The sequence below is a fragment of the Cygnus atratus genome, chromosome 2, assembly GCF_013377495.2.
Source record: "Cygnus atratus isolate AKBS03 ecotype Queensland, Australia chromosome 2, CAtr_DNAZoo_HiC_assembly, whole genome shotgun sequence".
NCBI classification, from domain to species: Eukaryota; Metazoa; Chordata; class Aves; order Anseriformes; family Anatidae; genus Cygnus; species Cygnus atratus.
In genome coordinates, this window is record NC_066363.1 from 73,686,223 (window position 1) to 73,758,311 (window position 72,089).

The window sequence follows — 72,089 nt, forward strand, 5'->3', positions numbered from 1 at the left end:
TCATTTCATTAAAAAAAAAAAAAAGATTTAACATCTCTTTGTTACCACCAACATTTACTGCTCTGCTTTGATACTTGGTAGGAGTTAGGGAGAGTATTTTACTCAACACTGTTTTTTTAAGCATTTTTACTTTTTGTGTGTACCGTAAGATTCCTGTGATTACCAGTAATTTTATCTAAGATAGGGACAAATTATGTTTGATCTCTGTTAGAGTACTAGAGCTGTCCTCCACAGTCTCTTTATTTTTATTATTACTTTGCTACATGGTGTTCAGAAGCATGGTCCATTCACTGGTCTTTTCTTAACCCTGCTAGGCTGAGCACCTACTGCATTACTTCTTGTGGTATCAGAGGACAGAGTAAGATGGCCAGGCCCACATGACAGCAAAGACAATGTGATCACAAACTCAAGAGGGCTATTTGATGTCAGCTGAAATACCCTATCTGAGGGTCTCCCATGCTTTGTTCTCTGCACCCTCTTTCTGTTAAGTATGACTAGCTCTAAATGATATAGTGGGTGAGAGATACTAAAATAGCATCTTGTAATTAATCACATTTCTACCATAGTTAAGACAGAAGTGTGATCAGGCAAGAAATTTCCACAGAACTTGTCAATCTAGAGTACTACTAACTTTAGACTCTCTAGTAATACTGCACTTGATTCACAACAGCCACTTTTTATCCTTCAGTCACTACCAAGAAGGTTCACCTTGCTCACTCTGTGAAACAGCACCCCACCATGTCAATATGGATTTTGCAGCAGAAGAATTAGTGTCAGCAAAATCACTAATAAAACACAAGCAGGTAATTTTACTCAATAGCAGGGAGACACATTTCTGATTTGCCTTCTGCTTCCCTTAAGATGCAAAGTAAGAGGAACTGACTACACAAGGTCTAAAAGTGAAAGCAGAAAAAGTAGGTTGCAAGACGCAGGTCTAAGCACTCTCCACACCTCCTCCCTTTCATTCTCATCTCCTGACCACACTATCCCTCTGACATCACAAGAGACATCTTTTCTACATGCACAAGAAGCATTTATCAAGCTCTTCCTAGACAAAAATATACAAAAAAATAAAAAATCTATCTTAAACAAGAAAGCCCAAGATTAAAAAAAAAAAAACAAAAAAAAAACAGAAAAAACTATAGGGGAAGAAAAGATGGAGGAGACAACTCTCTGCTACTCCTCTGCAGGAATAGCAATCTATTTTTTCTTCTCATATTTTCCAATTTCCCTTTGTCACCTGGGGCTACCTCCCTTCTAATAACTTTCTGTGTTTCCAAAATTTCAGTACGTCAAGACTTGTCCCTACAAAAAGCAAGCTGACGTGGGAGTATCTAACCCCAGACTTGTAAATCCTGGAATTGCTCTTGACATTGCAGATACTATTTGCTGTACAAAAGAAGTAAAACGTGTTTGAAATGTAAGAAAACAAAACTTGTGGAACGAGTCTAAGGATCCTAAAAGCAGAGACCGTTATACTTATCCACCCTTGCTGAGTCACTTTCATGAGTGCTGGCAATATATCAAAAAAGAAACCTTGCTCCTTGTAACAGTTGCTGTAGCATACTTGTTATATTCCTAAAATATGCAGATGCCCAGCTGGACAGTCACAACTTACTTTTAAGCTTGTGTTTCACTGTATGGCTCTTTAGCTTGTTCTTTATTACTCCTGATTGTGCAAGTGTCCACAGCAAAAGCTAAGCATGAAACACCAAAAGTCAAACTAACATGAACAAGCTGATGTTTCTGAATGCACCTCCAAAGTGCTCTTCCCACACGTTGTCTTGTACGGTAATACCTCTGCACCTGGAAGGGCCAAGTGCTTCAGGACTACACTGCAAACTCACTGAGCCCAGCCATCCCCAGAACACACCTGGCACACCGGTGTTTATCTCCCTTCATAATAAATGCCTTAATAAAAGGCATCACACCCTGTTCCTTCCACATAACTATAAAGACGTTTTCCTGCCTACCTCCCGATGACCACCTTTAAACCTACCACGAATTCCCGCTAGCATTCACATCCAGCCTAGCAATAGAATAAACATATTTTTCTTACTGAAATCTCATATAAACAGCTAGCACAATGATCCATGTGTTATGAACACAAAAATAATTTTACCAAGAATTCTTAGAAGTTCTTTAGATTTTAAGAACTTCAGATCTGAAAGAAATCAGGTCAAAATATATTTTTTTCCTGGCAAACACATGATGTCTGCTAATGCTAAACTGTACAGAAATAACTATAAAAATTATATTTTATACAAGAAGTCCCTCAACAGCCAAAAGACAATATTGCAGACCACACTAAATAATTATTATAAGACAGAGACAAGTAAAAGAGTATTTTTGGGGAGGTATATGTTAGCTTTGTATAGGTCTTTAATTGTAGTCTACCATCCTGAAAGATCATGGTATGAGATACTGTAAGTAAATTGGATTGCCTACCTTCTAAGAAAATATAACTCTCAGGCACCTGCCGAGTAACAATTGTGCTCCTCCTGCCTTACAAAGATGCGCATGTACATTCTAGATGTACATTCTAGAAAAGTGTTTTAGGGTTCCACTGAACTTGTTAGCTAGGGCACTGATCTTCGCCTCCTTTTCCCCCAAAATTTTGAATTGTTCAACATACAGTGTAGACACTTATGTTCTCCTCACTAGGAAAACAGACATGATAAAATAAAAAAAATAAAATAAAAAAATCAATGCTTAACAAATAGCCACAGCTACTTATCAATCTGGAATTTCCCACCCAAATATAAAAGAATCAGATCTACAAAGAAATTAACCTTTTCTTGAAAAATATGTTAGGTGAGAGGAAGACAGAGGAGATAATGATTATATGGACTGACGCTCTTCCATAGGAAGTCAGCGGACTTTATGCTGTTCCACATGAAAAATCGCAATATTAACTTAAACTGTACTATAACCCTTGAAAGATACTCAGTCTTTAAAATTGTCAAGTGATGAATAATCCATCACTTCCCTTAGGAAGTAGCTTAATTATAATTAATAGTAATTAATGTTATAGTTTCAGTATCAATCCATGTTTCCGTCTTTGTATACCATACGTAACTCAAACAAAATTTCTACCCAAGGAATAATGTGGCTACGTCACTAACACTGATACTACTGCCCCAACAGTTTGTGATTTCTCTTTCCTCCCTAAGAATCAATGTTAATTTGAAAAATTTACAACCCTCTCTGATATGTAAAGCGGCAAATGATAAAAGTTCACAGTAGCAATTTTAATTAAAATTGAGTGGATATTCAACTTCACCTAATCCAAATAGCATACTTCATGGATTATAGCATACTTTCATACAGATTAGATTAGAATTTAAATACATAGTCTGCACCAAGTTTAAGTTGACTATATCAGAGTAACTCTATTAGCTATAGGAAATTGTAGGCTGTTATCTAGTGGATGTGTAATAGAAGAGAATATTCTACAGACATAGAGCCAAAACACTTTATTTTGAGAGCACGTAAAAGCCAGAGAACTAGAAATGTTGAGAAAATTACTTATAAATAACCGTAAATGCACTGCTCTTTTTTATACCCATTCATCTTTCCTACTGATTTGCAAAGAAAGCCTTTGCTCATCTTCCCCACAGATTTTTCTATGAATACAATGCAGGATTCTCTCTTGTCAGTTGCAGATGTATTCCTGACAGGAGAGCAACAACTGGTATGCAATGTCACCAAAATATACCACAGCCGGAACAGAAAAAGCATTCTATCAGAAGTCAAAAATATGGCCAAGATGTTATTTATTATGGGTAGAAGAACATTAAAACACCAGGTAGCCTTATAAAATAAGTAATACGGTCCCATACTGACCATGTTTCACTGGTAATTTTAAAAGAACAGATGGCACAGAGCTCTGGGTATTTCATCAGCCTTTGGTAATAATTTGCAAGGTGATTTTGAAAATTATAATTTGAGTGCCTGGCTATTATATTAAAATTCAACAGGGAATGGAAATGCTCTTAAGAATAAGGTCCTTTATCATTTGCCTTCCAGAAACTTCCTAGGCTACGTACAATTTGGATTCAGTGAATGGATATATATAATAGCATCTGTTAGTGGAAAAATACCTGACCCATTTGGGTATTTCGAAAACCTGCAAAGAACACCACAATGCAGTAGAATCCCAACTCTCCCTTGTCAAATAACTACATAACAGTCACAATGTTTTTTTAATGTTATGGACCCTTTATAGGAGTTGAACTGAAGAAGAATCTTCAGATTGCAGACTTTTCATTTGACCCAGGGTAAGAGATGAAAAAAGATCTGAAAATTCAATAATTATTTTGACCTCAGAACAAAATAAGTAGTTTATCTTCTTTGTTTTCATCTAAATGATGCTTCCTTCCACTAATGATGCTTCCTTCCACTAATCTGCAGGAACAATCCCAAAAAGTTATACATCTTGAAGTGTAATTGAGAGAAACACTCACAAACTGTATTTGTCAACAGCAGCCTGTGTGAACAGATTGAGCTTTTTATTTTCACAAATGGCCCAAGAAATACAGTTTCTTTTTCATTTTCTAAACTGCAGAGCCATTTCAATATCCACCAAAAGACCTCCAGAGATCACCTGTCTCCTCTCTTACAGTCCCATCAAAAAAATCAAGATACACGTTTTTCACAGATCACCTTCTACAGACTTTCTGAAAACCATAGAGAGCGCCAGTGATACAGAAGAAATAGTTTGGAGGCTAATAGTGGTTAAGTCTTATATGCTTTTGTGGGTGACTCAGTAAAGAGGAGCAAGGAGAACAATAGTGCATTTTAATGTTTAAAGTGACTATCAAAAGTCTTCAAGCCTTCAAGAAAAGGTAAACTGCTTTTTTACAGAACATCAGGACTTTATTTTTCCTGCCAAAATATTCATCATAATCCCAGATTCCACTGAGAACCACCCCCAGCTAATCTTTTTTTCCAGTTTAACATTTGATAAGCTTTCACTCATAGCACCAAATTCTGTGCAATTCTTTATGTCTCATATAAGTTTTGTTTTTTCCACTTATCACACACATAAAAAAGCACTAGACCTAAGCTGATTTCCCTCAGTAAAACTAAGCAAACATATTTCAACAAACCCTTGAAGTTAACTCATGAACTAAGTTTGAGTTTTGGGCACTACACCTAGGGAGGGAGGATAGAAAGACGGTTGTTTTCACTCCCAGGATATGTTTTTGCAAACAATATTTTCACAACAGCAGTCCAAATGGAATCAGTTATGAGTCCATTATTTCAGAAGTATCTTTGCTGGTGAACTTGTGACTTGCAGAAAACACTTATTTTGAGATCAGCATGATGTATATTGCATTTGAGAGAGGGGCAAAATTAACCTCTGAAACGGAACCTACACCGTTGAGAGATTACTGTCATCACCTGCCTATCATTTTTCTACTTTTTTTGCAACAGATTGACAGCTTGAATAAAAAAACTATTTTGAAGAAAACAAAGATTTTTGCAACAAGGACATCACAGACAGGTAATGGAGTGCCATGGGACTTGTAACAGGTCTGGCAGCAATGAGTAACAACAGCTTGTTCAAGGGCTACTCTGGCCACTGTCATTGGGCTGGCAAGATTAAGGCAAACAGCCAGAGACTCCCTCCACCTGCCAGTTTGATTCCTAAACCACAGATGCATGTTAACTGAATGCAATGGCAAGAAAATGAGCCACATATCAAGGTGAAACAGCCCAAGTGTTATGTAAATCTTAAACCCTAGTGCCCGAATAAGCACAAAAAGAAAAGCACACATTTTACACAAACTGCCACTCCTGGAAAGTGATTAGGAAGATGCCAATGCTATCGGGTCTGGAACAGGCACCAATACGATGGCACTAGGGTGCTTAATCTGTCAGTCTCACACATGCCCCTGCTAGGCAAACAAAATGCACACAACACCATACCCATATTCAATTTTATACCAAAAATCCAGGTTTTATGCCTGTAGTATGGTCCTACTTTCTTTTGTCTCACTGAGGCTTTTCCTGTGCCCTGTCCAGTAGTTTCTCATGTTCTGTTCATTTTAACCTCGGGCCAAGGGGTACTCACCTGTTTAGTCATTTGCCTGCAGCTCTAACAACAAAGTATACGGATTTGCTATTTCTTCTGTATATTGCAATCTACATCTTTCCCCTATGGACCTCACCGTTTAGAGCAGACAGCTTACAAACCTCAAGGAGGATTACATATGCCATACCTCGAGCATGACCATGCCCCTGAGATACCACTTCAGAAAATGTCTCTATGCCTGTCTGGAAAGCCCTTCCTAAAACCTGGCAGCACAGTCCCTCACCATAGCTCTTTGCAGTCTTACAGAATTAATTCCCTCATACAAATCCCTGCATTGTCCATCACTTTCATGTCTCTCTTGATGTTGCTTCACTTGGATTTGTACACAGAACAGAGATAAAGCACCCAAAGTTTCAATCACCAGGCTCTGATTAGACCATATCAACAGCCATGTCAGGAAATAGTCATTCAGTAATTGTTGTGACATGACCACACGAATGCCACGGTTTCTTTTAGGATCAATAACTTTAACTACTCTCTTTATTGAGGACAGGCTCCCTTCTTATACCATCTTATACCAAGCGGTACTTTCCCACTAGCTATTAATTGGTTAACAACTTTGCCCAGCAACAGCAAACACCCAGCAACTTCCATGTTTTAAAGCTGGAGAACAAGCAGTTTGAGACAGCAAGAATCACCGTTCTTTGTTCCTTCTAACTTGTTTACATTCCTCATGGCTTCATCGTCACCAGTCCGATGTTATCACCAACCAACCACGGGGCTTGTTGACCCCCATGGCGATCCTCCCACAAGTAATACTTAGGATGAAGGTAAAAGGAGGAAAAGAAAACTAAATGCAATCCCAGTCAGAGACGAATACATCTTTTACTTCCTTATCTTCACTCAGAAACATCCACAATATAATGCAGCCCTAGAGCTGGGGGTCAGTAGCATTCCCCTATTTTACAAGTTGTATGGTTGATTACAGCTCTAAACACCACAGGACTTACCCTAGCTCCTTGCAGTGCAGGTCCCCAGTGCTTCTCCCGCGTCCCCGCTGAGCCCTGCAGCCTGCAGCCTGCAGACATGGCAGGTCCGGCCCTCCGGGGCTGTAACACCTGCCATTATGCTGCAGCCCCCCAGCAGGGCACAGGTACAGGCCCCTGCTCCCACTCCTGAAGGTTCCAGGAGGGCAGGAGGCCTCACCACCTTCCCCAAGCAGGTGCCTAGAAGGCAAAGATAAAGGGCAGCCACAACCAGTGGGGCTGCTCTGCAGCAGTGCGCTGCTTTGTCCCTGTGGGCCTGCTGCAGGTGTGACATGGCACCAGGCCTGATGTTGCATCACAGACGATTTTACTGCTTGTGTAATCATAATAACCAGTTTGCACATCAGGTTTTGCCACATCTAAGAGAAGTCATTTTCCCTGACTTGAAGTCACCCTAAAATCAACTCCTGTTGTCAATGTGTCACATATTGATGAATATACCTATCAGATTCACATAGATTAAAAATAAATACTCGTTGATGTTATGCTGGATTCAAGAGCAACATACAAGTTTTGGACACATCATCCAATTTCTCTGTTAAGTGTAAAAGTTTGTTATAGAGGCTAGTAAATTTTCTGTGCCTTTTTTTTTTTTTTTTTAGCAAATATTAGTCAAGAGGAGAACAGATTTTTCTCTACTAGAAGAAAACAGTAAAGACTGGTTCATGACACGGTCTGCCCAGAAGGTTGATCATTATAAATTACTTTATTGACCCATGGCTCTGCTCAGCATCCTGCGCTTCAGTGAACTGAGCAATCAACACATGATAAATGCAGGTAAGGGGGACATTCACAGCAAAATATTACTGCTGAACAAGCATGCTGTTTCTTCACTGTGCACAGTTTGTTTCCATTTCGATTTCTTTGGTGGATAAATTTTATTTTTGAAAGTCCTTGACCAAAGGGACTTTGCACTTTTTAAACAGAAGCGTCTCAATTGTGTTTATATGGACACTGGTCGTAGGTATCTGGATACATTTATTTGTATGTATTTACAGATAACCGAATTGTAGCTGTAATTTCCATGGAAGTTATATTCTGCTATGTCAAATGTGATTTTCAGTCTGGGTAATGCATAGGGAAATACGTTGCTCCCTTGTTCATGACTGGATATAAATCATGCAGTATAATTTATTATGGGTCACTGAGCCCACATCCAGTTTAATTTAAAAACAAAAAGAAAAACAAACAAAAAAAGAAACTATGAGAACAACTTTGTGCTCTAGCACTACAAATGTAGAGGCAAAAGTCGCCTTAAATATATTTGTGTCATCTTTGCAACTTCTACAGAGCAGAAATAGATTAGTTTTTGCTTCGGATTGATATTTTCAGTGTAGAGTTTAAATTCAAGAAGGCACACAACAAATTAGTTTGATTCTGTTAAGCATTTTTTGTCACGGCACTTGAAGGAGGATACTCTTAGATAACTCTAGTAATATCCTTGAATTGTTCATTCTATATTTACCAAAATCACCAATATTCAAATGAAATTCCAAGTAAGGAGAGGAATCTTTTGGTTTCATTGACAGTAATTTTTAATTTCAGTCACTAACTTAAGAATTAAGTATTGTATGGTGGAAGAGGAGTATATCCATCTCCACATGATTCCAGTGGATCAGGTTTAGATTTGGATATATTGTGGGCAATATTAGAAGGTTGCTTTAATCTGAACTTGTATGAAGTAAATCCAGCATCCTGGATGACATATGTACATTAAAAGCCGTTTTACATCATGAAAATTTTAAGCTACTGTAAAAAATGTTTTGAACTGTGATCCTCGACTTTCTGAGTTTTATGAATTATATCAACAAGAAAGATGTTTACAGTCATTCTCCAGAAGCATAATGCCCCTAGAACCATCCTCTTTGTAAGAACAGAAGGGGAGAAAGAGGAGATAGGTATGGTAGTTTGAAGTTAAACACTAGAAATCTGTAACCTCGTTTTGGAAATCTTGATGTATTTACTCCTGTTGAAGAAATAATGAATCGGATTGTGCTAGCAGTTTAGCTTTCCTGTGGAAAAAAAAAATGGTTTTAATGATTATGTATATTAAAGGCTAAAACTATTTTTAATTTGGATAGAAATATACTCAGATCAACATGTGATGTAAATAATGAGCAAATAAGAGCTAAATGCTAATGCATTTAGCATTTTTAAACCTCATATTTTTGTTTCTTTGTTTTAATTAGATCAATGCCTCTAAAATTGCATTTAATCATGAAGCTATCATCAGGCATGTCTGGATTTTAGAGCTTTCTCTTTCTTATTGCAATTTTTGCATGGTGGTGATTGTCAGTTCTTGCAGTATTGCCATAAATCTCTCAAATACTTGATATTTTACTTAATTCTGCAGTTTCTTATAAAAAGTCATTACGTGGAAGACAACCTGCACCACTCTCAATAAAATAGCTTGGAGCCATAATTCAAATGTACTCTAAAAACTTTATGAGAGGCTAAGCAAGATTCCTCATGACAGGGAACAGTGCGGGCTGCCTGTTCCCTGAAGGACAGGGAGCTGAGCATGGTGACTTTTTCAGGCAGGGCTGGAGCCGTCAGCAAGGGCCTAGACAAACAAAGCAAGATGGACCTCGAGTCTGTGGCCAGGTTCAGCCAAGAGTCCATATCATAGCTAAGCTTGAGATGATGAGGCAGGTTCAAAGTCAATCCACAGATCAAGATCAGGTCCTGTAATTGCTGGGCAAGCCCACAGTGACAAGGCAGGTGCAAGGTCAAGCTAAGAAGTCAACTTGCAGGTCTCAGACTAGGTCAGCAGGGTCTTTGAGCAGGCAGTACATGGCTGCATGTTGACTGGTGACAAGCACTCCTTTGACAGCTCAGGCCAGGGGCTCAAGGCTCAGGACTGACCTGAAACACAGCTCCTGAATATATGGGTAAAGGGTAAGAGAGAAGGTCCAAGGTGAGGTGATCAAGGCCATCAAGGGCTATTTAGTGCCTTCAGGGCCCTGACACATGAATTTAATAAATGCTCTTTTCTAAGGAAACACATGTGCTTTTGAGGTTCTTCTCAGTCTTTTGCCTATTTGGAGTTCATGGTACTAATATATGGATCTTATTTCGTGTTGCTTTGCGTGTACAGCCACGATACTCAAGTTGCCAGGAAAAAGAATGAATGCTTTGCCCTTTACAGAAAAATCTATTAATGTTTATTTTATATATTAACTTGGATAAAAATTAAAGTAAGCAAGGGTACTTATTTTTTTACACAGAAGAAAAGCAGTAACTTGCCTAAATTAGGCAGTAAAGCGGTGGTTAAGACATTTTTTTGTGTATGGGAAACCCAGCAATTTTAAATGCTTTGAGATAAAATACTTATGTCTGGACCTCCTATTATATACTCGAGTTACTGTATTACTTTGCTCATCCAGGGTGCTCTATTACTATGGAAAATGGTGGGGGGAAAAAAAAAAAGAAAAAGAAATAGAATGAAGGAAAATGGAAAAGAACCATTTAAATCTGTACTAGCCCATGAGAAATATTGGGACACTTTATAAACACACATTTGGAGGCAATGTGAAAATGCTTAAACTGTCTAGCTGGATACTGTTTGTTTACAGAGAATTTGCATCTCCCCCTGTGTCAATGACTAGAAGGCATACTAATACTTGCATATTGATCTCACTCTGGACTACATTCAAGAAATCTCTGAATCCTCACTTTTTTTTTCTTTTTTTTTTTTTTTGGTCCAAGTGGACAAATTTCTCTTAAAATTTATATGCTGCTTTATGCCTGAACAGTTTTTCTGGTTCAGAGGAAATGATCCTGGTTCTTACCAGAGTAAAATGATAATATTGGAGGTAAATGATGTTTAGGATCTGATTTCAAAAGAAGTAGGCTGTGGATTAGAATCAGTGACATAAGCTGTGTGAGTGTTCCTAATGGGGGGAGGGAGGAGGGTAATTTCCAGCACATATTGCGCTTTATCTCAAATAAAAGTAACAGTTATGGGTGTAACATTTTTTGGCTGATTAAGATCTCAAAAGAAAAGTCTACAGTAGATTTATTTGTGCATACACATGCAACTGTAGCAGAACAGAGATCGAAGAGAACGTCATACAGAACAACAACTGTGTAACATATTTATTATCGAGATAATATTACCAAAACAAGACCATTTGTTATGTATGTTCTTGTTTTGTACACTGCTGTTCTCTTAAACCTCCATAACATGGCATGACTACATGTCCATATTAAGACAGGATGACAAGCTAATATTTAAGATAGCTTAACAAAGTGATGGCAGGGATCTGTTCCACTGTCCCCAAGGTAAGAGCTGACTGGTAAGTCCTGCTAGACTCTTACATCTCTTTTACATTAGTACACTAACACACAAACGCACACACAGACACACACACACACACAAAAAAAAAAAAGTTATTTCCTGAAAGAAATACAAAAATAAGCTATTTTTTTTAAAGTAGAATATTTTAAACTCTTCTAGTTGAGCCATTAGTTGTAGTTTTGAACACTGTTTTGTTTTGTTTTGTTTTGTTTTGAAGTTTCTGCTTTAAAGTAAGATGTGTTGTATTTTCATATATATATTCTTACTGAGAGTAAGGCATCTTGTGTAAATTCCGAATTTTTCTAGATGATATATTTTTATATTGAGAAAGCACAGAACTGCCTCTAGATCCAAAAAGATGAAACCTTCATCTACAGTGAAAGCCTTCAGAAGAGTGACCATGTAGATATAATTTAATACCTAAATTCAGAATTTATGTAAGGATGCTGCAACTGAACAAATTTATACCTAAAAGTAAACTGTTTTTACAAAAGACACAAGAATCAGGAAGATAAACAGATCAGAGCATTTTCTGTCCACATGAAATATTTACCTAATCGATATATAGAGTATTTACCGCTGTAGTGTCTCATGACATCTTAAAAAATAAAAATTCAAAAGACAACTATATAAAAAACTCAAAACAATTCAACAATTTTTTTTTTAAAGGGAAAAAAAAGGAAAAATGAAGGAAGGATTCCATATTACTATATACAGGAGTGGCAGACCTTATCTTCTTATTTTCTTAATCAAACATTGTCTTTTCATACCATATGATGAAAACACACAAACTGACAGCAATTCTTGCAGCTGGGATTCTCCAACATTTGCCAGAAACACTTGCTTATGAAAATTGGTGAATGTTTCCTCGAAGATGTTTATCCATTTCATATATATTCATATTTTTATGAACAAAGTGAATTGGTAGAAATCTAAATACCTTGGAGAATTATATAACCATCAAACTAAGGACTTAAATGTTTTTCGTGTGTTATATGTTGATATGTAATATAGTTAGATAGGTTTTGCAGATGTTGTTTCCTCTCTGCCTAGTACCATTTGATCTAATTATTCAAGCTATTAGGAAGTTTGACATGTCCCAGGCATGTTGCATTTGCTGCACTTGGGCAGAACATTTGTGCAACAAAAGCCCAACAAAGTCAACACATGCACAGAGATCTTGTTAGAAGTTTCTGGAGGCCCCCAGCCTGTCCCAAACTTACACGCTTTTTGATATCCAGGATATTTTCTGGCAGGATAAGACTGCATACCTAAGTGTATCCAAACATACAATACTTTAAACCCTGCTAAGGCTAGGAAACATTATAAGCAGAAAAGAAGTGTGCATCCCTTCTCCTCTATTTGATTGTCAAAAGTAGAAGATACAGAAAAGAAAAGATGAGCTAGATTTCAGAAGAAGGTTGCACCTTATGTTGAAAAAAAAAAAAATAGGGTGGGGGAATAATTGTCCAGTTGCTCCCCAGAAAAGTGAAGATTTTTCACTTCGTCATCTTAGAATAAGATAGAACTTTGGTTTGGACAATTTCCCCAGTGGTATGTAAAATATCTCACAGTAAGCTACTAATTGTATCCTTCCACCACTTCATCTCTGATGCCATCTACCTGGTTCCATGGATGTGCAAGTTACTCTGGTTGGATTAACTACTAAGCAGTTGTCCAAGCTGTCTTAGGTATGTTGTGACAGTTGAAGAACATATGATGGAAAAGAAACCTGCCCATCCCCAGAGTATTCTCTCTGCCCCCCAAAGTGCTGTCTGCACAGCACATCCTGCCTGGAGAGGCTTCTGGCCGTGCGATGTACAAGAGTGGTTTTCCGTTTTTTAATGGGCACTGTAGAGCTTTCAGGCTTTGCTCCAGCTTTGCCAGTGATAAGCAGCATCATAACAACGACAACACTGGGCACTGATACTTGTTTTACTGGCATAAGGTAATAAAGAGTACACACTAATCTCATAGCAGCAATTTTACTAATTAAATTCTATACTTCCTTACAAGGTGTTTTTTGAAAATCTTCAAGGAAGTGCTTGATGTACAATGGTGCATAGTGATAATGGGCAAACGTCCAAGACTGGGTGCCTTAGAACATAGAAGCGTACCTGAAGCTGTTTCAAATTTGCTGTCTCAAAATAGCCCAAGGATCTTTAAAAGAGAAGGTTTCTCTGCAAAATGTTTACTTTTGATCTCAGTATTGAGAAAGTATTGTATGTTATAAGTGAAAAGACAAAATAAGATATGTTTATATTACTTAATTAAACTCAAGAAAATGCACCAGATACAGGAATTGTGCCTGATGCCAAAAAAAAAAAAAAAAAAAAAAAAGCCCATTCATTTTCACTTCAGTTACATGTATTCCTGTGCTTGTGTCCAAGCCAAAGAGTTTCTTCTTATTTTCTTATTTCCAGTTAAAAATTACAACACTGGTTTCAGAAATGTCCCTACATAACTATCAGTACTGCTGTGTTACTTAGAACTAACAACTACTGTTGGCTCCTAAGAAGTATGGAAGAACAAAGCACTGCAAAATATTTTCAAAAGATCTTGGAATTCAGAAAAGTCTATGTATCCCCATGAAAAACTGATTTATAAAACTACTAAATGCAAGATATTGGATGTCTTTTTTCCTTTCTGGCATAGACAATTTCCATGTACTGCATGGACCTGTGTTTCTCTTTCAGTGAAATATTTGCCCATGCTTTGTTTCAGAGACAAACATATTCAATGTTTTGCAAGACAGCAACACTTCTGCTTCAGTTCTAAATACTCTGAAATTCAAGTAAACCCCCAAATTTTAAGAGCTTGTCTCCAAACTGTACTGCATGCTTCAATGGTACTTTGTTCCATGATGCACAGCAAAGCCTTTCCACTATCTCACTAAAGCAGATGACATTATCCAAATACTTTATGTGTCAAGGGAAGATAACGCTTTGTTATAGAATCTTGGCATCTGATGATCTGCTGATATGCCTGTCTTGGTGGCAGCTTTCTCATAACTTTTACCCTCAAATGGCTTCAAATCATCCTTTTGACAGACATCAGGAAGAGGTTCTTCACTGAGAGGGTGGTCACACACTGGAACAAGCTCCCCAGGGAAGTATTCACTGAACCAAGCCTGTCTGAATTTAAGAAGCGGTTGGACTGTGCACTTAGTCACATGGTCTAAAATTTTTGGGTAGACCTGTGTGATGCCAGAAGTTGGACTCAGTGATCCTAATGGGTCCCTTCCAACTCAGAATATTTTATGATTCTATGATTTTCTTCTACATAACACAGAAAACACAGGTTCTATATGGCGATATTGTTAAAAATTTCAAATTCAATATAAAGGTTGTACAAGTATATGTATGTAGAATACAGACAATAACGGACATGTTTAAATGTAGGTAGGGATAGAGATATTATTTGTATATACACTCAGGAATTGTATGCAAATAGGAGGAAGCTGCAGCATGCCCTTTCAATGCAAGTTACATGGTTAGATAGGAGTTGGGAAAGACCCCCATTTTCTCTGTTATGTTATTTTTTCCCAGTAAAATGATTAAAAGCAAGAACTCTTGCTTTTTATGCCACAATTTATGTTTTAGCCTGTACAGTTGTTATTTGTCATTAGAATGTTTTGATAATACATACATTAATTGTTTTTATAAAATTCTTGCCTACTTCAAACATTGAGACATATGAATGATTCCCCACATATATTTTAAGAAAGCTTGAAGCAGGAAAAAAATCTTAAGTGTTTTTTATTTGAATAAATGACTGAAGAATAGGTTTTTTTATCAATCTTTAAACATTCATTAGAGAAAAATGATTTATTCATGCTTAATAGAGCATCCCAGACTGTTGCAGGTTTCATTAGATGAAATTTGAGTGATTTCTGTTTACAATCATAATACTTTACATGTATACAACAATTTTCATTCAAAGGTATTTCGAAGTGCTTTGCATTCTGTGTGTGCATATAAAGGATAAATTAACCAACCAGTAAATTAGAGTCACCTCTGGAGTGAAACTCCATGGAAGTTCTGTGGCAAGCATCCTGTATGAGTTTAATATTTTTTTTAATGAAATTTCATTGATTTCAAGGAAGCAGAGCACGCGATTAGATTAAACTTCATTTTATAGAGAAGACAATAGTCTTCTGGCTAGGGCACCCAGCTCCAACCAAGAAGCCATTCTCTGTTACTTGGTTCTGCCACAGACCTCTGTTCATCTTCAGCCAATTCATTTAATCTGATTTGGGCCTTAAATAAAGTGAGGGCAAATTGTACCAGTTCAGCTTTGCAGACTGATTGTGTACATACTGTTAATTACTTCAAATGCAAGCTAGTCACTGTTACACCTCTTTTAGCAGTGGAGAAACCCTTTTCCAGTGATGGTAAACTAACTTGTGTGGTACTATATTTGCCACGTGCTAGTATGGTAGTTACTGGAGATCATCTGCCATGAGTCTGAACTGTCAGTTATATTTCTCAGAATAATACTTAATGTATTCGAGTTATTGACAACTTTAATTATACCACATGAACTTTGAACTAGGAATGTTTCCCTGTCTATGCAGCAGTAAGCACTGTATCTTTAGATCCTGGTTGGAATTTCTAGGTGCTGTTTAACAGAATAAAGTTCTTCCCTTGCATATGAATAAAAAAAAAAAAAAAAAAAGTTGGTATACTTGTATGTATACACTGAGAGACTATTGAGACCTGTAGTAGATCCAAGAAATAACTTTTTTTGGTTTTGGTGTTCTGGTTTGTTGTGGGTGGTTTGGGTGTTTTTTTGGAGGCAGCAGATGGAGACAGTGTAACAAGCTGGTTGGGAAGGGGAGTCATTCAACAACATGAAATTTTCTCCTTCAGGGTTGGCAGGAATAAGAAAATTCTTCAAAACTACTAGAACAGGTGGTCAACTATTTCACATGTATTTTGACACCTATATGTCTTCTGTCCTCCCCTCATATTGTCATTTTATCATTCCTTGAACCTGCAATGTCATCTTAAGTCTCAATTTCAACAGAAGATAGATTAATACTGAGTTTGAAATGGATTTTATTGCAGCAGCTATAAAGTTTAGAAAATCATTTCTATGTATTTCTTACTATTTTTAAATGGAAATATGTTTTCTTGTGAGCCAAATACAAAGACTTTTTGGTAATCAGATTTATGAATATATTTTTTGAAATCCTTGGGATTATTCAGCTCTTAGAACTGTATCTCTGATACTGCACTGGGGCAAGTGTTTCAAAGGGTAAGGAAAATCACCTATGTGGGATGACAGAATTTAAAGTTCAATATTGTCAAATTGTTTGCAGCTGTCTGCAGGAGTTGAACTGACATCAGGCAGTATTTGCAGCCAACTTGTCGTTTTGTAACAGATCTACTAATTTTTATTTAATCTGCATTTGACCATTGATTAGTTATTTCTGTCTCCTACAACAAATAATACAAAGGGCTAATTTTGCAACTAATTCTGGGTACACTGCTTTACTCTCTTGAAATAGAACAGTGGTTCATGATATTAGAGAAACTACTAAAGAAATAATGGGCAGAAGAAGGGCTACTAGAATCTGGTCCACAGTAACTTCAGTGCTGCTATTCCCAGGTACGTATGTTTGCATAATCATTCTGTTGCACTTCGTGCAACTAACAGTCATCCAAAACTCCCAGTCATACATTCTGCTCTTCTGAAAGAAAGCTATATAAGTGACAAGTATGTCTGTTCTGCATACTTAAGGTTCCCGTCAGTACAATATATCAGTACTCAGCAGGGTAATATTTTTCAGTGGTAGCTGCACTGTTGTTTGCAGTTACTCAGATAAGTAAATGTAAGCCCTTTGGAGCTAGTGGTGCTTCATATTCAGTCTGATCGGACTGTTATCTTTACTTATTAACCCCAGAGATCCCTTCAAAGTACTGTATTCTTGCTGAATGTATTCCCTGCTTCCCCTATGCAGGAGACAAGGTAACTTCAAAACATAACCATCTAATTGGCGGTGGAAGAATTATCCTCTTTTAATTATCTGCATATAAAAAAAAAATCAATAAAGATTTCTAGTTGCTCTATAACATTAAAATTATCTACACCGAGAATAAATTCATTCGAGCAGGCTTTTTTGGTAATGAGACTAGTAACCAGCTGTATCTGTTTAAAGCTGCTTACTGTGTGATACCATAGGAGGAAAGAGCCCCCTAATGGCTTCAAGTTATCTAGGAAAATAAAAAGAAATTTCACTTTCTGTGAGTTCAAGCTGGAAAGCAAAGAAAAATGAGTTTCAGAAAGACCAAATTAGTTTTCTTGATACAAATTAATCAGTTTGAAGTGTTGCAAAAGATCTGGATTAACAAAATTCTAGACTCAAAAGAAAACGCACAATTAGTAGTATATAACCTCTTAATCTTTTTGATTTTAGATTTTTTCAGTTATTTTTACCTGAAACTGACAACTGACCAAAGAAGATGTTTACACAATAAATCTTTAATGTGGAAACCAAAAATATATTTCATGAGCTTAAGCTTAACTAGTTGTTTGGGCTTCTGATTTGCGTTTTCATTAAAAGAAAAGTTCAAATGGAATACTCTCTTTACAAAAATAAATACCTTTTAGTATGAATTTCATGTTAGGATGTACTGAATACAGACATACTAATCTGGAGAGAATTGTATCACCACCTTTGGAAATAAAATCATGCTAATTCTGTTATTTCAATCACAAAATTTTGTGAGTTCTTAAGGTATATTTAAAGAGAACAGGCACAGTAAATGGCTTTTTGGAGAGAAGAGTGATGAATAAGGGCTATAGGAAAGCTTTTGAATGTGTGTAAGGGATTATTTTTGCAAGTTAAACTGCATATTAAATATTTTGAGAAAGGCCTTAAATTTTGCAAGGTGGCAAGGTGAATTTGGCATTCAATTAGCTTAGTTCCTTACAAAATTCTGTCCATATTTGGTAGATCTAACTCTTTTGATATCAAAGTCTCTGTCTTCCTGTTAAAACTTTTGGTCAGTTAATTAAAACATAAAGGGAGATTCTCACCATTATTTATGGACAGATTATGACACTTCTATTCAACATATGCAGTCCTCACCTCTTGATAGTACTTTCACTAATTTTGAAAGCCCTGCTTATGGAGTAAAATACCAATGGATGAAAGCTAAGGAGGGAAAATTTACCTCCAAAAGACTTTCTTGCTACCTGGAAAGAATTTCAAAGGTTGCATCGTGTCTATAAAAAAAGACATAGACATTATTCACAGAGAAAATATAAAGAAATAATACAGTACAGATTCTTTATTTTAAGTAAGCCTTTGGTTTGGGTTAATCAGTTTACTTTTTGCTTTTGCTAATATTTATTCATCACAGATACTGAAGCTGGCTCTTAAGCCTTGTATACTTTGTTCATGAGGTCACTTAGGCACCCCTTTCCTTCAAATTATTGTTCGCCCCAAAAATTCTACATATGCCTATAGTTCCCAGCATTTTTCATGCCTTTCGCAAATTACAAATAATTATTTTGGTAACTGTAGGAATTTCACTTCACATCTGGGATTTTGTGATATCTTTAAGTATTTGAGTGTGGTGCTCTATAGAAATTTATAGAAAAGTATCTGGGTAGAGGAAGAAAAGAAAGTGATTTTCCTGTGTTTGTGATATGTTTGCCATCAGATAAAATTGATTACAGTTAGGTGTTTAGTCTAGCAGCAATAACCTGCTATAGACAGTTTCTTATTTGGACAACCCATTGGAAAGTTGTACTTGGCTGTGTGACAATCTGTTTAAATGCTTGGGTTAATAGACTGATGACTCTACTTCACTCAGATGGAGTAATCACAGTAGATGCTATACCAAAAATTCCTTGCTGTTTGGATCAAGGAGCAGAGGTTGCAAACTGATGGGGAAGGTGGTACCGATTATCACCAGTTGGAAGGAATATGTTATTAATGAAGTCATGGTGCTGGCTTCTTAGCTTTATGCTCCCATAGCCTGTCAACCCCAAGTCAATCAACTTCCTGGCTTGCTGTGTAACCAAAAGCTGGATTATTTTTGTTTTAACCTATCAGCTTCCACAGAGGCAGCAAAAACATTTCTGTCACAGACAGAGGAAAAGATGTGTAGAAAGTTTATGTAGAGCATTGGCTGTTAGCAGACAGTGGTGTCAATGTCACATGAAAACAAGCACTGTGCCCATGTGATGTCTACTTTGAACATGCAGTACAGCATAACTGAACATCCTAGGATACATATTTCAGGTCATAAGCCTTGATCTTTGCTTTGCAGGCAGAATGTTAGCAATAACTACAGTATCTATAAAAAGATGGCAGTCTAATGCCGTATTATTTAAGGCAGGTCATGTTTGTGCAGCAGAGGTAAGCTTGCAGTCAAAAAACATTCTGTTTCAAACTACTGACAAGCACTGAGAAATCCTCTAGTTAAATGTTCTCCCTGCCTGGTTTGACAACAGGAAAAATAAGGAATTAATAATATGAGGGAGCTTGTGTGCTATTACAGCTCCAGACTGCTTAGCATGTGTGGGACAGGTTAGATTAAAACATCACACAAGTAGTTAGAAATCGTCTTTGCTGGCTGCTTCACTCCCATTTGCTCAAACGGTTAAGTACAAGAAATTCAATGCATAAATGATGTCTTGCTCTTAATTCTCTTTGAGTATACATAGTATTTGATATATTCCATCTGTGAATTAAAGAAATCTAAGTGCATTCTATACACAAATGCTAAAGCCTGTATTTAACATGCAAAATACAAAAAGAATAATTCCTTCTTTTTGCTGCTCAGAAAAGCAAAGGATAATTTCCTTACCTGGAAGATCAAACTCTGTATATCGTCAGTACTACGTGAGCTAAGGGGACAGGATGAATTTTTGTCTTCTGTAATAAGCCTCTTCTTCAGACATGCAGAGCATTAAGAGATGCAATTATAAATAAAATGAACTATTCCAAGGTCCAGTCTGTTATCAGTTGTACCGGCTTAGAGCTGGCATCCTCTTGCAAATGCAAAAAGGTAGCTCAGCGAGTTGTCCACTGAAGGAGCTAGGTATCACTGTTATCAGGCACCAGCAGTCACATACTGATGCTATAGTACATACAGTCTCCCTCTCTTATGCGCGCTCTCTCTTCTCTCTCTCTCTCACCCTGACATTCACTCAGCTCTGAATCTGAGCTCCTTCTGCTGCTGTATAATCAATCCAGCCTGTCTGAATCTAATAGGCCTCTATTTAACCAGCCAATCAATAGCACAGATTCCACTGCTGCTCCCCAGGGTCTTTTCCAGGAGTGGTACAGACAATAGGAGTTTGGCCAGCAGTTTAACCAAGTATTTTTCATTATTTCATCTCCCTGAAAGAAAAATTGTTTAGGAGGGCTCAGGTTCAAAGCTCTTTCTCTCTTTTTTTTACAAATGATAGTTATATAAACATGCACATCATGCTGCAGTAGCATTCTGAACATTTTAAAATTTTTATGCAATTTAGAAGAAAGGAAGAAGGAAGGAAAGGAAGGAAGGAAGGAAGGAAGGAAGGAAGGAAGGAAGGAAGGAAGGAAGGAAGGAAGGAAAGAAGGAAGGAAGGAAGGAAGGAAGGAAGGAAGGAAGGAAGGAAGGAAGAAAAAGAAAGAAAGAAAGAAAGAGAAGCTGTGTCCCCCCCAAACTAGAAATGAACTTGCACAGCAAGCAAGCCTCAGACTTCAGGTTCTGAAAAATCAAGAGGCAAGTTTTGCAACTTAGACCTGTTTATAGCAAGTGTGTAAACTGAGTATAAACCAAGAAGCAGAAGAAATGTGCTTCACAGACTGCTTATACCCCCTGTCTCTTGAACTGCCTTCTTTCCTATATTATGTTTCATCTCATATGATTTTTTTAAACTTGTCTGTATTGAAACAATTTAGATTAAAATATTCAAGGAATCAGAGGCACAATATTTACTCAGAATCAGATTTACATGGGAGAGCATTTTTTCCTAAAACAGTGGTCAGAACTAACTCAAACATGGAGTTAGCAGCAAATAACTATTGTAATTTAACAGCATGCCATATCTTGTACTGCACTGTGTTCCCCATGTATGCAAGTGATAAAGACTATCCTAGAGCAGCTAAAAACAAAACTTCACAATGGACATTGTGCAAGGAGAGTATTATTATTGAGGCAGCCTGGCTTTTGCTGGTGGTGGTGATGGTTGTTTGGTTTGGATTGGTTTGGTTTTTGGTATAGGGGGAGTAAATTGTAAGAACGTATTTGCAGCCTGATTATCCTTGTCATTCTCACTACAGTTCAAAATTATGAACTAACTTCCATGCCGAAGCAAATTGTGAACAGTACCTACCATACTCCTGACTCCAGTGGGCATGTTTCCTCAATCTTGGGTACTTCCACATCACAGCATATCAATTGTAGTGAATTGCTACTCCATCACTTGAAAAAATTACAGTTTCCAGTGACTGTAACTGAAGAATGCTGTGAGTACAGTGGTATTCACTGGCCCTCTAGAGAATGTAGTGTCCCATTCTTGGTGGTGCCCTCATGTATGATTCTTGCGGAAATTCATTAAATTGCTGCCAAAGAATCCAGAAACAAAAAGAAAGCATCAGTTTTCTGTTTCTTCAGTGCCTGGACTCTCCATCAGTCTGAGGATGTCTCAGCATGCTCATTGCATTAAGACCTTGTGCCTGGGATCCTGTCCTGAGAACTGGAACTTGCAGTCGAACTGCTTACTCCATGGCTAATATTGCTTCCTTAGTGTGTTAGCATAGCTGAAACCTCTTACTGAAGTGTAATCACTCTAATCTAATGTCCAAATATGACATAAGTACATAAGCAAGTAGATTTATTGATAATGAAACTAAATTATTATTATTATTATTTATGACAACCTAGCTAGTAGGGACTTCTGGTTGGCTCGGAGGATTTCCTGTGTAACTCTGGGGAGTGGACAAAAAAGGTTGTTCCTTTCCAGGCCTTTTATCTTTAAATCCCTCATTAAATAGATTTACAGAGCCCTATCATATGGTTTATAGTCTATGTAACCTATGTGGCAACATGGTCTTCGTGGACAAACACAATCTAACTACTATAGCTAGTGCTATGAAGTCATCGATTTCATGTTATTAGTCTCTTGAAAATTCTAGTCCAAGACTGAAGGAGAAAGACAACAGGAAGAAAAAAAAAGAACCATTATTAAACTGGAGTTTGCAACATGGGAAAGAAATATATGGTGTTCGTAAACAATATGGGATACCTCTAAGCCTAGTCAGAAGTAGAGCTATCAGGAAAACATTTCTGTTTAGTCTCAGTGTTTACACAACAGTATGCATAAGGTCATACAAAAGCAGAAAATAGCAGGACATTTAGGCCCTTGCCCTTTCTTCAAAGTGCATAAAAATACAATTGCGAAACAACTGTTGAAGTCACAGTATCCACAGCAAGTTCACCTCATCCATTCGTAATGTGAAATATCACAGTATCAGCTAACAACCTTTGATTCCTCAGTTGCAGGTGGAATACCTCTTTAATTGCAGGCTACAAAGTGTGCATAACAGACATCATGAGTGCTTTGAGTGGTCTGCATCAGCTAAGTGAAAATAAATGACTTCTGTTCATGGATACAGAAGATTAAAATGCATAAATAAAAATGAACATGTCTAGAATTACAGTTGCACAATTGTATGAGTGAAGATCTATCAGTATACAAGTATAAGGCCTATATAATCCTATATATTAGAAAAAGGGCACTTAAAATGGATTGTGTTCTGCATTGGGCCAGGGTAGTGAAGTGTAAAGTCGTAACTTTGTTCTGCATCCTATATAATCTAGCTCATTTGAGGGAGCAAACCAAATAGTATATACATGTGAAATACTGTTACAAAATCAGATGTTGTGCATTTTTATATTTTAGATTTTGATTTCTGCTTTCTGGCTTTTTAGCAAAACTGTCAGGGTCACATTTTTAAAAAGTCAGTATGAGTGTGTAAATCTCAAGAACTGACCTTTTATGCACACACTGTTCTTCAGATAATACTTTCTGAAATTTTAGATTTGCTTTGGAAATACAGATGGTGACATGCATGAACACATTCATATTGAATATACGGTGAAAATACCTCCATGTTCAATATCACAGAATCACAGAATCACAGAATCGTCTAGATTGGAAGAGACCTCCAAGATCATCTAGTCCAACCTCTGACCTAACACTAACAAGACCTCCACTAAACCATGTCACTAAGGACTACATCTAAACGTCTTTTAAAGACCTCCAGGGATGGTGACTCAACCACCTCCCTGGGCAGCCCATTCCAATGCCTAACAACCCTCTCAGTAAAGAAGTTCTTCCTAATATCCAACCTAAACCTCCCCTGGCGCAACTTTAGCCCATTCCCCCTCGTCCTGTCACCAGGCAAGTGGGAGAATAGACCAACCCCCACCTCTCTACAGCCTCCTTTAAGGTACCTGTAGAGAGCGATGAGGTCTCCCCTGAGCCTCCTCTTCTCCAGGCTAAACAACCCCAGCTCCCTCAGCCGCTCCTCGTAAGACTTGTTCTCCAGACCCCACACCAGCCTCGTCGCCCTTCTCTGGACTCTCTCGAGCACCTCCATGTCCTTCTTGTAGCGAGGGGCCCAAAACTGAACACAGTACTCGAGGTGCGGCCTCACCAGAGCCGAGTACAGGGGGACAATCACCTCCCTAGACCTGCTGGCCACACTGCTTCTTATACAAGCCAGGATGCTGTTGGCCTTCTTGGCCACCAGAGCACACTGCTGGCTCATAGTCAGTCGACTATCAACCAGTATTCCCAGGTCCTTCTCTGCCAGGCAGCTTTCCAACCACTCATCTCCCAGCCTGTAGCTCTGCTTGGGGTTGTTGCGCCCCAGGTGCAGGACCCGGCACTTGGTCTTGTTGAACTTCATACAGTTGACCTCAGCCCATCGCTCCAGCCTATCCAGATCCTCCTGCAGAGCCTTCCTTCCCTCGGGCAGATTGACACACGCACCTAACTTGGTGTCATCTGCAAACTTACTGAGGGTGCACTCGATCCCCTCATCCAGGTCATCGATAAAGATATTAAAGAGGACCGGCCCCAGCACTGAGCCCTGGGGGACTCCACTAGTAACCAGCCTCCAACTGGATTTGACTCCATTCACCACAACTCTTTGGGCCCGGCCATCCAGCCAGTTTATAACCCAACGAAGCGTACGCCAGTCCAAGCCGCGAGCAGCCAGTTTTTTGAGGAGAATGTTGTGGGAAACGGTGTCAAAAGCCTTACTGAAGTCAAGGTAGATCACATCCACAGCCTTCCCCTCATCCAGCAAGTGCGTCACTTGGTCACAGAAGGAGATCAGGTTCATCAAGCAGGACCTGCCTTTCATAAACCCATGCTGACTGGGCCTGATCGTCTGGTTGCCCTTCAAGTGCCGCGTGACGACATTCAAGATAATCTGCTCCATGAGCTTCCCTGGCACTGAGGTCAAACTAACAGGCCTATAGTTCCCCGGGTCTACCCTCTGGCCCTTCTTGTAGATGGGCGTCACGTTTGCTAGCCACCGGTCGACTGGGACCTCTCCTGATAGCCAGGACTGCCAATAAATGATGGAAAGTGGCTTGGCCAGCTCCTCCGCCAGTTCTGTCAGTACCCTCGGGTGGATCCCATCCGGCCCCATCGACTTGCGTGCACCCAAGTGCTGTAGCAGGTCGCCAACCATTTCCTCGTGGATAGTGAGGGCCACATCCTGCTCCCCATCCCCTTCCACCAGCTCAGGGTACTGGGTATCTAGAGAACAACTGGTCTTGCCGCTAAAGACTGAGGCAAAGAAGGCATTGAGTACCTCAGCCTTTTCCTCATCTTTTGTAACTAAGTTTCCCCCTGCATCCAGTAAAGGATGGAGATTCTCCTTAGTCCTCCTTTTTGTGTTGAAGTATTTGTAGAAACTTTTTTTGTTATCTTTAACGGCAGTAGCCAGATTGAGCTCCAGATGAGCTTTGGCCTTTCTAATTTTATCCCTGCACAGCCTCGCAACATCCTTATAGTCCTCTTGAGTAGCCCGCCCTCTTTTCCAAAGATTATAATATGTCTGCAGTGAAATACAATATTATTTTAAGAATAAATAGATGCAATGTATCGCAGCAAGATGCTTTGGGACTGCACATATCTACTTAGTGGATAATATAAACAGTTACTATCAAGATAAATAGATGTTTAATATTGAAATATTAAATACTGAGATGGGTATTCAAACTTGAAACATTGACCTAAGCAATGTCAAAGTGGTTTAGAATATAGAGCATAGTGTACATATTCCAGTAAGAAAGCTTGGCCAACCACCTGTTCTGTTCCAGGATGGAACCAAGCATCTACTTGCATATACTGTATGTGTGCTTGTGGCTGTGAATTAGAATCTCAATCAACCATTTAAACCATTGTATCCACTGTATACAGAAGAGCCATCTTCCTTTCTTATCATTCTGTCTGTAGTTTTCATTAGAAAACTGCTAATCTACAACTTGGTCTTTCCTGTCCAAAAGCTTGGACCGTGAACAATAGAAAGGTAAGGTTTTCTTGTATTTCACATGCTTACAATATGAGAAAAGTTTTTTAATGAACACCTTTTTCCTGATTTTTTTAGCTGTTGCAGAGAAAAAAGAACCCTAAGGATACACAAATGCTGCATATACTCAGTACATACAAGTATATAATATATAGGATTATTTTAATATTTAAAGTCCAATCAGACTCTTAACAGCTGAAAAGGAAGATATAACAGAATCTTCTAGGTAAAAATAAAAAAAAAAAGTGTATTTTTAAGGGAAGAGTTATTTCTCTCAAATGTAAAGACTCAGTACTTTAACAACTTGTTTGAAAAAAAAAAAGAACATTTCAAATTTAAAGAACAGTTTTAGATTCTGCTTATGAAATGTTAGAATAGCCTTTTTTAGTTTTATTTTGGTCATTTTGGGGAAAAACAAGGTGTAGTGATGTCACAGAACACTTCTGCTTGTGAGTGCTGTGTTTAGAATGTATTAAGAGTGCTTCTCCATAAGAAAATCTTTTTCAGTGTTTCAGATTGGATTAAGAAGGTGAATATACATTTGCTTCCTTCCTCATGATTCTAGCAATAATCTAGTTATAGTTCTTCTGTAAGTGAGCAATCAAAGGAAAGCAGCTCTCTAAGATTAAATCTTGTGAGCATCTAATGATGGAAATAGCAGATGTTGCCTATTCATAGAAGTGCCTTTGATGGATTCCCTCATGACAAAAATGAAAATAAAAGTCAGGGATGTACATTTCACACATCTTTCTCTGGAAAGAATGAATTAAATGGGCTTTCTACATTGAACCTAAACACTGTGTTTGATTTTTTTTTTTTTTTGTACCGGTGCTGGGTGGTATTTTAGCAATATAGATATTAATCAAGTTTCAAGTCCTGCCAAGTCTTAACACATTCTTAAAATGTTCAGGCTGTTCACAGGCTTAACAATGAGTAGTGCTTATGCAGATGTTCAATACAGAAACTTAAACCATTATTTATATTTGAACTGAAATATAGAAAAAGTCTTTTTTTTTTTTTTTTTTTTTTTTTTACTGCATGAATATAAATACAAGGATACTGAATGTAGATTTCATCAATTTTATTTCATTCTTCCTATAAGAAATCTCCATGTAGATCCTGAAAGGCATGCTTAGGAAAGAAGTCAATATACTGTCTATGAGCTACAAATAACACAGAAATAAACAGCTATTTTTTTTATTTCAGTCTACAGAAGGGTAGTGTGTTGTTTTGTTTTGTTTTGTTTTTAATTTTATTTTGTTGTTGTTGTTGTTTCAGTTTCTGTAAACATTCTAGAGAATAAGAGAAGGTAAATATCTATTTATTAAAGGCTTTGAGTTCAGCCATCAAAGTTGTGTATATGAACCTGATAGAATGGAATATGTGTCCATAAAACATAAGATACCTTATTTTCTATCTGAATGCTTTAGTGAGCTTCAGGATGAACATGCTATAAAAATACACACTAATATAATTGAAATTATTTATCACACAATATTTACTGTACTATGATAAGACGTTTCTAGGTCACAATTACTCTAGAAAAGGAAGGATATGATACTCTGTTGGTGTGGGCAGATAAGGTTACAAAATAAATTTTAAGATATTATTGCATTTACAGTACAATACAGTAATTACAGGAGTATTTCTAGGGCTACGTTTATTTCCTGCTTCATGCAAAGATTAGGATTGTCCATTGCAAGTTTAGAAAACCTGTTTCTTCTGGAATTTATCAGATCTCCTTTAAATTTGTGTCTTCCCATAGCACATTTAACAGAACAGCAATTGGTCTTTTTCACAGGCTTTAGAACCCAGAAAAGCTGCTAGCAAATGAAAGAGGCTGTGCTAGCCTCAAGGCCAGCTGAGTAGAAAAGCTGATGTCCATATAGCTGAATCATTCTGTTCCCCAAAACACCATGGCCACATCCAGGCTACCTCTTGGAAATGTCATTGTCCATGATAATTTATAAGTTTTGTCTAAGCCTTGTTTAGAAGAGTTGGCCTAGGCCAAAACTCTTTTGAACTGGTAAAAATACAGGCAATTACTGAATCCATTCTTGAATCCCAGTACAAAAGAGTTAAACTTCTCTGGCTGTTTTCAGTAAAAGTAATGACTGTATTCAAACAGAACGGGATCTTCATGAAAATTCCCAGTTGATGTAGGGACTCTAGCTTCACAACATAAATATTTGTATCGGGAGCCAATTCTTATTGAAAGTAGTTTACGTTCCTTGAAAGCCTGGCAGCAGCAAAATCTGAAAGTGACTTCAGTAACGTATGCACACAGCTGAAATAGCTATGTCTATGTGTATGGGTATAGATAGCAGTATGACCTTCAGCCCCCGACTGCACATCCCAGCATTGTAGATCCTTTGTTTTGTTTCTTGTTACAGGCAGAAAGGAAATACTCTTTCCCCCATGCCAGTCTTTGCCCCAGCCTGTGTCATCCCATGCCTTTACTCTGCAGCCTCGTAGATATGCAGCCTCTACTTCTCAAGGCTCTGCTGTCATACCATCCTTGCATTTCTCTATCCTACATCATTATGATATGGTCATAAATATCTCATTCTAAACAGACTATTTGTTGCTACTGTCTTTATAAAACTAAAGTTGCATGATACAAAGATAAGCAAAACAATTTAGCCATAGCCACCTGGTAAAAAGAAAAATTGCTTCTGTAGTCAAACAAGCTAAAACAAATCACAGGTTCAGACAGGGCAACCCTGACAAACCTCAGTTCTGCAAATTTGATGAAAAGTCTGAGACCTGTCATTAGCAATGACAATGCTGTATAACAGGGCTGCAGTTCATAGATTTTTCTTTTCTCACAGCCCATACTTCTGCAGTTTCATTGTTCTTGATACTGAAGTAATGCAAAATAAAGGTAAATGAATTGTGCTCTCATTGTGTTATTGCAGCTCCAAAGTGTGAGAAGCGCATACTGAAAGATTGTTTTCTGAGACAAAATGTAATGCAACTGCCTCAGAAAACTCTGCTTCTGATCAGGTGAAAAATCTGTTCTCATTAAGGATCAAAAGATGGAGGCTCTACTGATAGGGTGATACTAGGCACCACCACCTTACGAGGCTTAGAAGCTCCAATGTGGTAAAAACATTTTGCAGGGAAAGCAGTTAGTTTTTCTGCAGTAGCAGTTACTAGTAGGCTGTGTCCTATGTCATGTCATGAGGTTGGTGCTGTTCACCTGCAGACTCTTAACCCTTGCTTGTCATGATGGGATTACATTGTCCAAGAAGGCTTATGTGTTGTGATTTAAATTGCATTATTTTGTGCTCAGTAAGAATTATGAGTTTGTTGTGAGCAGTTTATTTTATTCTTTTCCATCCTTTCCACAAAAAAAAAAAAAAAGTTTCAATAACAGTCTATTTGTAGATTATGTCACTGCCAGTTTACAAATTGTTCTGTTGTTTAAATTGCTGTCATTGTTTCTTCTGGGGTGTGTGTAAAGTATACATTTCAGAAGAAAATGTATGAAAAGGCAAGTGTTGCTCTAATTTTCTTTTTTGTTGTTGTTATTGCTAGTGGTACTGCAGTAACCTTCAGAAGTCTAGACACTATGCACAATATCATGCTTAGTTACAACTCAAGAACTTAAAATATAAATACATTTTTTACCTGAAAATGTGCTTACTGTACAAGGAGGAGCAAAAAGTAAATAAAGTTATAGCACAAATATCTCTTCCTATGCTTCTGTAAAATACGTATTACAATTTGTGATTGAATTAGGACTGCAGAATTTGGCCTATATGTATTTAAAAACAGATCTCCTATGAGTTTTTTTATGGAATTTCAAATTCTGGCAAACAGACCCATCAGCGAGAATTAGCTGTAGCCTGTGAGCATCCTGCTATCCAATATATGGTTTCTCAATATTCATATATTTTTATATTGACAATAGAAAATGCCCAAATGCTCCAGTCACAGAAGATAGAGCAGCTGATAAAACATAGCTATTATTCAGAATGGAGCTCTGCATTGTGTCATCAATGTGAATGTGATATATGGTTTGTCTGGTGCATGCATGAGGAAAAAAAAAAAAAAGAAAGAAAAAAAAAAGTAAATACAAACTCTAAAACAATGTAGTACTTTAAAATAGATTTTATTTCTCTAGTTTGCACATAGAAAGTCTAGGAAAACATTAACCTGAATTGCTGAGAAGTGGTAGATTTACAGAACTATTGAAAATAGGGTTTAAATTATATGAATGTCACCTTTATAAAGAAGTGGAAATAACACACACAGTGGCACTTCCTACTGCAGGAAATGACGTGCTGTGCAGCAGAGAAGGCTATGCATATATGTATATGTATATATATATGTATATATGTATATATATATATAAAAATATATATGTATATAAGAACCTAATGTCACAGGAGAAACTGATAACTGTTCTTCAATGCAAGTATTCATTGACTTTCATTTCTTGGGCTCATTTTCAATATTATCATTCTGATTTAAGCTGTTAGCTGTTATTTTCCTTGGAAGTTTAATTAAAAACAAACCAAAACAAGCCAGTCTTATTTTAAACAGAACCACCTGCCAAATGGAATAGAATTTACTTGCCAAATACATGAGGTGATAGTATATTTCAATATAGATATAACTTCTTATTTAAAATTTATTTAATACTGAGAAACTTGTAAATACAATGTTGCAAATATTTCTGAACAACGCATCTTGTGACTTCTGTCACCATACATAAAATACAATTACTAGCACTGAAAATAACATTCACAGGTTTCTGTCAAATGGACTACATTTGAATTTTAATTAATTGTTGTGTATGCCTATTGTCAAAAAGACCTATTTTTACATAATCAGGAACATGTAGCAGAAGACTGACACTTCTCCATCAGGAAAAGTGATGGAATTTTAGTAGTGTTTGTAAGCTGCCTAGAAATATATATATATATAATCTTATTTTATTTTATTTTATTTATTTAATCAGAAACAGAAATATCTCTTCTTCTGCAGTGGAAGGTAGAAGAGTAATGACTAGCTCAGAATGGTAGTAGGGATAAGGCAGAAAAGTAAGCGTAATGCTTAATATAGAAGTCTTTCTGTTTCCTCTTTGGAGACAAAGCAAATAAGTTACTTTCATGTGATGTCTTTGTGAACTGAGTTTGGCCAAATGAATGCAGTCTGGCTGGTTGCATCTCTGCTTCCAGCAGGTCATGATACATTTCCTAGGAGAGTTCTGTCCTCCTCTGAAGAAGCATTTATCTTAATGGGAATTCTTAAGTTATGTGTCAGGACCTGGACTTGTAAGCTTGACTTCCCAGTTTGATCTTGGCCCTGTCTTATCACTGCAGACTTACCGGGTGATAGCTGACCCTGGATGCTGTCACAGAACCATTATACACAATGTACATCAGCATCGCTTGGGCACTGTGGCATTGCACCCTTGTCAGTGAGTCAGTGGCCTGCCCCTGGCTCGCCTTCCTTTGCAGACCAGCCCCTCTCTTAAGGCTGTTTGACAGGTAGATCGGGTGGGAGCCAAGTGTAAGATCCTCAGCCTAAAAGCAGCTCCTAAGCAATGGAGGAGGGAGCCTCCATTGAGGTTTCTTCCAGTTCTTCAAAATAGTTCTTACCAGCAAGTTGACCTTAAGTACAAAAAGATAATCCTGAGGAAGAGGAAAATGTACTTCTGTCCCTGACAATATATGCCTCATCTACATTTCCCCAGAGCTGGTAACAGTAGCAAAAATACACATTTGCTAAAATTTGTTTACATTTTCATTTCTTCTTCCAGTTTGCCTTACAATTTCAAAAGGTCCAAAATGTCTTTTGGAGTTTAGTTTCTTCAAAGAGATTAATGAAAGATTTCTTCTGTTCTCCCAGATAAGATCACCATAAGATCACCTTGAAGGTATTACAGTAGAGGTTTTTTGTTGTGGTTGTTGTTTTCACTAAAGTGAGGAGGGAAAAAAAATAAAGGAAATCACTGCAACAGTTTTATCAACTCCTAAATTCAGTATGAAGATTTTCTAACATCCACTTTATCTCAGTCAGCTTCTAGAGAGAGTTCAGTGGCAGGGACTATTGAGAGTGGCCCCACTGAATGGTGGAGAGTGTTAAAAAAGATCTAATCAGTGCTGTTTCCCAGCTAGATTGCCAAAGGTCTGGATGCAGTTGACTTGAATAGAGAAGACTACTGAGTCTTAACAAGCCTCCACATGTACCAGATCTTCCAGGTCCTGGGTAACAAGGACCACATCATCAATGTACATCAGCGAGGACCACCAGCTACAAAACAGAGGATTGGCTTGTCAGCAATAGGATAGATTTGTCATACAAGCGCCAGCTGGGGTGCATTCCTCAAACAGAGCAGAGAGGTTTAATAAGGATTAAGCTGTCCTTGGTGAAACATTCTGCAGGAGCACCCAGAGACATCCACAAAGGATGAAACTGAATTTCACCAGGTTGCCCATGAGCTGTCATCCCAAATTCTTCAAGGCTTCCTCCAGGTTGAAGAGCAGAATTGACAGACAAAGTAGAAGAAGTCTTAGACACGATGCAAGCTGTCACATACACTTTGGGTTACAACTACACAGGTTGGAAGTGGCAGAAGTTTATTTGCTGTTTTGTCATCAGGAAAGGGGAGTGTCAAAACCACATTCCAAAGTTTTCCCCAAATAAAGGAGACTGAAGACTTCAAAAAATATCAGGGAATCAGCGGGTCTTGGGACTAAAGCTAATTTGCTGAAGTTTCACACTGCTACTATAGGTGTTGGCGATTAGGTGCAGATTTAGGAAAAAAAGCCAAGATGGATCTTGTGCCAGTGCCAGGATCTTGCATAATGGCAAACTCAGCACCTACATTCTTGTAAATTTTAATTGTCTATGGCCCCCTCTGGTTGTCTCAAGAATGGTGGTCCCTCATTCGACTAGAGCCATAGAATCACAGTTTGCCAAAATGGTTGAGGCAGAAAGAGACTTCTGGTGATTGTCTAGTCCAGCCTTCTGTTCATAGCAGGGCCAACCACAGCAGGTTGTTCAGAGCCATGCCCAGTTGGGTTTGGACTCTTTCCAAGAATGGAGACTCCACAGTCTCTCTAGGAAATCTATTCCACTATTGAATCATCCTTACAGTAAAAAATATTTTTCTTATGTTTAGGTGGAATTTCTTGTACTTTAGTTTGTCCCCTTTGTCTCTTGTCCTGCCACAGAGATACTACTGAAAAAGTCTGATGCCCTGTTCCTTACTTCTTTCCTCCCCTCTTCCCCGTGATTCCTCTGCCTCAGGCTGAACAGTTTCACTTCTCTCAGCTTCTTGTCATGTGGCAGGTGCTGCAGATCCTTAATTATTTTTTATGGTCCTTTTCTGAATGTACTCCAGTATATCTATGTCTTTTTTGTACTGTAAAGTCCAGAGGTGGACCCAGCACTCCAGTTATGACCTCCAGTTATGGAGTAGAGGGAAAGGACCATGTCCCTTGACCTGTTGAGAATGCTCTTTCCCATGTAGTTGTTGATCTTCTGTGCTGTGAGGACACAGAGCTGGATCATGTTCAATTTGTTGTCTTTGAGGACCCTGAAGTCCTTTTCTTCAAGGCTGCTTTCCTTTTTCTTCAAGGCTACTGCCCCCCAGTGTGTACTGGTGCAAATGGTCCCTCTAAATGGCAGCACAACCATCTGGTGTATGAACAACTCCCTTCATTTTTGTATCATCTGCAAACTTGATGAAATTGCACTCTGACCCCTCATCCAGGTCTTTAATGAAGATGTTGAACTGCGTCATCCCCTGTATTAGCTCCTGAAGTAGTGACTGGCTTCCAGCCACTTAACGCTGCTGACCACAATCCTTTGAGCACAGCAGTTCCACCAGGCTTCAGTCCACTTCACTGTCCACTTACCTAGTTTGTACTTGGTTTATTAGTCTACAAGGATGTTCTAGGAGACAGTTTCAAAGACCTTCCTAATGTTCAGGTCAACAATATCCAGTGCTCTACCCTCATCCATTAAGGCAGGTCATCTCCTCACAGCAAGCTATCATACTGGTTAAGCATGATTTCCACCTCATAAATCTATGGTGACTACTCCCAGTCACCTTCTTGATCTTCAGGTGTTTCCAGAAGTATAACCTCCATCACCTTCACAGGAACTGAGGTGAGGCTGACTGGCCTGTGGCCTGCTTTCTTCCAGCCCTCAGGAGCTTCCCCCAGTTGTTGTGACTATTCGAAGATAACTAACTGTGGCTTTGCAGGGATATTGATCAGCTCCCTCAGCACCTGTGAGCGCATCCCACCAGGTCCCATGGTCCTGCATGTGTTCGAGCTGTTTATTCCTTCCCTAAACTGATCCTCCTCTACTAAGGGTAAGTTTTCCTTGCTCCAGACTTTGCTCCAGGTCTCAGGGGCCTGGGATTCCTGGAGGCTGATACTATTGGTAAAGACCAGGGCACAGAAGGCAGTGAGAGCTTTCTCCTTCTCCATATCATTTGTCATTAGGTTCCCTGTTCCATTCAGCAGCAGGCCTATATTTCCCTTAGTGTTCCTTTTGCTGCTGATGTACTGAGAGAAACCTTTCTTACTGCGTTTCACATCCACTGCCAGATTCACCTCCAGGTGAGCTTTGGTTCCTGAGCTTGGAGGGGTTCTTTGAAAATCTGCCAGCCCTTCTGGATCCCTCTTTTCCCCAGTGCTGTATCCCATGGGGTTCTTCCATGCAGGTGCCTAAAAAAAAACACATGAAGTCTGCTCTCCTGAAGTCCAAGGTTGTTCTGCTTTTTGTGTCACTCCCTCCTTGCTGCCTGTAGAACTGTAGCTGCATACCTCAACTGATTTTCTCCAGTGCATTTCCACAACCCTAACAGCAGCCACCTCAGATGATATGGAGGAAACTCCAAATCCTTGTGAGGAAGAGAGATCTGTGATTTGTATCTTATTGCATTTATCCTCCAAAATCACAGTCACATTCAGAGCATCTGCTGTGCCTTGGTCAGTGGGATGGGCTCAAGGCTCTGGACACCAATTTGAGGGGAAGGGGAAGAAAGCAGTTCAAGGGAAGAAAAAACTCTGCAAATCCTCTCCAGTGCTAAATGACAGTGCTACTTGTGTAACTGATGTAAAATTAAGATTCGGTTTAAAGGAATATCCTTTAAACAAAACAAAACAAAACAAAAACAATAATTGAATGATAAATACCTACCAATAAATGTTGCCCTTTATTCATAGAATTACTGTACTGTCCTTGCTTTTGTGTTTTATAAATCATGTATGTGACATGTTAAACCATTTTTTACCTGACAGAAATTGTTGCAAATTTGAACTGAAATATCTAATGAGAAAACTTTCACAAATAATCTTATATTCTGATCCTCTGGTTTCATTTGGGTAATACTTCCACTGAAATTAATCAAAGTTTTGTCTGGGTAGATAACAGGATTGGATATGTGATGTGTACCATGTTTCAGGTTTGCCTCATTGCACAAGAACATTGTGTCTGCAACATGGAAATTGCACACACTAAAAGCAGAAGTCTTTCAATGCTCTCTGTAGCAGAGGGAAATTTGTAGTGAAAGCAGAGGAAGCAAGTTCACACATCCATGGGACTTTGTCATTTCCCAGGGGTCACCATACACTGAATATTATGGACAGTGCTGAGCGATCTTGGGAAAAGCTTTTTTTTCTTTCTTTCTTTTTTCTTTTTTTCTTTTTTCTTTTTTCTTTTTTCTTTTTTTTCTTTTTTCTTTTTTCTTTTTTTTCTTTTTTTCTTTTTTTTTCTTTTTTCCTTTTTTCCTTTTTTCGTTTTTTTCTTTCTTTCTTTCTTTTCTTTCTTTTATATTTACAATAATTAAGAGAGCAAAATTTTATGTAAGTCTTCCATAGCAACTACCTGAAAAACAGTTTCATTCACCTCCAGTGTCCCACAGGTATGTCTGATGGTCATCCTTGAGCTGTTCCTTCATTGCATAGTAATTGTGGAGACAGAACCACAGAACAGACATCTCCAGCTGAATTCAAACCTCACAAATGCAGAAGTAGAAAAATATTTACATAACAGATGAGGGAGAAGTGACCTGAATACAACCAGAGAGTAAAGAGAAATTGGCATATATCGGTGTAGGTTTTCATTATAGCAGAAGCAGTACAGCACACCTACTCCATAATTTTTCCTGTACTTCAAGGTTGTGTGAGATGTTTTGGTGTGCTAACCAGTAACTCTTAACTGAATTCAATTATTGTTGGTGTGGACCAGCCCTAAAATAAGTGGGACTTTGTCGATTTTTTTCTTAGGTCTTGCATCAATTTTTCTTAGGTGGAACTACAAGAAGCCATTTCAGGGTGTCATTATTTCACATCTGTGAGTGAAAGATAGGAATGTTACTTGTTATTCTGCTTTGGAAAATCTTGTGTTGCGACCTAGCTATACATGAGTATATAGTCAAATACATGAGCATCCAGTCAAAATAACTTTGGTTCTTGCAAAGAGGGGGTTAGGTACAAAAATAAAAATACTTCCCAACTAAGATGTACTATAGATATTGCTCAGGTGAAATCGTGGCCTGCCAATTGTGTTTTGTGTTTACTCTCCCTGTCTTTTCTGATGGCCATGCTGTTGCTAAGAAAGGGGCATTTGACAGTGCTGAAATGCAGTGTTTAACTTATGGTGAGGCAGTTGATCCCTGTGCAAGAGGCAGTATAGTCTCTTTGAATTCATTGAGGAGGATACTGTGAAAACCTGAATTTACTGTTTTGCCTGAAGGTTGGAGATAAAAAGCCAGTTAGTACCTTGAGAGTAAAACAGGCTTAGCATGCTTCAGGGAGGAAAAGAGAGCTTGGGATTCTATTGCAAAAGCATCTGCTTCTGCTAAATTTTGAGTTTGCGGGATCCTTTCAAATGGGCTATTAAACCCCTCTGACTCATATCCTAGTCCATTAGGGAGGGAAAGGGCCAGTCTTTGTCTGATATACTCTCAGCCTCTTAGGATAGTCCTTTTTCCTTACTGCCAATGGGTACTTTATATTTCCCCTTTTTCTCCTCTCACTGTAAAAAAGCAAACAACTAATCTCTTGACCTTCTACCAGTCCTCTACCTTGATTTCAAAATGATACACAGAAGCAGGGTTAAATGTCTCCTGTGTGACCTTCGTGACAGCACCTTTTTGTATCAAAAGGAGCATCTTTCTTGATAGTCTTACAATAAAATATAAACTGCTGCTAAAAATAAAAAATAGTTCAAAAAGAATTCAGTTTTGATTTTAGCTAAAGCAGTGCTAATTTGCAGTGGCTAGTCCAGCTTTAATGCAGATACGTTATGAAGTTGGAACAATCAAGGGTGTTTCTGCACTGTGAAAGAATTCTCAGCTCCTTATTGCTATGCTCTACACTTGCTACCCATCTCTATGGCAGAGAAACCAATTCCTTCAGACATGAAGTCTGTGTGAAGTTCTGGGAAGGATTCCCTCCTGAACTGCTCCAGATGCTCTTGTTTGGCTCCTTATGCACTATATACTTCCCTAACCCTTTCTTGGAGTTCCTTGGGTTATTTCTCTCAAACACTCCCCATGTTATATTAGGTCATATAATACAGAACCTCAATGTCTTACCATGAAAATGCTAGCCTTATGGGCTTCGATGGACTCTTTCTTCCCTTGTTTTTGAAAGTTTGGGCTGACTCACAGGGGGATGGATCAAAAAAGATGATGGTTATTTCTTAGAGATGCTGACCTCAATATCATACAGTGGCCATGCAGCCAGTATGCCATAGAGGGAGCTAACTGTAAGCCATGTGGTAACAAGGCATTTGGCAGCATATGCCTGAGAGACAGGAACTATTCCCTTATGTAAAATACTTCGGCAAACTTTTTCTCTACATTCTTTTCTACAAAGATGTATGGATGTACTGATTATGTGCTCATGCACTCTTGGGTGGACTTACTGAAATTAGCAACCTTTCACATAGTAAATAAAGTTGGCACTTGTGTCATTCATGTAGAATGATGACATTTGTATGCACAGTATGCACATAACTGAAGTAATAGTTTTCCAGAAATATGTATAACTATATGTAGCTGCTGTAATTAATTCCCAGAGTAGTGAGAAAAGCACTATAAAATAAAAATATCAACCTTCAGTAGCATGTTGTGCCTGTAAGTCAATCTATTATTTCACATTAAAAGTCATTTAGTTTATACCTGAATGCATTTTTATTCAGATGAGCCCATCTCATTTTGCATGATGCTAGTAATACCCACGCATCTGCAGATGTCAGTGGCTTTTGACTGTTGAACTGAAATATCTAGAACAGGATTGGAAAGTTTTTTACATAAACTTTCAGTGCTGAAAATGAACTAGTATGTATGAAGAAAGACGATTAAGGCATATGAATAGCTCAGCCTTCACCTTAAGTTTACAAAGTTGTCTGGCTGAGATCAGGGGCTGTATTCTTCAATACCTACTTACACTAGTGACTTATAAGTCTGTCAATGCTAAATAATCTCCAAAATTAACAGTCAGACTGCCAGTGTTACACAGGTATTTGATTACTGGGAAGGCAAGTTTTAGTTATACAGCAGTGTGTACCTAATGGTTGATGGTATCCATCATACCATAGAAAAAGTGGCAGGTTTCCAAAGCTATGTCAGCTTACAGTAAATTGTCACGATGAAAACAATAGTTCATTAGAACAAGACTAGAAGACAAAGTACATTCTTCAGAAGTCCAGCTGAGTGACTTATGGAGACTATGGTCTGTAGTTTGGTCATCTAGAGGCTTACATCAACACCTGTTCTTGTTAGAGCAGTCACTGGCTTGTGCATTGGCTTCTGGGGGATAAAGTTATATTCATGCAAGAACTGCACAGAAATACAGATTTTATTATTATTATTAATTTATTTTTCTGACAGTCCCGTTGCAATTCACATAGTGGTGTAGGATTGAAAAATATTTAGTGCCTTTTATAGGATGTACTATACATCATACGTATACCATCATAAATACATGATACATGTATGATTATTATCATACATAATCATTATGTACATTATGTATGATCGCTATGTACGTTATGTATGATCATTATGATACATTATGTACATTATTTATGATCATTATGATAAATAATCGTCATAAATACATGATACTATACATCATAAATACATGATATTGTACCATGTATTGATACAGGGTGTATACTAATATGACATACATGAAAAGAATTATTACAGTAGAAGCTATTAACCTATACTATGGCACAGCTAATGTTGGCAAAGGTTCTGCCCTACTCATCGGGAATATAGTAACCATCTGGGTGTGATAAGTCATTTCTCATATTTTACAAATAATTTTATCTGCCTTGCCTTGTGTCTTCTCGTTGTAAAATAAGATAGATCTATGCTAATTTTATAGAAACTATTAATAATTATTGACTTTTACTGTACTCATTTGTGATATTTTTATAGGCTGTACAAGCTGCAGTGTTACCATCATTGCATACAGGGACACCAAAACTAAACAGTAAAAATGAACATTCACTTTTCACTGGTAGATATTTATCAGAGATCAGTTCCTTTGTTGAAATTGTGATGTTTTGTGCAATCATACTGATTTTGACAAGCTTTTCATTAACAAAACTGATTACAGAAGTTGAATGCCTGATTTGCCACATTTCTGTCATTACAGAAATTCTGTTCTATCTTTGTCATTATAGAAAAATGGCATTTAGACATTAAAGACAATCCTAGCTTTGATGATTCAAGAGTGTCACAGGAGGGAATCCCTTTGAACCAGGACTTCTCCAGCTTTTAGGCTCCTTCCGCAGACATAGGAATTCAAGATGAAAGTTTATTTCTTTATTTTTAACATACTTATTTTAAATCCTTCTGTATTTCCTTTAATTGGAAAATAGAATGCCTATTTTTTCTTTTGGAAAACAAAAGTATTGCAAAAAAGTAAATGAAATTCTGACCTTTATTGGGCTCTACGGTCTTCAATTTGAGTGCAGGTAGAAGCAAAGTGAAGTCAACCAAGTAGGATTAGTGAACATTTCACACCCATTGTTGTAATATATAAATTAACTTTTACCAATACTGTAGTTATTTACTGAAATATTTGCTAGGTCTGTAGGTGCACACAGGATTATTTTACAATGTGAAGCCAAGGGTTCTGACATCCACAGTGAGAATCCCCAAACAATGAAACAAAATATGTGAGGATAAATTGTTCCTCTCTCATTTTATTTTGAAGTTAATTTGTTGTGAAGTATATCTATTATGTTTTGCTTTTTTGGGGGGGGGGGGAAGACTTAAGCTTTTTTTCCTTTTTTATATTTAAAAAATTTTGGCGTGTGTTTTATTGTGGATGTGCTTTAGGTAAAGGAATTCTACTTGCAGTTTCTTACAGTGTAAGTACTGGAGATGATGTGTCTTTTTTCTAATTTTCAGAATTCCCTCCAGAATCTTGAGAATTACTGAAGTAAAATGGGAACTTCTTGATCTCTATGAAAATGTGTATTTTCTTGAGACCCTGCCTGGGCAAGGGTTGAATAATATATTATATACATATATTACATTGTATACTGTTACAAACTTGAAAGGATCCAACAGAGATTTCCTTCTCAGAAATGTGATTATAGGATTTTCATACACACTCATACATAAAAAGAGGAAATTAACATTGGAGTAGAAGGAAAAGTTTTCTGTTACACTCCCCAAGCAAAGGTCTTTCTTTAAACTACCATCATCAGCATTATGCACCTATTATTTTGTTTGGTTTATTTTCATGACAAAAACAAACAAACAAAAAAAACATCAGCTTCAATGACGTTTTTGTCTATGTAAAATTCATTTTTACACCATCATTTCACTGAGGTATTCCTCTTGAAAAAGAGCTGCATCTTTCAAGATAATTTCTCAAAGCGTTTTCACTGTTTTAACTGCTTTAAGGAAGCTCGGTAGAGAAAGGACTCTGTTGATGTTTATCAGGAGTACCGAAGTAGGAGATACACTTGTACTAATCACAATTCATGGTATTAAATCTTTATGGATTTGGAAAAAAAGTAGCATCTCAGAACCATTGAAATTGTTATACTGGCTTTCACGGTCCAGATTCATACAATCACTTTTATGCTAGTGTCTCTTGATTGGCTTTTTCTCTGTTCAGTTTAGGTTAATCAAAGATGCTCTTCGTTGTCCTTCACTGCAAGAATTATTTCTTTCCTTTGGTCATTTGATTTAGACACATCATATCCCTAATGATATAAAGCACACAAACACAACAAAATTCATCATGGGATTTTTGTTTTGTTTGCTTGTTGGTTTTTTGTTTGTTTGTTTTGCTTGTTTTAATATTATTTCCTTTAATATCCCTCTGCCATTCTCTGAGAGAATGAAAAACACTAAAGACAGTGGGTTATTCTGGCCTGGAAAGGGAAGGGCACTTGATCTGCGAAAGAAGCTTGTATCAAGAACAATGCAGAATTTCCCCTTCACTCTTCCAAGACAAAAAAGGAAAAATAACAGATTCTCAGAACAAAGTTATTGTTGATAAGAATTTCTGTATAGGCTTGTTAAAGACATTGATGTAAACTCTTATTCTGTATGTCTGGTGATTCTGGACTAAATTCAACTTCTTTCTCAGGAACACGTAAAGGATCAGCAGTAACAGCTGCCTGAAAACTACGAGATACATAGGTCCAGAATGCTGAATCTAAGTCAGCAAATGGAGTGTCTTTTTATTTATCTTCTCTGGAACATTTCTTGGACTACTATAATGAGGTTTCTTTGTCCAGCTTTTCTTGGACACCAGATAAGCCATCAGAAAAGGTCCAGTTACACTTCTGATAGAACCTCTTCATGTTGCTGAATGGTGGAAGTCATGGTCTAATTCCATTAGTCATTACATCATGGAACACAAGAGCACAATGACCTTGACAAAGCACATAAACTCATTTCCCAAACAAACATTTCCTTACCAAAAGTATGTAAGTTAAATTTCTCCATTCTGAAAGTTCTTGTGGTTAAATCTGTTTAGCTTTCTGTCTCTACAGCTATTTTTTCACCTCATTGCTAATTCCAAATATGAAATATGAGGGACTTGTGTAACAAAATATCATTTTCTTTTCCTTTCTCCTGGTAGATTTCATTATCAATGTGAGTTTCTCTGTTGAGTATGTAAGGCTTTGTACATTCCTGGGATGAGCCTTTGAACTTTTTTAATTTGCTCTTGGTTCTTCAAACAATAACCATCAACAAAGATTGGAGAAGCCCTTGTTAAAAAGATAAAACCATCACATTGCTCTGTCCTTACCAGATGAAATCTGTTTTGTGTTCATAAAGTTTCATGTCTGATACATTTGAATGTGGAGATCCTGCCTTCATTCTCAGTAACCTCAACTCAGGAATGCAATGAGAAATAAAGGGAAAAACAGTCTTAGATGTACGTAGAAAAACAATCCACAACGTCAATCAGTAATTTGAGAGTAACAAACAGCCACATTTGTCCACTTACTGAACATTACATTTGATACTGTTAACTTACATCTTGTACTTTTCAGCAAGTTAAAATTACCACAGTTATAAGAGTAAGTTTGGTACACAGTGTGTAGCAAAGCCCATTCGTTAAAAATCTGACATATATTAGATTAACACAGTGTAACGTGTTCTAGGAGTAGATTTCTACATATTTAATGTAGAAGTCTCTGAACTCTACAGAACAAATTGCTTCAGTGTGTCAATGAAACATTCCCTTTCTCTAAATTGAATTAAAGATTGAACATTTTTACTTTTGTGTTTGTTTTTGAGACTGTGCACACAGGACACATCTTGCACTTAATACTCTCCCATACAACTGAATGCTTACTTCAGGAGCTTAGCAAAATAGAGGAATGTCCAAAGCAAGCTAATAGCAGTTGTGATTCTTTGAAAATGTGCTTTTAGTTGTTTGTATGCATGCATCATTTTCAGTAAACTAAAGAAATTTTCAAAACCTTGTGAATATGTTACGTGGTTTCTGAATATACTCTAAAATACTGTTTCCTTCTCTTGTTTCACTTAATTTGCATCAAACTTTTCACAAAATGTCTCTTCTTTGGTGGGACAATACTGGCACCAGAATTGATTGACAAATACATTGATTGATAAATACAGTGGAGCTGGAACCAGAAGCAGTAACGTATTTTCCCAAACACATACCGAAATAGTTGTTCACATTCTTTGCTCGAGAGTTGCAGAAAAAGAATATGAATTAGAAACTGGAGGCAAGACAAGTTTTAAGCATTCATAATACCCTAGGAAAGGAAGCAGGCAGAGGTTCAGCAATATAAAGCTGGCTGAACCCCAGGGTACAGTGGCTGCACTGCAGACACAGAGAGGCATGGAGTGCAGCAATAGCAGAGTCTGAAAAATAAATACATGAAAAACCTAAACTGCTGAGTGCTCCAGAGGTGACAGCAAGTTTGATGTGGCAGATATAACCTTCGCCTTGCAGCTGTTCAGAAGAGGAATGTCTAGTAGAATCACATACCTTTGCAAGCAAGTTGAGAAAGCTGGAGTTGGAAGTACAAGTAGCTATTTAGCTAAATTCTCACCTAACTCCAATGGATGGTAGTGAAAAGAATAATTACTATGAATAATCCCAGTAATTAGTAAGAATAATCTTGCTGAGACAAAATGTGATCAGAAGCCATTCAAAGGTCTGAAAACTCTCTTCTCTCAAATCAAAAGCAGTGACTTTGTTTACAATTGCTATTATCATATTAGTGTGTCAAGACATTAGCACTATCTACTCAGGGTTTTTTTCATACCTTCTCTTGTCTGGACTCCCAGGCACTGGACTTTTGTCTGGACTCCCAGGCACTGGAATGAAAGAATGGCTGTGGGATCATTCTGTCCCAGCAAAACTGTTGAGCTCTGGCTGCTGGGTGTGCTCCTTTGATCTGCTGTGTGACAGGAATTTCTGACAGAATGGTGGAAAGACATTTGAAAGAAGATACTATTTAGACATTTACAAAATCTCACTTTTTTTCCAAATATATATATATATATATATTTATGGTAACCTGTGGAATCCATGCAGATTTAGTTTATTACTTATCAGGTTGTTCTAGAAGAGCAGTATGTGAAAGTAGAAAATTAGTTTTTCTGTATATCAGCAGTACTTCACTATTATTTTCTCTTCTTGGTCATTACTAAAATTGTATCAATCTAATTTATAAGGTTGATCAGTACTTAACTTTCTAGCTATCTGGATTTCAACTTAGTAGAAGATACAAATCAGACAAATATATTAAGTATGTGAAAAACACAACAGTATATATTTTAAATCAGATGCCTTCAAGCCAGCAGTTAATTTGCACATCAGTATGCATTTTAAAATACTAATACAAATATACTAATACTAGTATATTTGGGGGGTGGGGGTGGGGGTGAGGTTATTTGTTTGTTTTTGTTTTTACTGTGAAACATTTTTAAAATTGAGCATAATTTTTCATTTAAATCTGAAAAAAGTTGCAGGTGTTTGGCAACTGCGTAGCATGAATATAATCTTTCAGCTCACTTAATCATTGAAGTCTTGCAGGAATAGGAACAAAGGCATTTAGTTGTATGGGTAGAATTCCTGAATAGTCTTTCTGTCTTCTTGAGGAACAAGGCTGAAATATTGGTGATAATATACTCGTCAAACATGATATGACTGAGAAAGACATGGCTTGAGAGGAAAAAGAGGAGAAAAAAGTAGTCACATATTTATTGTGAGGAACTGACAAGGAGGTTCTTACAAAATATGGATCAAAATAGAAGGATGTCTAATTCAAATAATTCTTTTAGAGTATTCTGGAAAAAATAAAATTCACATGATACAGCTCAGTCTGTTTAGAGGTGGGATCAGGCCAGATCGATCAAGGATGTTTCTTTGGGCTCAATACTTGGATCATAATGACTTTCTCGAAAATGTTGAGTTTCCTGTCTTCTGTAGCGATGCAAATCTAGCCAGATTATCTACCTCTATCTGGTTTCCAGCTCAAAGCAAAATCTTCCAATGCTGTTAACATCATTCTCAATATGAACCTTTTCTGCTCTACACCGAGCATTTGTTTGAATGACAACCTAAATTTAATCTGAATTTTATCTCAGTTTCTGGTAATTTGTGAAACACTTTGTGAATTTTAATGATAAGCAGAATATCATTGCAGTCCCCAGAATGATTAACAAATACAAGTTTTCAAAAAAAAATTGTGCACAAGAAGTACTTTGACCATATATATGACTATAAAGTATGGGGATTTCCATGGGAAAAAAATGCTAAAGGATTTAATAAATGATGATCATACCTTCTCAGAGATGATCATACTTTTTCACAGTTTCTTTTGGAGGATGTGTCCTGCTTTCAGCCCCCTGACACTTTTCTTTCTATGCTTATTATATTGGAAGGCAAGTTTCATTCATGACCTATGATACCATTTCTTTAGTTGCACACCTCATTAAATTTACTTCCTTCTAATCTCTACAGGTCTCTTTCTTTCTGCCTACTACTGAGTTTCTCTTGGGTAAAAGCCAGTTGATGTACATTAAATATTGGCAAGACAAGAACTGTTTTCTTACCATCTCTGTCTCTTCTGCTGGTTTACTTTTCAATTGCTGACAGCTGAATGTAGCCCCACATCTTCACAGCACCAAGGAAGCCTTACTCTGTTCAAGAGCACTCAGCCATCTTTCATTCTTCAGATCACTGAGTGAAAGACTCTCTCCATTAAAAGCTGTGGTACATCTCTCTACATTGTTCAATGGGGCAAGATTTTATTCATATGCTGTAGAAGTATGTGCATTGTCAAATGCCACTGCTTTATCCTAGTATAACATTACTCAAGGTTTCATCTGTTCCTTAGCTGTACTGCAGTCTCTTAAGTTATTTTCCCAAGTAGGATTGCTTCAGTAAGAAATGAAGAATGTTATAGGATTTTTTTATACATAATTATGATATTTAATAGTTTTATTTTAAGTCAAGATCAAGTGTTGAAGCCAATCATGATTTACAGTTGGTGTGTGTTTCCTGCTTGGTATCTTTTGAAATTCAAGATGCTTCATATTTGTACTCATGTTCACATTCTTCCTGACTGCAGATATGTGTTTTCTGTAGAACTAATGGGAGTTACACATACACATCAAAGACAGAATATGTCTCACAAGCCCAATTTGAAATAGAAATATCTGGAAGACATATTTGCTAGATCTGGTTGTCCTCATACATTATTCTTGCAGGTGACACTATCACTACTGGTTTGGTACCAGATAGGAAATCATTAACAGCTTATTTTCTAATTCATTTCCTGATTTGGATAATTTCTTTCATTTTCATCCACCTCCTGTTTATCTCCTTTCTACTCAGAATGTTAATTTCCCTTTCACATTAAGTTCTGCTGAAGTCAGCACAGATGTAAACAAATGGACTTTTTTTAACCAATATGCTTCTCTTGGAATCAACTCCCATTTTCCTGAAATACCACAATACTTCATTTCTTATCTATGGCTTTTTTAATGCATTTTTCATCTAAGACCTTTGTTTCAGTATATTGGCAGTACACTAAGGTCATAACTAGGCATGAACAAGAGAATTTTTTATCTGTAACTACTGACACATGTTGCCCCTTTTTGGTTTTCAAGGTTATTCAAAATAATCTAAAGTAGTACATTTTTTTTCAATTTGTATTTATTTTCTTTGTAATAAATAAGGTTGCTAGTGTAACACACTTCTTTCCACTAAACAAAAAGTCATCAATAAAGTTCTCTTCGCAATGAAGAGAGGAAACATGTCTGCATGCATTTCATATTGATTTGGCAGAACTTTTTTCATTAAATTGTTAAATGATATTTTTAGCCTGATGCAAAGAAAAAACAGAAGCCTGCAAACCAGCCTTTCTTAAATGTATTGGTCAGGAAAGACCAAATTAATACATGTATTAAACCTGTATTATGATACAATTAAATTACATTTAGTGGATGGTACAGATTCCAGATGTCACTCCAATTCTTTTCTTTCCCATCATTAATAATGACATCTGTAACCCTATTAAACCCATTCAAGGTTTAATTCCAGCCATATCTGGTGGTTTTTCTCCCTGTTCACTTTTTGGTGCTTGTTTAAAATGCCCAGTACATTACAGATGAGCTGTAAAAAGAAATGTCTGTTCATCAAAGCTTTATGCTTCACTATAAAGTAAATGGAATCTGCAGTTTATTTCCAGTATTCTGCTAATAGCCTCATTGAAGGAAAATTTGTGCAAAAGGATTGCTTAAGATTAATCCTTACAGATCTGCAGGGTTGGAGTGCCATACTCTACAGTCTTACTCCTTAAAATGAAACGTTCTGCCCTTGGCAAATTTAGGCCTGTGCTTTGTCAATTTTGGCCTACTGACATCTGACATAACATTCCAGAATAAGGTCTGTATATACATAAATTTTGTCTGTATTTGTGTTCAGCTGCCAACAGCTAGTGCTCCTCTAATTGACTTTCTCACCATTTTTGGCATACTGTTCATTTTGTAGTCTGTAAGATGCTTAACATATGTTATTTTAAAAAGTCATTTTAGTGCCTGTAACTAAGTATGCATAGCTCAAATTGGTTTTTCTTTGCCAGCTGTTTCTGTTTCTATTAATGATGTATGTATACTCACATACTGCATTCTAGTTTGTATAAACAGAACTGGCATTTACAGAATCTCTCAACACTTTCTCACAATCTTGGTTTCCTACTCAGTATTCACCTTGTGTCTTTTGTCTGGAGGACCTTGCAACATTTCAGAAGGCAAGTGTATACTTACTGGCATTCCTGAAAATTATATGAATCTGTAGAACAGGCTTTTTTTTTTTTTTTTTTTTTTCCTGATAGAAAGGTAGTTCATGTTTGTTAGAAATTAGGTATCCTTTATTCCTCTGTAATAAGGCAATATATCCCTGATCTGATCTTTTTTTTGGTCTTTCTGTCTTCATCCTCAGTCAGCTTATGATAAAAGCAAAACACTCCTAGTATTTTAAAAGAAACATATGGTTAATGTGACTGTAGCATGTTTTAAATTAATACAAAGAAATCTCAAATATTTATATATGCTATTCCTTTTTGGCATTACCAAAATACATTTCAACTTTAGCATGAGAATTGCCTTCTGTTGGACGTTCTGTGCTTCCAACAGTTCAGTGCTTTCTGTTTTCTTGGCTCATTCAGGCAATTCTTTTTTTATTTTTTTTTTTGTTAGTTTGGATATTTAATAAATCCAGGTAAAATTCTGCATTCTTGAGCAAGTGTTACAACAACAACTATGGGTGAAAATCAATATTGGGGTTTTGTTCATGTTCAAAGAAAAAGCACAGAAAAACAGACGTGGCAACAAAACTGGTTGAAAGCGTATGCACAAAGGAGTGCATCAGACATAAGCTTGAACTGCACTGCTCAGATCCACATTTGAATTTCACCAGAGTTCAAGGTTACACCAATATGACTTATTACAGATACAAGGAATAAAGCCTAAGGCTGGCTCTGCACTAGTACATAATCTTCTGTTTTTATCTTGCATTTTGCTTGGAGATGTCCCCTTGGTTATTTAAGCATTCAAATTACTTGAACAACAACAAAAAGTTGATGTCTGCTTCTACAGAGACTTCTCTTTCTTATTTCGTTCAGGACTTCTCAAAGCCTGCTGTTGATTTCCAATGAATTAGTGGGCTTTCTCAAGCTTCATAAAGAAAAATTTAAGATACTTTGTAAAGGCAGCTACTCACCAGATATGTAAGTCCACTTTCTCTGCTTGAATTTTAAGGAAAAAAAATATATGACACATAATTCAGTCTTGCTCACTCACTGCATATAGTGCCTGTCACTAAAGACATTTAGCAAAGGAAGACAGTTTCCAGCTTTTCTCCTGAACCCACAGAACTGACAAAACCAATCATATACATATAGGATTGTACTGCACTATTTCGAGGCACTATTTTTTTTATTGTAACCCAGCATTGATTTTTAAGACATATGATATTATTACTTAAAGCAGTGACAGTAATGAGCTAGCAACCGAGGTAACACCAGTTTAAGCACAGAAATAACTTGACCACGATTCATTAATGAGGTTGTACCAGTCTCTAATCCTGTTAGGTATTTATACTGCTTTCATTTCATTGTACTGCAATATTTTGTAGTACTTATGAAATAATCCTCACAATATCCAGAAAGTCAGGAAATATTTACAATGCTACATAGAGAAAAAGGACACAAGATACAAAAAAAAAATAAGACTTCTAAAAGTCTTTCCAGCATAAAGAAACAGATGAATCTTTATTGTATTTTGTTCAATTCATCTGATCTGGTGAGGGACCTAACTGTCCTTCAGATGACTGCCTCCCCTAAGGTCATGTCTGTAGTAGAACTGGGAAGAGAATATCAGATCCTGACTCAGAATTCAGTAATTTGTTCAGTAAATCACCTTTACCAGGGGTATTCATTTGTGTTTTGGTTTTTTTTTAATCTATTTTTTCCAAATGAATCAGTGCCATTTAGTGAAATTAGCCATTTTATCAGTTTTTTTATACATAACATTTGTGGCAAAGTAGTTTTGCAGTACATATCCATCAAGTGGAGATGCTTACTTCTGCTAGGACATTTCCATGTCAAATCAAATTTACACAGAGATCTACTGTATTTTTGAAGGGCACTAGTCATGGGCATATATAGTAGAATCAGTGTGTCTGTTATAAAAGTTAATGAAAGCCCCAAAGACTGCAAAGACATACTAGCTTGAAAATACATTCTGTAAGAACTTTCTTGTCAAGGAAAGCTTTTGAGACAGAAGGAACTGCAGTGGAGCTGCCTAATGAAAAATTGATGCTGGTTTAACACATAATGTTGTGGTAATCCACAGGTAAAGCCAGCCTCTTACTGTTGGACTTTGTGAATATACCTTTAACCCCTACATCTGATATCCCCAATTAAACATTTTTAAGCCAGTGAAGAATTTGCCTGTGCTTGCATTACTTGTATGGTACTTCCTAGCTAGTCCTTACATTCAGATTACCACACATAAAGAATAGTCTGACTAGTTCATGTTTATGGATAACGCAAAGCAAGCTTTAACTATTTGCTTAAAGTTATTAGACAAGATAATTATTCAGCAAACAGTCTCCAAACATGTGACTTGTGAATATTTGCTGCTTGATGTTTTAACTTTTTTTTTTTTTTTGTAATAATTACACTCTGGCTTTACACTTCTCACTAACCATGTTTTTGGAATATTGGATAAAAGGTGTTTGAAATTTCTGCCCTATTAATTTTAAAAATTATGAATAGGTAGGAAAAAGTAAGAACAGATTTCATAGTTCAAAAATACTGGCTATCAAAATATTCCACTCATATAAGCATGGGAGGGGGTCTCAGAACAAGACAGAGGACAGCACAGCACTGCTAACACTATGACACAGCAAGGATGCGCTGCAGTCCCTGAACAGTTGACTCAGTCAGACCAGTGAGATGATTACCTGGAGCATAGTAAAGGGAATGTAGAAGAAAATATGCCTTTTATTTATGACTAAAATAGTATTAGTCTACAGCAATGGTTGGCTTTCAGTAGATTTATTTGGTGGATAATAAAGACAAGGTCCTTGGAAACATTCTGAAATGCTAATATTTGGAACCTTTTTTGTCTAGGACATCTGCTTGCCACACTACATAAATTATTCACTTCTTCTCACACCTTCTGCCTGTGATGTTTAAGCTTCACTGCACAGCAGAACACTGTGAATTGAGAAAGCTTTGTATGATGCTGTGGGTACAGTTATGCTGCCAAAAAGCTGTGGCATGGTATTGAAGTAAGATCTGAGGCCATGTAAGTAACCATTTTCAAGAAAGTGATTCATCATACAACAATTTCAAGAAATAAGCCTCCAGTGTAGATCTTATTGATAAATGCTAATACAGTGCTTGCTCCTATAGCTGTCTTTTTACTACTTCCCTCTGTCTATGTCTGTGTGGTATGTTTTTTCCTATGCATTTTCTTCTATTTACTGCCCAATTCAAAATATCAGTCATAATAATAATAATAATAGTGTCAACATACACTGTTCGTAGTTGTGTGAGCCACATATTCAAATGGTGTACACTGTTAAAGCTCCGCTATCAGTAATAGCAATACGTAAGTTTAAGCTATTTCAATGATTAACTGTATCAGTTAGTATTTCATATTTCTCTTTTCATATAATGGCAGATTTTGTTTTGTATAGACCTATGACATAAAAATCCATTAAGACCAACAGGTAAGTGTGGCGTGTGAATGAAAAGTGGTGATATTGTACTGACATGTGGAATAGCTGTCAAGTTTATATATACCTCATTGTGCATTAGTTGTTATGCCAATCATCCTCAAACATAAACACAGGATCTAACAGCCTAAAGCAAGAATACAAAGGATGCCTGTACAGCTATTTGTCTGTGTCAGGTCATTGGGAATCTATAAAGTATTTTTAAATTTGTTAGAAAAATTATGTAATATTGTGTATTCATGTTGCCAGCTTGTTGAGATATACTTGAGATGTACTTTATTGTCTCTGATAACCCATTGCCTATTATCCATGGTCCCTGTTTTGAAAGCCACTGGCTATTTTAGTACTTCTGTCCCCATAGTTCAGCAAACCTATTAGGAGCTACTTTTCTGTCATATGGCAAATACCCCAGGAAGTGCTGCCTAACATTGCTTCAGGAGAAATATTAATCAGTTCAAGTATTTTTTAAAAGAAGAAATCACATGGAAGTATTCCTACATGTTGAGTGAAAAACCTTCACTCTATTAAACATGCGTGCATGACTCCCATTTTTCCTAACTAGAATGTAAGCATATACCTTGGATTAAGCACCCTTTTTAAATACAAGTATCTTTCTAAATCAGATTTCAAGTGTTCAGTCACAATAGACTGAATTTCAGATACTAAGCAGTCAAAACAAACTGCTCATTAACAAGCACCTGTCAAATAATTATTCATACAAAATATTTGACGTTTTTGAAAAACAAATTCAAGAAAAACATAATACATTGGCAGCCATATTCCAAGAAGACAGAGATGACACTCAGTGACTAAACTGTATTCTGAATTACTTGATTCAATCTTTTAGTTATTCTTTATTGACATGCTGTACTATTCCAAATGAGGTATTAGTGCTGTTCTTAGAAGCATGAGTTGTTTATCTAATAAGATAAATAAGATAAGGAGGAAAAGGCATAAGAGATTGGAGAGATGTGTATGTTTGGAATGTTTGAGAGCCTTCCCTTTTTATAAATTAATAAACCTTCTAATTCAGGAGAAAAACATTTGTTACAATACAAATTCACAAAAGTGAATATTACAATATTATAAACAAGGTTAGTTTGAATAGTCTTTGGGGGTAATTTATGGAACATACTGTTGTTGTGCTGTACTTTTCTAATGCCGTGGCCTCAGTTGGGAGTTCCAACCCTCAAACATAATACTGTAATTCTGTGAAAATTCCATTCCTTGGAGTTATAGGTGACAAGGAGGTTGCGAAGGGAAAGGGAAAGGGAAAGGGAAAGGGAAAGGGAAAGGGAAAGGGAAAGGGAAAGGGAAAGGGAAAGGGAAAGGGAAAGGGAAAGGGAAAGGGAAAGGGAAGGGAAGGGAAGGGAAGGGAAGGGAAGGGAAGGGAAGGGAAGGGAAGGGAAGGGAAGGGAAGGGAAGGGAAGGGAAGGGAAGGGAAGGGAAGGGAAGGGAAGGGAAGGGAAGGGAAGGGAAGGGAAGGGAAGGGAAGGGAAGGGAAGGGAAGGGAAGGGAAGGGAAGGGAAGGGAAGGGAAGGGAAGGGAAGGGAAGGGAAGGGAAGGGAAGGGAAAAACACTTCAGATGCCAACTTAAATTGAACTTGGCTGTAAGTAAATAACAGATCTGATGTAACATTTGTTGGCAGACTGTTGAAGAAATCATGATGAAGCCAAAGAATTATTCTCTTGGAAACACTTCTTTAACTTTCAACTGTCTCTGCGTTCAGACAGACTTGTCTAACACTGAACACAAAGAAATGCTGATTGCAACTTTGATAGAGTTAAAAAGGAATCTATTGTACAATGAATAACTGAGATGATGATGATACTTAGTGGATGGTGGCTTTGCATGCTGTGCCTGCCATTTACACCAAATTGTTATTAAGCAGATGGAAACTTTACACTTAGGATCTCATAAAAGTACATATCAGAGCTTTTGATCAAGGCTAATTGAAACTCTACCTATTTGTTGCACATGTGCAGCAGCTTTCTCCCTTTCTCGCTGCTGACATGCAAGATGATTATTTGAAAGAACTTGCTCCTCCCTAGATTATAAGCAGAAAAGAGATATATATCCAGGGGGGGAAATCTGTCAACAAAAACATTTAAAATTGCTGTAGATGCATTCTTTCTCTGTGCCTAGGCAAAATCAAAAAATGCAAATGAATATTAGGTACAGGCCACTTGCTGGGAAAAGTCAATGACTGTGGGCAAATTTCAGAGAGGGCCCGTGACGTATTTGTGCTGCGTGTAGGCTTTATGTTTCAGTGAGCAGTGCTGGTCAGGGTTGTTCATAGCTCTCTAACAAATAAGGTGGGGCATACTGGTCACAGAAACTACACGATACATGGTTACATACAGTGATACTGCTTAATGCGTTACTAATTCGACTCATGCATTGTGAAGACAGTTGCCTGGTCTTTGCAGGCAGAGAGTGTTATCAGCAGGCCAGGAAAAATGATCTCATTCTGGCACCAGGCTATCAAACAATAGTGATGCTCACAGCCTGTATCATAGAGGGCAGATCTGGTACACCTGCCATCTTCTGAGCAAAGCATGGAGAAAACCCATTTACCAGGTCTTTGTTCTTTAGGGAAACATATTCTGTACTGCTCCAGGGGATGCCGCCATTTTAGAAAGCTAAGGCATAACACATTCAGCTATGCAATCTTCAAAAAATAATCTTCACAAAGTGGCTACATGAAAAATATACAAGTTTGAGAACCTTTTTTTCAAGGCTAAATTGGCAGCAGCTCTTGCCATCTTCATTTTTTACTGGTCACTAATAAATACTGGCTAAGCCTCTCATTCACAAATCTACAAAATGTAACTAGGCACTGTACTCCTATCTCACATATAATTAATCAAACAGCTCAACAAAACAACTTTATTGAAAGTAGTAAAGAAAAAAATAACAAGGGAGATGAACAGACCAATATATAGTTAGTCATTCTCCAACATATAACAGCAAAAAGTATTTAAATCTCATTAAAAACTATTTCGGTACTCACTGTGTGTTCTCATTGCGGCACCTGCTATGGCAGCTTGCACCATCCAACTCCTGCGGTGACACCTCACTGTTTGTGATATGTTCCCTGCTCTGCCCTGGATCCCACACAGATGCAAAACCTTGCCGTGCTGCTGCAAGAGCTGCCCCTCCTGCTCCACTAGCTGCTGTGCCTGGTCTCCCCCAGTCACCAGGTGCTCTTGTGAGAGTTTGCTTCTTAGCAACACTAAGAAGGACAGAAAACACAGTCCCCCGCCTTTTTTTTTTTTTTTTTTTTTTAATGACTGTTCTTCCTTGAAGGTATACCTTTACTTCGTGCCTGACAGGAGTCGCCTTCAGATGGTGAGGGCTTGTGCCTTGTGTAGGGGCGACTGATACTGGCGCAAGTGGGTTCCGTGGCTCAGTTGCAGTGCCTGTCACAGGGGTTGGAGTGACTGCAGTGCCTGTCATTTTGTCATCAGATCCAGAGACCTTCTCTTCCCCTTGAGGGTGCTGAATAGCATTGAACAGGGCTCAGGAGGTATGGGCCAGGCCCCAGCACATTGCAGTGATTCCTGTCTCTCTGGATTTGTCAGGGTGACAGCATACTTTTTCCAAGTATATCACTAGTTTTTCAGGATTCTGCACTTGTTCAGGGGAGAAGTTCCAACACACGGGAGGTGCCCACTGTCCTAGGTGCCCGCCCATATCCTCCCAAACACCCTGCCACTCATAGCTATTCTGCCTTGGTGCAGGCCTCTGGGTGGTATTCTTGAATAGTTGTTTAGCCTTAAACAAAACCTGAAACACATTTAGGAGACATAGCAATAGGAACATGCTGGTTTGAGAATGCCAAGGATATTCAAAGTTCTCACAAGCTATTGTAACTTGCTTGGAGGAGAAGGGGGAGGTGAAGGAGAAAGAGAAGGCGAAGAAGCAGGGGAAAGTGTCCCCCCCTTGTATCCCTCATAGATTGGCTCTCTGAGGAGAAAAGGAAAAGAGTGTAATTATTAATAGTTTCTGAGAGATGGTTCCTGACGCATGGAGATGGGGGCAATGCTGAGTACAAATATCAGATTAGTCTTATGACTAGTAATAGTATTATATCATAAGCCAGTGTTACACAGTACAGCAAAACAATAATTGTAATCCAGCCCCCAGAGGTGACAAACAGCACAACAGAGAGCACAGACAGTGAGTAAGGTGATACACAACACAATGCTGAGAACAAGCACAACTCCAAGAGCAAAAAGGTCAACACTGTGACCAACAACTATTAAACTAATATAATGATTATAGCAAATTTGGTTTAAAATGCTCTGGTCAGATCTATTGCTATCTCAACCCTTCACGCTCCATGTTGGGTGCCAAAAGGACTGCTCTGGTTTAACCCAGCCGGCAGCTCAGCACCACACAGCTGTTCGCTCGCTCCCTCTCCGGCAACAGTTTGATGGGGGAGAGAATTGGGAAAAAAAGGTAAAACACCTGGGTTGAAATAAAGACAGTTTAATAGGACAGAAAGGGAAGGAAAATAATAATAATAATAATTATTTTATATATATATATATATATACACACACAAAACAAATGATATACAATGCAGTTGCTCACCACCCACCAACTGATGCCCAGCCAGTCATGGTAGCCCCCAAACCAACTCCCCCAGCTGTTATTGTTCAGCATGATGCCACACAGCGTGGGATATCCTTTGGGCCAGCCTGGGCCATCTGTCCTGGCTGTGTCCCCTCCCAGCTCCTGGGGCACCCCCAGCCTACTCCTGGCAGGGCAGCACAAGGAGCTGAAAAGGCCTTGGCTCTGTGTGAGCTCTGCTTTGCAACAACTAAAACATCAGTGAGTTATCAGCCTTATTCTCAGCCTAAACCCGAAAGACATCACCATACCAGCTGCTAGGAAGAAAATTACTTCTATCCAAGACAAAAAGCAGGACAAGGACTTACCTGTTCTCTTTCAGTCTATGATTTTAGCTTCCTTTTTCATACTGAGGCCTCAGATTTGAGTGCTTTTCACCTCAGGTTTGCTTAGGTATAGTTATTTCCTCAGACTTTTACATGTTGTCTGAACTAGATATTTTCCTGTACTTTGTGGCAGACATACATATTAAACATGAGTTTCTAATAAATAAATAGGGATGTTCAGTGCATAATGAACATGTTTAAGGCCTGCCCACTGCTCCCTTTCACATATTCCCCTATTTTCTCAGCCAGGTAAGAAGAAAGCGCTTCTCTCCTTAGCAGCCATCACTCTGAAGCTCTTAGGTAGGGCTTGTTCTTTGTTTTTCAAGACTCCACCACCAAGCTAATAAATAAAAACAAATATGCACCATGAGATTGCAGTGAGCATTCAATTCAGTGATGCATTTTTAGCTGGGTTGTGGTCCTGAAAGAGGTTAAAGTGCTAATCAGAGCTTTATGACTTTTTCTTTCTTATTTCTAAGTCTCAGGATCAACTTGCAGAGCAGATCTGGTGGACAGCACATTCCACGAGTTGTTACTTGCTTATACAGCAGTTCTAATCTAGTATCTTACAAACTTGAAATATCCTGATATAGGGAGCACTTCATTTTTTCGTAGAAATATACCTTGGAACTGTAAGTCACTAGGGAGGCAAAAAGAAATAGAAAAACATATTCTGTGATCAACCTGTACAAAATAATGAATGAAAGGGGAAGTTGAATAATAACCTCTTTACGGGCTGTGTGGTATGAAGGTGAGGATTCAACTATGGCTAAAGCTACTGTTTTACAACTATGAAAAACACTCATTCCACTCAAGTCAGCAGGATGTTATCAAGCTTATTCGTGCAACAGAACTTATAAAAGCTGGAATAATGTTGAAAATTATGAAAAACAACTTAGGGAATTATTTAACTATTTCACAATATTTACTCTTCAAATTATGTCCAGATTTTGATTATGTAAGAAAATCTGTCTGTTCTTGATCTTGATCCTAGAAACCAATTCTAACATTTGCTGATTGTTCACTGGTCTCTGATAATGCAGTATTTGTACTGATGTGATGGTACTTGTGGTGCCACCTTGACTTGTGGTTTTCTGCACAAGCACATCAGTAAGCATGTCCTCTGTAAAATATTTTTTCTTCTTCTCCCTCTTTAAAGATAAGAACATTTGTATTGCCACCCTCACTGCCATAAATATCAGACTAACAGAAGCACTTTTTGCTTTTATATCCATCCTGCAATGTGTGGAATTGCTTCTTGTGGTTTTCTGAGACGTGACGTATTACTTCAACAATTGCAGGAAAATCGTCAGTCTCACATCATTCTGACACCATTGACGTGAATTTAGAGAAGAGGGAGAAGAATAGGTTTTCAGGCTTTAAAAGGCATGCAGACACTGAAGGTGTACATTCAAAGAAGAAAAATTCTGATTTTGACTAAATATAAAGTTCTTTGGCTACACAGCTAATCTTTTGAAGTGCTTAGGCCAAATACCAGTAATATTCAAAGTATTATTTTCAAATAAGTTCTTCAGTATGTTGTTCATCTCCATTGAGCTGTGGTGCTGAAAGAATCCAAAATAGCTAAAAAATAAACTGTAGAGAGATTCTGCCCAAACAGAGTATAAAAGCCTATTTTTAGATATTATAAGAGTTAGATGAAGCCCCTGAAAGGGAGAGTATGTAGGTCAAACTCTCTGGACTGTGCACAGCATGTGTACACAGTAGTTTTCAGATGGATGAGCTCATCAGAACGCTGTGGACATTAGCACCACCTGATACGGAGTACAGCAGCTTGAGGTAGCGAAGCTGGCAGCAAAAACAGCTAGCAAAACTGCCACCCTAGCTGTAAGCACATCCTCAGTGTGACATAGAGAGGGACAAACGGCAGCCTTAAGGATTAGTCTGATGTCTGCACTGTTATATACTTCAAATTTAAACTTCAAAGTATGCATTTAGGTGGATGTGAAAGGAAAAGATTAGTGATATTTCCAGTTCTGTTTTGTTGATAGTCTGACTGTCCTAAATTTCTTATCTGGAGATGCAGAAGCAGTCTTGAAGAGGAGATTTTAGCAGGGATCCTAGTCAGTGAATCAAAGCTCAGGGGCCACAAGACACTAGTAGTATTCAGGGCTTCACTGAAGTATCTCTTACCTCTGTCAGCCCCTTTAAGGTATGCTCAGGATGGTTAAAACCAGCTTGCTATATTAGATTTTTCCTTCTTTTAAGCAAATCCTGAAAACAGCGAACATTTTGAACAAATGTTTCCTGATATCTAACTCAATTTTTTCCTCTAAGGCTTTCTTTCTAAATAACATTTTAGAGTCATCTATATCTCACACTGTCACAAGCCAAACCTACATTTTGGGTGCCAATGTTTTATTCCTGTTCTTCCTACTAAGAGCAGGTTTTTTTTTGTTTTTCTTTTTCTTAAGAGGATGTTATGTTAAAATGATATATACAGTAATAATGTCATAGCCAGCTTAGAAGTGAAAACATTCAAGTAAAATGCAAAGCTGTCTGTATATTCAAAACATTGACAATATTAGCATATTTTTATAAGAATGCCAGTATTCTAACATAGCAAAACTAGAAAGTCTAAGAGCTTGTATCTTCTTGTTTTATCATCAAGCCTATGAAAATTCATTAAAAAGCAATATGTACTTTTTGTCAGTGTGCTGTTTTTGCTAAGTTAATAAAAATATATCAATACTGGAAATACTAGTGATTTACTAAAACATTATGCAATAATTATTATGTAATGAGCTCTAAACTTCTAGAAAATTTTCAGACTGAACACAGCTGGAAATGTTTGTACATGTATTGCAGCCACATCTTTATATTTCTCAGGGCTGTAGACAGAGGTGACATCTAGTTCTAGAAAGATGAATGCACTTGAAATTAATCTAAGTAAATACCTGTAGGCATTTTATACTGCAAACATGATTGAATAAACACATTTTTTAATGACCTTGATACTGCAACGTTCCTGGGGTTGCAGAGTCATTGTAATCTCAGTGAAAAAGTATTACTCTACTTAAATGTGTGAGGAGTGTTTTGCAGGCTAAAAGTAGAGCAGCACCTTATGAACATTATCCTGTAATTATTAATATAGAGAAGAAAACTGTCAAGAAAGACTGATAGAAGTAGTAGTTTAACATGATAGTACAGAAAAATAGAACTGAACCATTCATTTTTTTCAGCACAGAGACTCAAGGCTTCCCTTGCATTATCCTCAGAATAGTCTTCAAAAAATTATTTCCTGAGAAAGAACATATCTTATCCTAACATATCCTATGCTAGCATATCCTATAACATATCTTCATCCTTGTGAACAGCCCAGATCTCTTCCAGGAATAGTAAAACACTTCCTTCCTCTGCCAGTCCAGTTGCTGTTACAGCACAGGCTCTCATTTTAGTAACAAGTTTCATTTTAGTAACAAGTTTCAAGGTAAGAGAGAAGGAAAAAAAAAAAAGATAAAGGAAAATAATTCTGATATATTATGCTGGTGCCTAGGCAGACCTTAGGATAAATATCTGGTTGCTTATGTTATAATCAATTGGTAACATTGTCAGATTTTTCCAAATATGAAATTCCAGTGTGAGTTCTTCTTTACTTATTTACTTGTTTTCTCCACTTTGATGCATTTCCATTTTGAGACTATGGTCATTAAAATAAAAACTGCTTCCACTTAAAACTACTTCTCAAAACAAAACTAGAAAAAGTGTTGGTGAAGAAATAAGTTGAGCACACAAGAAAAGCATGTTTGCCATGTGATCTATTTCAAAGATCTGTAGATTTGTAGATAAATCATCAGACTATGCTTTAGAAAACTACTTCAATTTAGAAAACTACTAGTTCAATTTTCACATCTTCCTTTTGCGTCTTTAAAGGAATGGGGTATTTTGCAGCCCTGAGCTTTTTAATCTTTTCCTGTTGCATTTTCCCGTATGCTTCCACAGGCATAGTAATACAGGTTTTTTGCCACCCATTGCCATGTGTATTTCTGTAGTTACTCCTTAATGCCTAATCATTTAGCAATTGATTAATACCTTCATGCAATGCAATAAGCATTTGATACAGATTTTTCTTGTATTTGCCTATTCGTGGCATGGCCACTGACATAAATTTTAAACATGTAAGCTGCCTCCTAAAACCTCTAGTTGACATAACTGAAGTACTGATGAGACTTCAAATTTAATTGTTTGTTATTTAATATAAACACTTTGTTATATCAGTTTTAATTGAGTTAAGTGTCAGATGTCATTCTGTCTACTACTCACTATTTTATCTGTCTCAGTCTTGCTTCTTGTTGCTTCTGCAATTTATTTAGCCACACATTCTAAATATTTTCCTAACACCTATCATGTTAATGCTTCTCTGACTTCCAGTGGACAGTTTTGTTCTTTATTTTTCTGTTCTTAAAGACTTTAGAGGTACAGTGTTCGTGTCAGGACTTAAGATGGACCTGCAAAACATTCCATTTTCTTTTCGACTATTTTTATAACTTTTGTTGTTATGAAAGTCTCCTTTGAGCAAGTTCATGTTTAACTGGGTATTTTTGAGCTATACACGCTGATTCCCCATCATTTTTTTCCTATTGCATTATTAAAAACACCAACTGACAAATGCATAGGCCTCTCTGATGTATGAGTAGTTGACACTATTTATTCTACTGCACTTTCCAGTTCAATGTTACAAAATAAGAATTAGGTGTCTGTATTGATCCATTGCCAGGATTCAGAAATTGCTCTAGGTTTCATTTTGTTCTTAATCCTGACTAACGTAATTTATTTTTTTATCATTTTCATATTTTGACAGTTTCCTTTATCCCATTTCTTAACAATACATTATATCAAACTCCCTTAGCATTTTCTTTTAGTATCATCTTGAAGCATATTTGAACATGATATAAATGAGCCCCTGATCCATTGTTTTGATCCAGTTCTGTTGAATGTGTTTTTATATGACCACCCCAGCACATGTATGATGATGGACATCTATCTTGATTGTTTTGCTGTTTTGTTCTCATTCCTCCAGGCTTCTCTCCTGCCTTTTTTACATCCTTCATCCTTATCTTGCATATTTCATTGTTTACACTGTTTTCTTATACTCTGTCTAGGCAACTGTGCCTTAAGTCCCGGTTCGCTTCTTCATGGTTAGCTATTATTCTTCTCCTTAGCAGTGTTAGAAAGTGCTTCTTGCTGGTTATGCTATTAGCAGTGTTACAGCAGTAAAGATTTTTCCAGCAATTCTAGTAGATTGGAAAAGCATGATTTTCCTCTGCATAATCCAGCTTTTTTTCTGTGATGAATAATTTTACACTGTAATTTCAGTTACTTTTAAAAGTATCAGTGGGACTACAATACTTGGTATTTCTCTGAACTGCTTCAAGCCGTGAGCTAGATTTGATTTGTGAAGGTTAATTAAAAATTATCAAAATATATTAAACAATTAAGAGGTAATCTTTGAAATTATTCCAGTATATGAATGTCAACTGGCAGCTACTTGAAGTATTGTGAGCTTATCTGTGATAAACCTGGCAGTCAGTTCCCAGAACCCAAAGCATTAGAGCAGCCCCCAGCTGACTTGTGGTAAGTTGGACCACGGTTGTTGTCACAGAACTTGATTTCCAAGGTAACCAGACCTGACAGACTCTCAGACCTGGAACTCATGGCTCTGCAGGTCCCTGGTGCTGTTCTGTAACTTGTTCCCAAACCTCTTTGTTAGTACATACCTTTTAAACCGGTGATGGATTAGGTTTTGAGGCCACATTAATTAAATGGCTGCTAAGTGCTAATTAGTCTAAGTAAGTTTCTTTTCCACAGTGCTAGAGATTAGTTTATGTTTTTTCCACCTTTCTGTCTTGTATATGAATAATTTCTAGAGCAAATATGCTTGTACTACTGGTGTTTGAAGAGCAACTTACTGAATACTAATTGCTAATTCTGGTACATAACTAAAATATCCCTGAAAAGCTTCAACAGCAAAGAAGCTTTCTGAACATCTGGCTTCCTCTCAACTGGCAAATAATTTACTATACCACTAAGACCCTGTGCTTCCCTTGGTGGAAGATACTATACTAGAAATCAAATAGCTTTTAAAATGCTGGGTATTTCAAAAACATTTGTAACAAATTGCTTCCAGAAAGAATATTTATTTTAACTAACTTAACTGAAAATTAGAAATGTTCAATTCTGCCTTTTCTGCATGTATATAAATGAAAGAGTCACTCGGGAAGTAAAAATTAAACTTCATTAATTTTCTCCTGGTTTTACTTTTTGTATATTTTGTTATAAAATTTTATCAATAAAATGAGCTTAATGGCAAAATACACTTTAAAGGACAAAAAAGTAATTGCAAATTGCCCACCTTTATAACTTTTCCAAGTATCAGCAGAGAAATAAATTTTAGTTATTATTCATAGTGTCACATAAATATCCCAAATGAAATTAAACTGTCCCTGTAACAGATGTATACAATCATAACAAAAGAAAGTCTTGCTCAGGAAAAGATTTTCAACTTAAATAAACAGAATAGAGAGTTTCTTGTGTAGCTCAGAAGGAGGAAAGACAACCTGTTCTGACAAATGCCATGTCTGTCTGTACACAATTCTAACCCTATATAGAGTTGTAATGTAGGCAACAATTTTGGTTGAACATACTCAGTCAGAAGTATTTTGTTGTCTTGGAACTGCTGAGGAAAAAAGTGTAATACACAGTACAAAAGAATGAACGAGGCCAGATCTCCAAGTGTTCACCTTTTCATCATTTTAATTATTTTTCTCCAAATGCATAACTTCTGTTTTCATAAACTCTCAAGTTCCCATTTTTCCAGTCTTTATCTACTTGGAGCATTATGTGTTCACAGAAATAGTCCCTCACACCTGTATTTGGGCTGCTTAGATGAAAATAGTGGTATGCACAAGCATCACAGATCTGGCTTGGTATTAATGCCAATGTAGCTTGTATAGCAATGAGTAGGTAAGTATTAATTATGCTGGTATTGAATAGCAAATGCTCCATACTTTGCTGGATTGTTTTATTAGAAGTTTGTAAATTAATTCAACATTATTGGACATAAAGACCATCCAGTTTCAACCCCCCTGCCATGGGCAGGGACACCTCCCACCAGACCAGGTTGCTCAAAGTCCCATCCAACCTGGCCTTGAACACTTCCAGGGCTGGGGCATCCACAGCTTCTCTGGAAAACCTGTTCCAGTGCCTAACCACCCTCATGGCGAAGAATTTCCTCCTAACACGTAATCTAAATCTCTCTTCTTTTAGTTTAAAATACCTTGATAGTCAGAAAAACAGATCATGCTTCCCTAAACACTCAATTCTGTTCCAGTTCCTTTCTTCCACTGTAGTAAAACACTACAATTTTCTGTGGGAATTTTGAAGTCATGCTTCTGTTGACCACAATTGCTTTGTTCTAATTGAAATTTGAATAAAAATATTTCATTTCAAATTGACAACTTTATATCTTTAAGTATCATTTTAAAGTGACATGTCAAATCAAAGTGCATATCTTAATTGCATGGTGATGTTCACATCTTTAATATCATCTTTTTTATATACAAATGTGTAACCCCCCTTTTTCCCCTGAATAAAAAAAGAAAAAGAATTTAAAGAAAAAAAAGTGTTTGATGGTGTTTGATCCTGATTAATGGTGGAAACAGATGCTGAAATTCCCGAATATTTCTGAGAACATAGATATCATTTCACAGACTTTTTTTTTTTTTTTTAATATTTTAGGCAGTAATAATCAGGTATGATGTACACAAATGCAGAAAATAGAGGTTACCTAAACAAAAAGAGTCACCAGTTCAAACTTGATTTTAATTATTATAGTGGCAAGAAAAGTCAATGATGGAGCTAAGTATTTTCCCTCATGTTACCAAAGAGTCAGCTACAAACAGCTGTTGTGAAAGTCTACAGTCTAGAATGGGGAAATAGAGGAAACTGCATGGTTACCTTGGAAAGAGACGAAACCCAAAGCTAAAACTGTATTTTCCTACATTCCTTTTTCCTGCAAAAATAGAAATGAGAACTCTGCATAGAAAAGATTAAGGACTTTGGGGAAAGGCTCCCTAATAGCATATGTCCTTCTAAACCTTGGGCTTAGACTTGAGCTCTGTTATCCATGAAGTCAGAGACTTAAACTGACTGCAGTAGCGAAAAATGGGCAAGGATGAAAGAATGTAAAGCCTGATCACAAGTGGTCAGAGGGACTACTGTTTAGTGCCAGAATAAACAGGGAAGGAAAAAGAAATCCCTTGTAGGTGCTTATGTCTTCCTGTGCCTGGAGACTGCAGAGCATCCATACACCAAAGCAGCAGTCCACTGTTCTTCAAAGTACCTTACATGGAAAAAAAAAATTACCTGCACAAGAGAGGGAAACTTAAGACAACTGGCTGGAGTAGCATTTCCACAGAAAGTACATGTCAACTATAAAATGCACCACTAGTTTAAAATGAAAGACTGTTAATTGTTCTATATCAATAAATTGATATGTATGTCAGGGACTCCATCACAGATAAGGTAAAAATGATACAGCGTCTTTCAAACTGTTAAAACTTAGGGCTAGAACAAAAGTGTATACAAAAGGTAATGACAGAAGAGGTGTAAAGAATAGAAAACTCAGAAAAGGAGCTTTAAAATGACTCAGAGAACAGAAAAAAAAAAAAGAAAAGAAAAAATAAGAAAATATAGCAAAAAGAACACTGGATAAGACTGATGGAAGTTAAAAAAGAAAGCTAGTAGATACCAATTAATGGTTAAAGCATGTGTAATCAGAACACTGTAAGAAAAAAATAGTAATTCCTCTGACCACTGATGAAACTACTTGGTTTTGCTAATAAGAAGTAGGAAAAACATATGAAGTAGGAAGGGGATTGAGTTAAGGCAGCCTGAGAGAGAAGGTATTATATTTCAATCTTTTAAATGTTGATCAAATTCATTAATCCAACTGCTTATACATTCACACTACATGTATTATTTCTCATACGTTTTAAGGATTTTTCATTATTTTTAACAAATAATATAGATATATAGGACAAATAAGTACATAATTAAAATTTATCAGAGGAGAAAGGTAAAAGTTAATGAAAATTGTAATAAAATATAGTAAAACTTAAAAAAATAAGGGTGTTTTGATTTTTAAAATGTAAGATTTTTATTTTATTTTATTTTTTTTATGGAAAGGAAGGAAAGACAAAGACCTTAGACTATGTAATATCATAGTAGAACACTTACACTTAGAATATCAATTAGAACACTTACGAAGGATCTGAAAAATGCAGGTTTAATCAAGAAACTTGAAGCAAGGTCTTAATATTGTCTTTTCCATTTCTACAAGTTAAACAACAGAATAATGACTGTGAAGGAAAAAATATCTACTTTTTTCTCTATTTCAGGAGAAAATAACTTGCAAGATTCCAAATAGGTGCAATGGAACTTTTGTCATACTTAAGAATTTTATAAAAAGGGAGTAATTAGCTGATACACTCCATATACTGCAGAATGAAAATATGTATTTCACCTTAAGAAGCTTTACTCATTTTAAGAAAACAGCAAGTGGGAGAGCAGCCTGAGACTGATAGGACAGTAGGAGATGACAGGGCAAAAAGCATTATGTTCTGGTAACACAAATGATCAATTTAAAGTTGCTTATTCCTCCTACACACACACTTTGGATTGTGTTTCCTTTCATATGTTGCTTTACTAAGTCTCTTAAATTTATCCGGTTATCAGTTGTGAAAGTAATAAAACATGTTGTCATGAGTCCTCTATATTTTATCCAGGCAAAATGAAAAGCTAAAATTTGTGAGCAATTTGTTCATGTCTTTGGGGAAATAAAAGAAATGAATGTAAATAGGCATTTTAAATGAGTTCATGTCATACCTGACTTTTGCAAAAACATACACATTTACTAATACCAACAGAGATGATTATCAAATGAATTAGATTTTTCCAAACACAGTTGCATAGTTTTCAGTTCCATATAATCATGAATATCAGATTCATTGTTAGTAGTGACTCGTAGAAGTAATGCTTATTCTAAATCAAATCCCCTGTTTTGGGCAAATGCACACCTTATCAAGAGATCATTCTTGCCTTGAGCTGTTTGCAGTTTAAGACCTACATCCCGCAAACACTTGTACAGGAGATTAACTTCAAGCAACTAAGTAGTCCCAATGTTTGTCTGATTATGTGCTTGGTGTCAATATAATCAAATACCTTTACATTTAAAAGATAAGGGTGTAGATAGAAAAGACACACAAAGATCAAGGGGAAAAATGGTATTTTCCTTCTTATATAAACAGGGAGCTGAGCAGCTACTCAAAGCATTAGGTTGGGGTTTGGGGGGAATCATATTTCTGGTTTATTCTTGGAAATCAGAATTAGAATCCTGGTGAAATTAGAAGATGTAGTGGTCTGCATATGGTTTGTGTACTCAGGTTTTGCTTTCAAGCAGAAGGCAGTAAAAATGCTCTGTTCTGGCCCTAATACAGAGCTGGGACACCACACCAGCAAACACCTGAAATCCAAGGCACTCAAAAGACTTCTGGGTATTGCACTACAGCTTTGTGTATGTGAAATTAGATGTAGGATGCTTCCTATTTTTATCATGTTTTAAACACATAAAATCTTCACAAATTTTTCAATTTTTTCCAAAAAAGTACCAACTTAATAATGATAAACCCTGGAGTTGAGAGAAATATGACAGTTCGTATTCAGCCAGGAGAAATCAAATGCTAAAAGTTTTAGAAAGCAATTGATTTTTTACCTAAAGACAAACTTTATTCTCAGAGAAGATTAAATATACTTTTCATCCTACCACAAACAGGGGGGAATAGCAGGAAGTAAAATACATAGATATATTTATCTCCTCATGGCTGTTTTAATTGTCTCTGGTGAAGGTAGGAGGAAGACTGCTGCACATTGGAAAGAGTTTGTCCTTGGAACAAAAACCAGAGTGCTTCTGGAAGCTCATTTTAAAGTAAGAACTGTGCTTCTGGTGGGTTCAGGCCACTTGACATGACTTTGAAGCAACTGCGGATGCAATGCCATAAGTTAAAACAGCTCTCAACAAAATCAAGTAGCAGTCAAATCTCTAAGCAGAAGTGCACTGAGGTCTAGATTCAAGCCCAGTTGCAGTGCCCTAGTATTGACTTGCTTCAGACTTTTAGAAGCGCTCATGAAGCAGGAGAGTGCTCATAGAAGCCTTAGGTGGAAGTGAAGCCTCCGGAGCCTGCACCATGGACTGTATGACTGCATCACAGCTGGTGATTAACTCTCTGTCAAAACCCAGTGGCAAACAGACAAAAAGCAGATGCTTCCTGCCAAAGGAGAAAGAGAATAGAAAGAGTACAAAAGAAGCAGTATTTTCTTTCTTCATGTGTCTGGAAGGAATATCACTTGCTGGAGGAAACATCAGTGGGGACATTATTTTGTGGCAGTATGTCCATAAGCAGGCTTGTTAACTTCTGCATCATTGCAGATGATATCCTATATAGTCTTTCTGTCTCCATCTGAAGAAGCACAAACTCAGTGACAGGTTAGAGGAAACAAAGGGAAATATTTATGCCTTGTTTCCTGTATGTTTGGTAACTCTTATGGTCAAGTCATTATGTGATCTGAGGAACATGTAATACTAAGGAGTAAAATAAGCTTTTAATAAACCTTAACTGTTACCAGTTACAACCAGTTCAGATAACATAATTTGCCCATAATGAAATCTAACCATTATTTTTACCTTTTTCATTTTTCTTCCTTTTCCAGAGTTTTTCTTCATTCTTTGAAAGAATAGAAATTACTTTTGAAATGTTATAGAAAAGACTTATGAAATCATACCTCATACAAGATTGGAAGAGACCAAGGTCATCTGGTCCAACTCAGTGTTCAAAGCTCAGCCTAAACTGAGAGGTTTTCTCCGGGCCAGCTGAGATTTTGTTGTTGTTGTTGTTGTTGTTGTTGTTGTTGTTGTTTTCAGAAATGTTTTCTGGAGGAAAAACAAAAACAAACAAACAAAAAACACTATGTGCATTTCCCTGTTTCCTTGTGTCAGAGGGTTTATGCTCTTGATGTATAAGGAGAAATGTCATCTGGATTGTTGTCATCAGGACAGAGTAAGAGACTGGCTTAGCCTAAATGGGATACAAAGCTATGCGTCATCTGTATACAAAGAATTATTGTGATTATTGTCAGTGTTTCTGAGGCTTGAACAGAACCTCTAACCTTTCTTAGATGAAATATGGGAGAGGTAGAGTGGAATATACAAAGGTTTAAAGAAACAGTACAAGAGACCTATTGGATCATCCTACTGATTTTCTTGTCACTGTGGGATTACTCATTATTTTTTCTATTTTTGTGCTTTAAGTTTAAGAGACTGAAAGACTTATTTCAATAAGCTTAACCCATCTACCTCCTTGAAGATTTTTTTCTTTCTTCATATCATATTATCTTAAATTGATCATTATTTGCCCCTTTCTTCCCGTGTCTCTCTGATGTAGTCAACTGACCAAACACAGGATCATGCATCACACAGTAAAAGCAGGAAATTATTCATAATGTACTGGGGAAAGAGATTTGGGGAAGTAATTTTGTTTCACTCTTAGTCACACCACTGACTCATATCTTTAAAAATCTTTTGCTTTGTGTGGAATATTCAAATCTGATGCCTATTTCTTCAGATGGATTGAAACCTTCAACATGATGAAGTTCAGTGTTTGAATGTAGCAGTACTGTGTCATGTGCTGATTGCCTGATATTTATGCATGTGGTAAATGAAATGTTGCAATAGTTTAAAATACATTCAGACAAAATGTTCATTTTAAATGGTAGGTAGCAAGATGCATCACTGCTGAAATACTCTATATTGTCCTGTTGTCACCCACATATCTCAGTTCCAGCAATGAGGAGGGTGCAACAGAGAAGCTATCCTTCTTTGCTGTGGAGGAGCAGCAGATAATATAAGTGTTCAAGAGGATATAGATGAATAAGCTTTACAGGCTACCTGTAGGACCGATCCCTTATGTAAATCATGGCAATTGCCAGGAAGTTTCATGTGATCCCAGTGAGCCATCATGGTAGCTGGGAGAGATATGACATTGTTTGTGCCAGTTTTCCATGCCCAACCACTCACAGGGAGGAGAATAAGCAGTATATCCTAATCTCCCATAGTCCATTGCCAGCCATACTGGAAACGTTGTGGTGGTGCTGCACAGTACTTTGGTCCCCCTTGGCACTGTTTTTCTTCATTTTACTCTTCTTTGGCTCTTGAGAGCAGCTTGTTGGTCAGGAAGATGCCATTGTTTCCCTTTTGCTGCTAGGTTTGTTGAACTGGAGTTTAGTATCTGTGGTCAGCTATGCCTGCTTGTGGGCTGCTGTGTGGTAGTGTTGTGGTGCTAAATTGCAGCTCACAGTCAAATAATAATGACAAATATTAAGCTGTGTCTAAATTCTAAAAGATTAATCAGTGGAAAAAAAGTAAGGTTTGTTGTCAGCTTTGGTACACATTTGTTTTTGTCCCCTGTTAACATCTCTTTATACTGTTCTCTGAAAAAAAAAAAAAAAAAAAAAAAACACAGAGGACACACATACTAGTGATACATCAGTACATTGGCAGATTCTCTATTTGTAAACTGTAGGAAGGATGTAAACAGGCCTTTATGCAAAGAGAAGGCCCCAGGGAGGACTTAGCGCAGCCTTCCAGTATCTGAAGGGGGCCTACAGGAAAGCTGGGGAGGGACTCTTTGTCAGGGAGTGGAGTTATAGGACAAGGGGGAATGCTTTAAACTAAAAGAGTTTGATCAGATATAAGGAAGAAATTCTTCACCATGAGGGTGATGAGGCACTGGAGCAGGTTGCCCAGAGAAGCTGTGGATGCCCCATCCCTGGAGGTGTTCAAGGCCAGGCTGGATGGAGCTTGGAGCAACCTGGTCTGGTGGGAGGTGTCCCTGCCCATGGCAGGGGTTTGGAACAAGAAGGTCTTTAAGGTCTCCTCTAAACCAAACCATTATATATATTTAAAAATATATACATAGCTCTTCAAGTATTGCCTTGAATGATTACATGTACAGTGTAGCAGTAAATAACTGCTGTATTTATTTCAAAACCCATTTCAGATTAAGAAACAACATTAACCATCCACCAAACTACAGTAATATTTTATCTCTCTCAAATATCAGAAATCATTATAATCAAATGGGATTTTAGCATTATCCTACATAAGTCTTCTAAGAAGACTTGTTGACCTTGGTTTCTTGGTGTTTTAAAGAATCCCTCTGGTAGCCCTTTATATGGCCAGATAAGTAACATATAATGTAACTGAGAAGCAGGTATAAAATCAGATCTTTACCCACAGTAAAGACTCTTTCATAGTATTTCTCACTCCTGTCACTGTCAGCTGGCTTTCACTTAAGGCAGCGGCACTGGGAAAATCCACGCAGGTATTTCCTTGCCAGAGAGGATGGAGTGGAGTTTCCTTGCAAAAAAGTGGGTTTCCAGCCTGTGGGGCAAGGCTGAGTATGAATGACAGTTGTTATTGCAATCTCTTGTACATTCCCTTTTCACCTTCAGGAGAGAAAAAGGTCTTCACTTTCTTCTGAACACTGGTATTACATTGGCCCTTGTGCACATCTAGCAAAACTGAGGTTTAAGTCCAAATCTGTCTGGCTTCTGTGTTTGCTGCAAGGTCATATTTAGTGATAGGGAATAGCTGAACTCCTGTGTATCTTGGAAAGAAACATAAACCTATGTAACTGTTTAGTATAGGCTGTTAGCAACACAACACTCAATTTAGCCTTTCATTTTCTAACTATTTTTCAGGTGTAGATATGAGGCCAAAGCTCAGGTGGCACTTTATTCACATGCCTAGAGAACAGCTGATGCTAAGTGCTGATTCTTAGTTAACATCCATCAGCTTGGAAGTCACCTTTGATGTCTTCAAGTTTCTTCCTGAATACTTCCTGCTGGAGAGAGTCTGGTGTAGAGGACACGGATATCTTGTAATCTAAACTATTTTTCTCACCATCAGGCGCTGATAATTCTTTCAGCTTTGGGATGACAGTTGTTTTCAGGTTTCTAACCCAAGATAATTATTTCAGAATTTTTTATGTCAGCTTTTAAAAAATATTCTATTTATTTCATATCCTTCCCTTTGTGTTTGGTAGTTTTGCAACTGTGTTTTGCAGTTGTAGCAGCTTCTTAATTAATATAAGTCAAGCCATTAAAAGCTTGCATAAACCTACATGTTTTCTGAAAAGCTACAGCTATTGCATAGAACGAGACTGGCTCTTCAGTTTTTTTTTACCAAATGGTTCAACTTTTATCTCTGAAGCTACTGCAAAGCTTTGTGTCTGATTACTGTTCTATGTTAAAATGAAATAAAACATCAATAAATGCAGAGCTCCACAGCACAGCTGCTTGATTTCCTAAAGCAGAAATCTGGAGTCCAGATGTAAGCTGAATGAAAGACAAATGAAAGTCTAGCATTACTCTGTTTGGAATAGAAAATGATGACTCATCTTGTACCCATCTGATTAAATTCTTGCAAATTCTGTTGTAAAAAGAATTTTGAAGTGTTCATACATACGCCTTTAACAGTGGATCTCTACATGACAATACACTTACAATGAATTGTTAATAATATCCCACGCTCAGAATAAAGAAGTCTCACTGGAGTATTTTGAAACACTATCAGAAAACAAAACCTTGAGATATTTTCCAACAGTTGGGATGAAGACTTGAAAATCAACTGAGAAATGCTTAAATTCAGATAATAAAAATTCAATTAGAATGAAAATGTCTGTAGTAGGATAAGCAGTCTTTTGTCTATATCCATGCAAATGACACTGCAATCTATTTCCATGTTTTGTATTTGGGAGCCCTTATTTTTTTTCTAGTTTTATTGTAC